This window comes from Rhinoderma darwinii, chromosome 1 (genome assembly GCF_050947455.1).
Source record: "Rhinoderma darwinii isolate aRhiDar2 chromosome 1, aRhiDar2.hap1, whole genome shotgun sequence".
NCBI classification, from domain to species: Eukaryota; Metazoa; Chordata; class Amphibia; order Anura; family Rhinodermatidae; genus Rhinoderma; species Rhinoderma darwinii.
Window position 1 is genome coordinate 215,309,373 of NC_134687.1, and position 72,089 is coordinate 215,381,461.

The 72,089-nt window shown below is 43.6% G+C and overlaps 1 protein-coding gene across 1 annotated transcript; it reads left to right on the plus strand.

Annotated features, from left to right (window-relative positions):
- Positions 1-19,931: 19,931 nt before the first annotated feature.
- On the plus strand, positions 19,932-52,996 carry FNTA (farnesyltransferase, CAAX box, subunit alpha). Its single transcript, XM_075849844.1, has 9 exons — positions 19,932-20,180; positions 20,450-20,535; positions 31,725-31,839; positions 36,306-36,410; positions 37,645-37,771; positions 38,009-38,157; positions 39,409-39,471; positions 49,449-49,620; positions 52,777-52,996. Exons 1-9 carry the CDS (start codon positions 20,035-20,037, stop codon positions 52,915-52,917), a joined length of 1,104 nt encoding a protein of 367 aa, XP_075705959.1. The 5' UTR covers positions 19,932-20,034; the 3' UTR covers positions 52,918-52,996.
- The last annotated feature ends 19,093 nt before the right edge of the window (positions 52,997-72,089 follow it).

A 72,089-nucleotide genomic window follows, 5' to 3' on the forward strand; every position in this document is an offset into this window, starting at 1 on the left:
TATGAAACACCTGTGGGGTCAAAATGCTCACTACACCCGTAGATGAATTCCTCAAGGGGTGTAGTTTCCCAAATCGAGTCACGTTTTGGGCATTTTCACTGTTTTCGTCCCTCAGGGGCTTTGCAAATGCGACATGGCCTCCGCAAACCATTCCTGCTAAATTTGAGCTCCAAAGGCCAAATGGCGCTCTTTCCCTTCTAAGCCCTGCCGTGTGTCCAAACAGCCGTTTATGACCACATGTGGGGTATTGTTTTACTCAGGAGAAATTGCTTTTCAAATGTTGCAGTGCTTTTTCTTCTTTAGTCCTTGTTGAAATGAGAAAAACTTAGCTAAACCTACATTTTCTTTGAAAGAATGTAGATTTTCATTTTCACGGCGTACTTCCAAAACTTTCTACGAAAAACCTGCGGGGTCAAAATACTCACTATAACCTTTATAATTTCCTCAATGGGTGTAGTTTCCAAAATGGGGCCACTTGTGGGGGTTTCCACTGTTTTGTCCCCTCAGGGGCTTTGCAAATGCGACATGGCCTCCGCAAACCATTCCTGCTAAATTTGATCGCCAAATGGTGCTCTTTCCCTTCTAAGCCCTGCCGTGTGTCCAAACAGCTGTTTATGATCACATGTGGGATAATTTCTTCTTCGGGAGAAATTGCTTTACAAATGTTGCGGTGCTTTTTCTCCTTTAGTCCTTGTGGAAATTAGAGAAAATTAGCAAAACCTACATTTTCTTTGAAAGAATGTAGATTTTAATTTACCTACTTCCAATAATTTCTAAAATAAACCTGTAGCGTCAAAATGCTCACTATACCCCTAGATAATTTCCTTAAGGGGTGTAGTTTCCCAAATGGGGTCACTTTTGGGGGATTTCCACTGTTTTGGCACCGTAAGAGCCCTTCAAACCTGACATGGTGCCTAAAATGTATTCTATTAAAAAGGAGGCCTAAAATCCTCTAGGTGTTCCTTTGCTTCTGAGGCCTGTGCTTCAGTCCAGTACCACACTAGGGCCACATGTGGGATATTTAAAACTGCAGAACCTGGGCAATAAATATTAAGTTGCGTTTCTCTGGTAAAACTTTGTGTTACAAATTCCTGTAAAACTTTCTAAATGCTGTTTTGAATACTTTGTGGGTGAAGTTTTTAAAATGGGGTGACTAATTGGGGGTTTCTAATATATAAGGCCCTAAAAGCCATTGCACAACTGAACTGGCCCCTGTAAAAATAGCCTTTTGACATTTTCTTGCAAATGTGAGAAATTGCTGCTAAAGTTCTAAGCCTTGTAACGTCCTAGAAAAATAAAAGGATGTTCAAAAAACAATGCCAATCTAAAGTAGACATATGGGGGATGTTAATTAGCAACAATTTAGTGTGGTATAACTGCCTGTCTTCCAAGCAGATACATTTAAATTTAGAAAAATGCAAATTTTTGCAATTTTTCACTAAATTTTGGTGTTTTTCACAATTAAATACTAAATGTACCGAGCAAATTTTAACAGTAACATAAAGTCCAATGTGTCATGAGAAAACATTCTCAGAATCGCTTGGATAGGTAAAAGCATTCCGAAGTTATTACCACATAAAGTGAAATATGTCAGATTTAAAAAATGAGTCTCTTCAGGAAGGTCAAAAGTGGCCAAAGCGGGAAGGGGTTAATAAATAACTTTGGCCGACCTATAGTCAACCCATATTTGGAAAAATATACTTTGTTTTTAGAGTTTTTATTTATTTTGTCACCTAGCCAAGTTCAGTTAGATATGTTTTTATTTATGCAGTCTTCATAGTTTTGCTTAGGTCCAGTTTGTGTGGGCCGATGATTAGAAACTGAGGACGTGCCAAGGGGGAGACCACGTCAGATGTCCGCACTGGAGGCACCTGGTGTTGTCCCTAATGCTGAACAAACCATCTGGTGGCACATATTCATAGCATTTATGTTTCTGGCTGCCAGAGATTGGAAGATGGTAGTCTGGACATAGCAATGGGTTATTGATTTCCGTGTATTGCTTTTTTATCTAAAGCCTAAGGGAACATTCAAGAGACATTAGGGCAGATTTATCAATGTAATTATGTTATCTGGCATAAATTATTAAAGAAAAAAGCACTCAGCACAAATATATTTATGATATGACACCTGCAATAGGGGAAGTGGCTTACAAGTCGCATGGGGAATGAGTGGTTTAAAAGTTTTCCACTGCTTTTCATGACAAACTATCTCCGTTTAGTAGCAGCGATGTACTCCCCATCAGGAATTTTTATAGCATTGAGAGTATTTTTTCTAACCTCACAATCCAGTTATAAGCTGAATCTAAATATAAACCTACAGATTTGTCACCTCCGAGGAGATGCAAAATTAAAGGAGTTGTCTCACAGCCCCATTGAATGTTCTGCCTATGGTAAATCTGACAAGTGTCAATGGAGCCTTAGGCTATGTTCACATTTGTGTTGAAGGTTCCATCCGATTTAATGGGTAGAATAGTGATGCTTGCAGCGCTATCCTTTCTGTCAAAACAACGGACATCACGATGGAACCTGACTGAGAGCAGTATAAAGACAACAAATCCGGCAATGCTTCCTGATTTCCATTATTGACAGAAACCAGGACGCAGGTATGAACAGAGCCTTAGGCTACATGCAGACATTGAGTAATTTGATGTGTAAAATCCTCATCAAAACCACAGGCAAAAACAGGTAATTCTGCAAGTAAAATCCGCACTTAAGGCCTCATTTACACGAACGTGATATACGTCCGTGCGACGCGCGTGCTTTTCACGTGGGTCGCATGGACCTATACAAGTCTATGGGGGCATGCAGACAGTCCGTGAGTTTTGCTCAGCGTGAGTGCGCTGAAAAAAACTCACGACATGTTCTAAATTTCTGCTTTTTTCGCGCATCACGCACCTATTGAAGTGAATGGGTGCGTGAAAACCACGCAGGTCGCACGGAAGCACTTCCGTGCGAACTGCGTGATTCGCGCAAGAGCTGTCAAACTCTGAATGTAAACAGAAAAGCACCACGTGCTTTTCTGTTTACAAACATCCAAACGGAGTGTCTTAGAGATGAGCGAACCCGGACAACCGAACCGAACTTCACCAGGTTCGGCCGAACTCGTTTTGACCGAACCCGGCAAAAAAAATTCCGGTACGCAACGTCAGGAGATAGTCACTGTCCAGGGTGCTGAAAGAGTTCAACTGGTTCAGCACCCTGGACAGTGACTTCCGACCACAATATACATGAACGTGTAAAAAAAAAAAGAAGTTCTGACTTACCGATAACTCCCGGCTTCTTCCTCCAGTCTGACCTCCCGGGGTGACGATTCAGTCCAAGTGACAGCTGCAGCCAATCACAGGCCAAGCACAGGCTGCAGCCAATCACAGGCTGCAGCGGTCACATGGACTGCCACGTCATCCAGGGAGGTGGGGCCGGATGTCAAGAGAGGGACGCGTCACCAAGGCAACGGCCGGGAGACCGGACTGGAGGAAGCAGAACGTTCTTGGTAAGTATGAACGTCTTTTTTTTTATTCACAGGTTGATGTATATTGTGATCGGAATTCACTGTCGAGGGTGCTAAAAGAGTTACTGCCGATCAGTTAACTCTTTCAGTTAACTCTGATCGGCAGTAACTCTTTCAGCACCCTTGACAGTGACTGACGTCGACTAGCCTCATCTCTATGATGGCGGCTGCGCGAAAATCACGCAGCCGCGCATCATACACTGATGACACACGGAGCTGTCAAGTGCCTTTTGCGCACGCAAAAAGCTGCGTTTTTTTTGCGTGCGCAAAACGCACACGCTCGTGTAAATGAGGCCTAATACTGACTTTTTAGGTGCAGTTTGTACATTTTGATGTGGATTTAGGTGCGGTTTTTATGCTGCCGATTTTAGTGTGTTTTTTTAAAACTTTTTAGAAACAATTCTGAGGCGAAAACCCAAGATAGAGTGACATGCTGCGGATTTTAAAATACGCACCGCAAGCAAATTTATTTGTGAAGAAATTCTGCAACGTGTAGATAAGAATTCTTGGGATGCCATTTACTTTGCTGGTACTGTATTATGCTTCGGATTTCCTCACGGCATATCATCACCTAATACCCATCGTGTGCATGCGGCCCTGGAGTTCGAGTGTCCTGTAATTTAAACAAAGAAATAATAAACTTATGCAAAATGCTAAGTATTTATTACTAAAGTAAATAAAATGAACTAAAACGATCTACACATATTATTCTTTGTAGAACTTAGGCTATATTCACATCTGCGTTCATTTTTCCGTTATCCTGTTTCATCATTGGAACAGAACAATGAGAAAAACGCAAATGCCGGATATGTCGCATGACAAAAACCAACCGCTTTTAACGGATCCCAATGACTTTAATGGGTTCTGTTAAGTTTTCATCACGGTTTTCATAATCTTGCCGAACAAAAAAGCGCTACATGCTGTGGTATTTTAATCTAGCAAAAATTATAGAATCTGCGACGTAAGCTGCTAACAGATCCTCCACAGTGAACATCCAGAACAGACTGAGCATGCTGATTTCCGTGTGAAAAATTTTCAACAGCACTTGGATAAGATTTGTTCAAATCTCACCCACAGGGCTAGTGTAATCCGCTGTGAATTTTACGTGTGCAAATCCAGGGGCGTAGCTAGAGGCTCATGGGCCCCGATGCAAAAATTCTTACTGGGCCCCCCCCCCCCACAAACTTCTCATGGCCGACGGTCCGCTTTCAGCTGCATCGCTGGGTCTCCTAAGTGACCCAACAATGCAGCACTAGCAGCCGGGGGCGTCACTAAGGCTGGGTTCTCACACCCTATTTACGGACGTAATTCGGGCGTTTTAGCATTGAATTACGTCCGAAAATGCGGCTTGAAAGCATTGGCAAACATCTGCCCATTCATTAGAATGGGTCTTACAATGTTCTGTGCCGACGGTCATTTTTTTTTACGTGCCGCTGTCAAAAGGCGGCGCGTAAAAAAGACGCCCGCGTCAAAGAAGTGCCGGTCACTTCTTCAGACGTAAATGGAGCCGTTTTCCATGGACTCCATAGAAAAACAGCTCCAATTACGTTCATAATGGACGCAGCGAAAGACGCCTGCACATGCCATTACGGCTGAAATTGCGGTGCTGTTTTCTCCTGAAAACAGCACAGTAATTTCAGCCGTAACAGACGCTGCCGTGTGAACATACCCTCAGGGCTTAAAATGTCAGGGGAAAAAGCCCCAATACATACGTGTCCGCCCAAAAAAAAAGTGTGTATATGAGACAGCATAGCATATCTATAGCACTACGACCCTATAAACTATGGATAGGATTAGATACAGTGGCTGAGCAGACAGTATCACACATGATAGGATTAGATACAGTGGCTCAGAAGGCAGTATCACACATGATAGGATTAGATACACAGCTCAGCAGACAGTATCACACATGATAGGATTAGATACAGTGGCTCAGCAGACAGTACCACACATGATAGGATTAGATACAGTGGCTCAGCAGACAGTATCACACATGATAGGATTAGATACAGTGGCTCAGCAGACAGTATCACACATGATCGGATTAGATATAGGGCCCAGCAGACAGTATCATACATGATTGGATTAGATACACAGCTCAGCAGACTGTATCACACATGATAGGATTAGATACAGGGCCCAGCTCGTTGACATTGCGGCGCCAGCGCTGGACCCAGGATAGGTAAGAATAATAATTTTGCTTCTTTATGTGTTACTGATTATTTTTGTGTTTGTGTTTTTTTTACGGGATCGGTTGTTGGACTTCGGATACGAGGACTTCAATGACGGCGTTTTTTTTATTCTCAATAAAATGGTTAATGAGGGTTGTTTTTTTATTTCAATAAAATATTTTTTCTATGTGCTTGTATCTTTTTAAACTTTATTATCACCGCCTTAGTAATGGCCGCTGGCTGATTGACAACATCCATTACTAAGGCGAGGCTTAATGTTAGCCGGTGCAGAGGCTACACTAACCCCCATTATTACCCCGATACCAACCGCCACCAGGGGTACTGGGAAGAGCCGGGTACAAACCAGTACCCGACCATCTGTAGTGACGGGCAGGCACCGGGGTGGCCGCAGGCTGGTAGTATTAGGCTGGGGAAGGCCAAAAACAGTGGCCCTTCCCACCCTTGTAATGCTGCCTGCTGCTGCTGTGTTGTATCTGGCTGGTTATGAAAATTGGGGGGGACCCGAAATCGTTCTTTCCAATTATTATTTTTTTTTGTTTTTTTTAAATGACGTGGGGTCCCCCCCCATTTTTCATAACCAGCCAGATACAATAAAGCAGCAGCAGGCAGCATTACCAGGATGGGAAGGGCCACTGTTTTTGGCCTTTCCCCTCCTGATAATACCAGCCTGCGGCCACCCCAGTGGCCGACCATCACTACAGATGGTCAGGTACTGGATCGTACCCGGCTCTTCCCAGCACCCCTGGTGGCGGTGGGTACCGGGGTAATAAAGGGGGTTAGTGTTAGCCTCTGTACCTGCTAACACTAAGCCCCGCCTTAGCAATGGATGCTGTCAATCAGCCGGCGGCCATTACTAAGGCGGTAGTAATATAGTTTAAAAAAAAAACACAAAGACATAGAAAAAATATTTTATTGAAATAAAAAAAAAACCCCACACAGCCCTCATTAACCATTTTATTAATAAAAAAAAAGCCGTCATCGAAGTAGTCCTGGAATCCGCCGTATTCCAACGACCGAACCTGTAAGAAAACACACAAAATATGATTAGTAACACATGTGTTAGGGTATGTGCACACACACTAATTACGTCCGTAATTGACGGACGTATTTCGGCCGCAAGTACCGGACCGAACACAGTGCAGGGAGCCGGGCTCCTAGCGTCGTACTTATGTACGACGCTAGGAGTCCCTGCCTCGCTGCCGGACAACTGTCCCGTACTGAAAACATGTTTACAGTATGTGACAGTTGTCCTGCAGCGAGGCAGGGACTCCTAGCATCGTACATAACTATAATGCTAGGAGTCCGGCTCCCTGCACTGTGTTCGGTCCTTTACTTGCGGCCGAAATACGTCCGTCAATTACGGACGTAATTAGTGTCTGTGCACATACCCTAAGGCTTAGATACAGGGCCCATGTGTGATACTGTCTGTGGGACCCTGTATCTAAGCCTACCACAAGGTAGGCTTAGATACAGGGTCCAGCAGACAGTAATCTTATACAGTATAAGATTACTGTGTGCTGGGGCCCTGTATCTAAACCTACAGTGTGGTAGGCTTAGATACAGGGCCCAGCAGACAGGATCACGCATGGGCCATGTATCTAAGCCTACCATGTGATTGGCTTAGATACAGGGCCCAGCAGACAGGATCACACAATCTGTGATCCTGTCTCATGGGCCCCCTAAGCCTGCTACATCGTAGGCTTAGGGGTTGTGCAGTCCCTAAACATTGATGGCCTATCCTCAGGATAGGCCATCAATAGCTGATGTGTCGCCCGGGACCCGCAAATCAGCTGTTTTGAAGGGGCCGCAGCACTCGTACGAGAGCTGCTTCCCCTTCATTTCACTACTCGCTCACACTGTGAATCGCCGACACCGATTCACAGTGTGACCGGAATGAAGTGACAGGAATGAAGGGGAGCAGCTCTCGTACGAGTGCTGCGGCCCCTTCAAAACAGCTGATTGGCGGGTCCCGGGAGTCGGACCCCGCCAGTCAGGGCTAAGCTTACCTTCCTCTTCGGCCGCGGCGGTAGTTCTGTAGTCTCGATGCTGTGTGCGGCGCATAGCGCTGTGACGTCATGCGCTGCGCACAGCGCTTGACGTCAGGACCTCCGCTGCGATCCGGAACCAGGAAGGTAAGTAAAGTATGTTACTATAGTAACAGGGGCCCGCGGCCCGAGTTACTATAGTAACTTTTTATTGATGTGGTGCGGGGGGCCGTGGGCCCCTCTGGCTTCTGGGCCCGGTCGCAATTGCGACCGCTGCGACCCCTATAGCTACGCCAGTGTGCAAATCCACAGGGAAAATTTGCAGCATTTCCATATGGTGTGCAGGAGACCCTACAATTCCAGCAGGGGTTGTCATCCAGCTTTCCCAAATCCAGGGCTACCATCAACATACCTCCCGAATGTCCCGGATTCAGATGGACCGTCCCAAATCCGGATGGTGTCCCGCTGTCCCGGGCAGCCGGTGGTATGTCCCGGCGTCAACTGTATCTAGAGTTGAATCCAATGCTGAAGCATGGAACCATCAGCTCCCTGCTTCAGCATTCACTGTCGGAGTCCCCGGGCTACTTTAAACGCTGAGCCCAGGGAAACCCTTGATGTCACTGTCCATATATGGACAGTGACGTCAGTGGCTCTTCCAGGAGCGGAATCCTAGCCAGAGCCTTGCCGATGCTCTGGCCAGGGATTCCGGCATCTCAAAGCCCCTAACGTCACTGTCCATGTATGGACAGTGACGTCAGGGGCTCTTCCTGGAGCGAAGTCCCCGGCCAGAGCGGTGCTGACTCTCTGTCTGGGGATTCTGCTACTGGAGAAGCCCCTAACTTCACTATCAATATAAGTACAGTGATGTGAGGAGCTTCTCCTGGAGCGGAATCCCCAGCCACAGCGTGGCCGATGCTCCGGCTGGGGATTCTGCTCCTTGAGGGCGGCCCAATGGCGCTATGAATAGGGAAGGACAATAGGAGGAATGCCTGCAGGCAAACAAAACCCTTTTTCCTGACTACCCAATGATAGCAAAGAACAAATTAAATTTTTATTAAGCTACTTGTAGCAAGAACAGACCACATATATAACGATTTAAAACTGTCACTGCCTAAAACTGAAGTGAAGGTAATACACTGGAGAAACCAGCAGAGTATAGAAATAAGTGCTGGCCGACATGCAGCGAGTCATTTACAGCCAGTAAACACCATGTGGCCTAGGAGGAAGTAAATTCAGCTAAGGCAGGAGATTAAAACAAACTGAGCCCCCCCGACATGTTTCGCTACCTAGTAGCGTCCTCAGGGGTACACGGGGCTAAATGAATAGGGAAGGGGCGCTATCTACAGGGGGTGGTGCTATCTTCAAGGGGTGTGTGGTACTATCTACATGGGCACTGTGGCACTAAGTGGGCACTTCATATGTGGGCAATGGCACTAGGGGCAGCTAAGGGGGTATTATACTGTATGGGGGCATCTGTGTGGGCATTATACTGTATGGGGCAGCTATGGAGGCATTATACAGTATGGGGCAGCTATGGGGGCATTATGCTGTATGGGGCAGCGATGGGGCATTCTACTGTATCGGGGAATTTTTGTGGGTATTATACTGTATGGGGGCATCTGTGTTGGCTTTATACTGTATTGGGGCGTCTGTGGGAGCATTGTACTGTATGCAGTGGCGTAACTACCGCGGTAGCAGCAGTAGCGGCTGCTACGGGGCCCGGGGCTTGAGGGGGCCCGTGCCGCCAGCCGACACGCCCACCCAAATGCCCGGTGGTGCCGCTAGCAGCCGTTATGGCTGCTACAGCGGTAGCGCCGCTACTGTGGGGCCCGCGCCGCCGAGCCTTACACAGGCCCTCTCATCATGCCTGTAGGTGTCGCTAGCACCGGAGGGGGCCCCAGTGCTAGCGGCAGCCAAATACATGTATTAGCACTGAATGGCCGGGCATGTTCCGTGCCTGACCATCCAGTGCCTTACAATGACACTGATTGGCTAGCGGCGCGATGACATCATCGCGCCGCTTCCATGCTTGGAAGGTGCTGATTGGCGGGGCAAGTCATTCTGCCCCGCCAATCAGCATCATTGGAGGACGCTCGTTCAGCTCCTGCAGACATGCTCAGAAGAGAGCATGTCTGCATCGCCAGTGAACAGCGTGGGAACGCGATCATGTGAGTATGTCAAGTTTATTTATTTTTTCCCTCAAAAATGTGAATGGAATTATCTATAATGGGGGGGGGTCTATCTACAGGGGGTGGGGGTCATCTTTATGTGGGCTATTATATATAGGGGGTCTATATGTGGGGCAGTAGCTACAGGGGGGTCTATATGTGGGGCAGTAGCTACAGGGGGGTCTATATGTGGGGCAGTAGCTACAGGGGGGTCTATATGTGGGGGTGTGGGCCACTATATACAGGGGGCTCTATATGTAGGCCATTATATACAGGGGGCTCTATATGTGGGCCATTATATACAGGGGGGGTCTATATGTGGGCCATTATATACAGGGGGCTCTATATGTGGGCCATTATATACAGGGGGGTCTATATGTGGGCCACTATATACAGGGGGGGTCTATATGTGGGGCACTAGCTACAGGGGAGGTCTGTATGTGGGGATGTGGGCCACTATCTACAGGGGGTTCTATATGTGGGGCAGTATATGTGAGACACTATACAAGGGTGGGCTATATGTAGAGCACTATCTATAGGGGAGCTATTTTTTAGGGTACTTTCTATAGGGGTGGACTATGTGTGGGACACTATATACAGGGGTGGGTTACCTGTGGGGCACTAGCAACAGGGTGGCTATATGTAGTGCACAGTCTACAGGGGTGGGCTATATGTGGGACACTATATACAGGGGGAGCTATATGTGAGACACTATCTACAGAGGTGGGCTATACGTGGAGCACTATCTATAGGGGAAGCTATATGTAGGGCAGCACGGTGGCTCAGTGGTTAGCACTATTGCCTTGCAGCTCTGGAGTCCATATGTGTGCACTATCTACAGGGGCTTCTATGTAGGTCCCTATCTACAGGGGGAACGGTGTGTGTGTATGTGTGTGTGTGTGACAGTTATATTTAGATGTGTTGAGAATTTTAACTTTTTTTATAGGTGCAGAAATGTTTTAAAAGTGAGAAGCTGAAGACATCTAAACGGAAAACTGCAGAAATGGGTCATGGCCGGGAGAAATCCATCATAGATGTCTGAACCGGAGGGAGAAGAAAAGAACTAGAATCTGAGACGTCACCGGTGAGTCACTTAATGTAAATGTTTATTCTGCCTCTAATCAGTATTGTAGTCACTGTATGATCTGCAGCGAGATGATGGTGGTATGATTTTTTTTTGTGAAACCGCATCTCCCAGCATATCCTTACCATTGTTCCGGCCATGCTGGGAGCTGTAGTTTTACACCGTACAAACCTATACGCAGTGGCGTAACTACCGCTATAGCAGCCGTAGCGACTTCTACAGGGCTTGCAGCATGAGGCCCGTGGCACCCGCCGGCACGGCCCCCTCCCATGGCCGCAGGCTCCGCTAGCAGCCGCTATGGCTGCTACAGCGCGACGCCACTGAAGGGGTTGTTCCTACAAAAGACATGCATCCCCTATCCACAGGATAGGGGATACATGTGGGATCGCTGGGACGCCCAGCGATGAGGAGAACGGGGGACCGAAAGTCCCCCCTAAGTTCTCCATGACAAACCTCGGACTGCCGGGGTCTGTGTCGGCAGCTCCGTAGAAATGAATGGCGCGCCGGTCGCGCTTGTGCGCTAGCGTGACCAGCGCTCCTTTCATTTTTATTGAACTGCGCAGACGCCGGAAGTCAGAGGTTAGAGATGGAGAACTTCAGGGGACTTTCGGTCCCCCGTTCTCCTTATCGCTGCCAGCGATCACACATGTATCCCCTATCCTGTGGATATCCTGTGGAGAGGGGATGCATGTCTTTTGTAGGACAAACTATAGGCCGTTTTTTTTTTGGGGGGGGCTATATGGTTTTATCTACAGGGGGTCTGTATGGCGTTATCTACAGAGGGGGTCTGTATGGCGTTATCTACAGGGGGCTGTATATGGTGCTATCTATAGGGAGGCACTATCTACAAGGGGGGGGGGGGTTGTGTGATACCCAGCAGAGGGGGGGCCCCAGTCAAAAGTTTGCTATGGGGCCCAGTCTTTCCTAGTTACGCCCCTGACTGTATGGGGTAGGTATATGGAATTATACTTTGTGGGAGGCTCTATCGGGTATTTATTATACAGTGTGGGAGCAGCTATATGGGCATTATACTGTGTGGGGGTTTCTATGGGTGCATTATCCTGTGGGGAAGCACTAGAAGAGCATGATACTGTGTGGGATGAACTGGGTGTGTATGGGTGAGACTAGAGACGGTACTTTAAAGTTGGGCACTGCAATCTGGTGCCCAGCCAAATTTAGTCCTGCTGCATTAAATGATGACATTCTTTCTGCCTACAATCACCACTAAAGGGAGCATGCTTTATACAGGTTCATACAGCTATTGTTGAGCTCAATGGTAGCTGCTTAATTGGAAGCTGTCAGAAGTTTTCAGCCCTCAAAACTGCTGACAACGCTATAGAGAGGAGGGTAAGGGCATTGTAACAATACGTGCTGTGTTGGTCATGCATCTTGCATGACATAGAAATCAACGTTTAATGCCACCAGTGCCGCAGTCCCAAGTGCCACTCTCTGCTCTGAGTAACATCTTTAGTGTCCAATCAGGGGACCACTAGAGGAAAGGGGCTGGTAGCGTTCTCTGAGGAGGGCCTGGAGCACTTGAACATCAAGGGGCCACCTCATTGGCACTTGCGATCGCAGTGCCGGGGGAATTAAAACAACAATATCTTAGTCATGCTAATTGAATGACCGACACAACCGGTATAATCACACTGCTCTCCTCTAAATAGCGCCGTCAGCAGTGTTGAAGGCTCAAAACTGCTGACAGATTCCCTTTAAAGAAGCACTCTGGCAAAAAAAAACGTCCCTCCCCCCGTTTGAAAATGTGATGAAGGGAAATGTGAAGACGTGATAAAGTTTAAAGGTAGGTTTTGGAAGATGCTGGAGGGTAGCCACCTATACGTGGCACTAGAGAAACCGTTTTCTTCTTTCTGGAGGAGAGCTAATTTGCATAATTTAAAGGGTCCAGTGAATCCTGAAAAATACCTGTACTGTGCTGGCAATAGCGTAGAAAAACTCTATAATATACTTCAGCCGTGGCCCACTGCTCACCCACTGCCAGTACTTTGTTTACAGAACCCCACATTGATGTGACATCATGCAGGGGCGGATTAAGGGTACCATGGGCCCGGGCAATTTTTCAGGTCTGGGCCCCCTCCCACCTGAACTCCGAAGATGCTGTACCGTATATATTTGCAGATTTCTGTTTAGGCGGACACAGATCTGGCACGGTTTTAATTTAGCTGTAAAAGCAGAATGAGCCATATAGAAGAAAGAAAGCAGAATACTTTGAGACACTGAAGTGGTCAGGAGCTTTATAACTTTTTTATTTTTACGTCACTGGAGTGGTGTGTGAAGGATTATTTTTTTGCGGGAGGAGTTATAGTTTTTATTGGCACCATGTAAAGTACCATATAATGGGTGAATTGGAAAAAACTGAGATTCTTCCATGGTATTTTGGGTTTAGTTTTTACTGTATATATTTACCTTCTCTTAAGGTAAAAGTAGTGTAAAAGATCTGCCAGGCACAGCTTCTATGTCAACGCCCATGGGTAATCAGTCTGCACCTGCTTCTATGTCTGTGAGACTGACTCCATCTTCCACCACTCAGGATGGCAGGCTTAGGAGTGGGAGAGCCTATCACAGCCTGGCCAGACGGAGCTAGCTCCCGCCCTCTGTCTATTTATACCTGCCTTTCCTGTTCCTCCTTGCTTGTGATTCTTCTGTGTTGGTTTCCTGGCCCTGCTGCAGCTTCTTGAACTATTTGTCCCTGCTTCATATTGACCCTGGCTTACTGACTACTCTCCTGCTCTGCGTTTGGTACCTCGTACACTCCTGGTTTGACTCGGCTTGTTCACTACTCTCCTGCTCTGCGTTTGGTACCTCGTACACTCCTGGTTTGACTCGGCTCGTTCACTACTCTTGATGCTCACGGTGTTGCCGTGGGCAACTGCCCCATTTCCCTTTGCTTCTGTGTACCCTTGTCTGTTTGTCTGTCGTGCACTTATTGAGCGTAGGGACCGTCGCCCAGTTGTACCCCGTCGCCTAGGGCGGGTCGTTGCAAGTAGGCAGGGACTGAGTGGCGGGTAGATTATGGCTCACTTGTCTGTTTCCCTACCCCCACCATTACAAGTAGATTTAACATATACTTTTATCTTAAGAGTAGGTAAATATATATAGACCCAGAACCAAGCTCAGTACATAAATACAGCCCCAGAACCAAGCTCAGTACATAAATACAGCACCAGAACCAAGCTCAGTACATATATACAGAACTAGAACCAAGCTCAGTACATATATACATCCCTAGAACCAAGCTCAATACATATATACAACACCAGAACCAAGCTCAGTACATATATACAACGCCGGAACCAAGCTCAGTACATATATATAACTCCAGAACCAAGCTCAGTATATATATACAGCACCAGAACAAAGCTCAGTACATATATACAGCACCAGAACAAAGCTCAGTACATATATATAACTCCAGAACCAAGCTCAGTGTGTATATATATATATATATATATATATATATACATCCCCAGAACCAAGCTCAGTACATATATACATCCCCAGAACCATGCTCAGTACATATATATAGCTCCAGAACCAAGCTCAGTATATACATATATATATATATATATATATATATATATATATATATATATACATACACAGCACCAGAACAAAGCTCAGTACATATATACAGAACCAGAACAAATACAGTTCAGTACAGAGATCATATGCAAATTCAGTTTAACCCCTGCTGTATAAATTTGTACAACATAAAACGACAACTCCCAGTATAGCCTGAACAATGGTTAGGATATGCTGGGAGTTGCTGTTTAACAACAAAGAATGCTACCATCCGTCATCTCGCTGCAGATCATACAGTGACTACAGTACTGATCAGTCACAGGGAGAATAAACATTTACATTGAGTGATATGACCAAAAAGCACAGCATGGATCCAGAATGGTTCAAAATAAAATAAGAATGCGGCTGTCAGCAAGCATGTTAAATATGAACCAGATCCAGGGGTGTATACCCATAAGGCATCCAAAACATAATATATGACCGAGAAGAGAACAAATGCCAATACACAAAAACATTTAGAAAAATGAGCAAAATATTTTATTCAAAATAACATATACATACAAGAATGATAAAAAAGAATCCATGAACCAACAGGTTAAAAAGACCAAACCGCCATACAATGTATAAGGAAGGTAACGTCTGAAGTTGACGTGTAATAATAACAACCAAGAGATATGATCTAATAATCAGGGTACATACATGCATGAGTATGAAATGAAACATTAATGAAAAAATGCAAGAAAATATGTGAACATCAAGCACATACCCATAGATCAACCGGATGGAAGCAAATAAAACCCATCAAATAAACAGTAAAAATAAAGCAAAAGTTTGTTTTGATAGGTTTGTTAAAGGGCTTTTCTGGGCATTTTATTTTGATGGCCTATGCTTAGGATAGGTCATCAATATCAGATCTTTGGGGGTCTGACTCCCGGCACCTGTACCGATCAGCTAAAAAGAATCGCGGCGAAGAACGCCAGGGCCTCTACAATGTTTATTAGGCACAGCACTATACAGTACACATCCATAACGGCTGTGCCTGCGATTGCAGCGCCGTCCCATTCACCTGAGTGGGACCGGAACTGCAATCCCAGGCACAGTCGTTACAGATGTGTACGGCGTTGTTCCTGTTAAGTTTTAAGGAAACCATGGTGTTCAGCTGATCGGTGGGAATGCCGAGAGTCGGACCTCACAGGTCAGATATTGGTGACCAGTGGCGTAGCTATAGGGGTCGCAGTGGTCGCAATTGCAACCTGGCCCCGAAGCACCACATTAATAAAAAGTTACTATAGTAACTTGGGCCGCGGGCCCCTGTTACTATAGTAACTACAGTACCTACCTTCCTGCTTGCGGAGAAGCAGCGGAGGTCCTGACGTCACAGCACTGTGAGCAGCGCATTACGTCACAATGCTATGCGCCGCGCACAACATCGTGATCCCGGATAGAGTCAGGACAGAACTTCCGCCGCGGCTGAAGAGGAGGGTAAGATTATTATCCCTGTCTGCTGAAGCTGATTGGTGGGGTCCATCTCCCGGGAGCTGCCAATCAGCTGTTTTGAACAGGGCCGCAGCACTCGTACGAGAGCTGCTTGTAATGTCCGTGGCTGCGGGCTGTCAGCTCCAACCTCCCCCTGACAGCCGCAGCCACGAGTCGGCAAGCGCTGGCCCCAGCCTCCTCCTCAGGAGACGCCAGCGCTCGCGTCCACTCACCTCTGCCGGATCCCGTAGGGACGAACTTTGACCCGTGAGTACCCTGGACTATAAGAGGGGTCCAGCCCCCTAGTTCTATGCCTGAGCATTGTTGTGTTTCCTTAGTCTGTCTATGCAAATGGTCCCCTAGTGTTTCGTTCTCCCAGTGTTTCCTGTTCCTGTACCTGTATCCCGATCTAGTGCCGTGCTTGCTATAGTCGTGCTGTGCTGGATACCACGCTTGTCTGCTTCTCCACGACTGGCGTCCACCTGCTGCCTAGTTCCTGCCAAGCTACTGTCCGTGCTGCCACAGGTACCCTATATCCTATAGACTCAGACCTGCGCCCTGTTTTCCAGCTGCCTTACCGCCAAGGCGGTACGGCCCAGTGGGTCCACAGACCCTTCGTGACACTGCTTCCCCTTCATTCTGGTCACTTGCTCACACTGTGAATCCATGTCGGCGATTCACTGTGAGCGAGCTAGGGAAATGAAGGGGAAGCAGCTGTCGTATGAGTGCTGCGGCCCCTTCAAAACAGCTGATTGGCGGATCCCGACACATCAGCTATTGATTTACTGCATAAGATTACCGTCTGCTGGACCCTGTATCTAAGCCTACCTTGTGGTAGTCTTAGATACAGGGTCCCACAGACAGTATCACACATGGGTCCTGTATCTAAGCCTAACGCATGTGTTACTAATCGTTTTTTGTGTGTTTTCTTACAGGTTCGGTCGTTGGACTATGTCGGATTCCAGGACTACTTTGATGACGGCTTTTTTTATTATCAATAAAATGGTTAATGAGGGTTGTGTGTGTTTTTTTTTAATTTAAATAATTTTTTTTAAACTATATTACTACCGCCTTAGTAATGGCCGCCGGCTGATTGGCAGCGTCCATTGCTAAGGCGGGGCTTAGTTTTAGTCGGTGCAGAGGCTAACACTGTCCCCCTTTATTACCCCGGTACCAACCGCCACCAGGGGTGCTGGGAAGAGCCGTGTACGATCCAGTACTTGACCATCTGTAGCGACGGACGGGCAATGGGGCGGCCGCAGGCTGGTATTATCAGGCTGGGAAGGGCCACTGTTTCAGTGGCCTGCTGGTGCTTTATTGTATCCGGCTGGTTATGAAAAATGGGGGGGACCCCACGTCATTTAAAAAAAAAAAAATAATAATAATTGGAAAGAACGATGTGGGGTCCCCCCCCAATTTTCATAACCAGCCAGATACAACAAAGCAGCAGCAGGCAGCATTACCAGGGTGGTAGGGGCCACTGTTTTTGGCCTTCCCCAGCCTTGTAATACCAGCCTGCGGCCGCCCCGTTGGCTTACTGTCACTACAGATGTTCGGGTACTGGTTCATACCTGGCTCTTCCCAGTACCCTTTATGGCGGGGGGTACCATGGTAATAATGGGGGTTAGTGTTAGCCTCTGTACCTGCTAACATTAAGCCCCGCCTTAGTAATGGAGGTTGTCAATCAGCCAGCGGCCATTACTAAAGCGGTAATAATAAAGTTTAAAAAAATACAAGCACATAGAAAAAATATTTTATTGACATAAAAAACACAACCCCCCCATTAACCATTTTATTGAGAATAAAAAAACGCTGTCATTGAAGTAGTCCTCGAATCCGAAGTAGTCCAACAACCGAACCTGTAAAATAACACAAACAGAGAAAAATAATTCGTAACACATAAAGAAGTAAAACAATTATTATTCTTACCTTTCCTGGGTCCAGCGCTGGAGCCGCAATGTCAGCGAGCTGGGCCCTACATCTAATCCTATCATGTGTGATACTGTCTGCTGAACCACTGTATCTAATCCTATCATGTGTGATACTGTCTGCTGAGCTACTGTATCTAATCCTATCATGTGTAATACTGTCTGCTGGGCCCTATATCTAATCCTATCATGTGTGATACTGTCTGCTGAGCTACTGTATCTAATCCTATCATGTGTGATACAGTCTGCTGAGCCACTGTATCTAATCCCATCATGTGTGATACCGTCTGCTGGGCCCTATCTCTAATCCTATCATGTGTAATACTGACTGCTGAGCCACTGTATCTAATCCCATCATGTGTGAAACTGTCTGCTGGGCCCTATAACTAATCCTATCATGTGTGATACTGTCTGCTGAGCCGCTGTATCTAATCCTATCATGTGTGATACTGTCTGCTGGGCCACTGTATCTAATCCTATCATGTGTGATACTGTCTGCTGAGCCATGTATCTAATCCTATCATGTGTGATACTGTCTACTGAGCCAATGTATCTAATCCTATCATGTGTGATACTGCCTGCTGAGCTGTGTATCTAATCCTATCATGTGTGATACTGTCTACTGAGCCTCTGTATCTAATCTTATGATGTGCAATACTGTCTGCTGAGCTGTGTATCTAATCCTATCATGTGTGAAACTGTCTGCTGGGCCCTATATCTAATCCTATCCATAGTTTATAGGGTCGTAGTGCTATAGATATGCTATGGTGAGACACACACACACACATGTTGGGTCACTTAGGAGACCCAGCAATGCAGCTGAAAGCTGCGGACCGTCTGCCATGAGAAGTTTGCGGGGGGGAAATAACTTTCACATCGGGGCCCATGAGCCTTTAGCTACGCCCCTGTTGGTGACCTATCCTAAGGATAGGGCATCAATATAAAATGCCTGGAGAACCCCATTACATGGATCCTTTAAAAAAGCAAAATTTCCTATATGTTTCCTCCACATTTTACTTAATTTTTCCATTGCACTAGTTTTGATACATCTTTCCAAATTTCTCAAGTCATAATTACAATAAAATTGTAGCCATAATAAAAAAAACTATCCGCATTAGCTAGCCTGCTTGTTGATGGGTTCCTGGTAGCTCTGCGCAAAGTGAGGGTATGTTCACACGGCTTATTTTCGGCCGTTTTTCAGGCCGTATAAGGTGGAAAAACGGCCGAAAAATCGGAAGCAGAACGCCTCCAAACATCTGCCCATTGATTTCAATGGGAAAAACAGCGTCCTGTTCCGCGAAAAAGAAGTGCAGGTCACTTCTTCTGACGTTTTTGATGCCATTTTTCATTGACTCTATAGAAAACAGCTCCAAAAACGGCCGTTAAGGCTATGTTTACACAGAGTTTTAGTACGATTTTTTTTACGCGGAAACTGCGCCAAAAAACTCTTCAAAAACGGCCCGAAAATGCGTCCCATTGGTTTCAATAAGAGGCGTCTTTTTCCCGCGAGCGGTAAAACCGCCTCACGGGAAAAAGAAGCGGCATGCCCTATCTTCAGGCGTTTACGCCTCTGACCTCCCATTGACTTCAATGGGAGGCAGAGAAAGCGTATTTCGCTGTATTTTATGCCCGCGGCGCTCAAAAACGCTGCAAAAATCGGCGAGCAGGGAGAGGAAAGTCTGCCTCAAACTTCCGAACGGAATTTTGAGGCAGAAATTCCGCCTTCAAAAAACTCTGTGTGAACATAGCCTAAAAACGCCACAAAAAACGCAGCGTAAAATCCAGAGTGGCTTAAAAAACATGTGAAAATCAGGAGCTGTTTTCCCTTGTAAACAGCTCCGTATTTTCAGATGTTTTTTGCTAAGCGTGTGAACATACCCTGACAATTAACTAAAAAGTACGTGAAAACAGCTGAGAAATACTGAGAAATAGCCTGTAAAGGCAAAGCTTTGCCGTGCTTTACAAACTACAGGACTCCAAGAAAATGGCTACAGCTACAGACCACACAAGAGAATGCAGGTTGCCCCCTGGTGGCCGTTGTATCAGAGGAGTGCGCACAAGGAAAGCATGGTATGGGCTGGTCCCGGCTCATGTTAATAGCGCAGTTTCCTCTTCCAGAGCAGCTTTCACTTTCCTCTCGCTGCCTGGGTGAAGATGCAGTCCCCGGGGGAAGAAGATGGAGAGGTCGCCGGTCAGAGGGCAGGAGAGGTACTGGACGCACAGTATCAGGAGATGGACGGAGCCGGAGATTGTGAGATGGATTATGAGGCGCGGCTCTTTGACCACTACATTCCCTACAGGTATCTTCTATCCGCTGACCTGGATGCAGGGGATTACATGGATTTGTACTCTCCGTGCGTCTACTTCCTATGGTCTCTATTCTGAGTGATGCAGAAAATGGAGATGCGGCTTTGCTAGCTGACTGTGTTGTGTATGGGAATCTGCAGTTAAAGGGAAGGTCCACCTTGGCGACCAAATTTTTTTATTTTTGTGAAGGTGGACCATCCCTTTAAACTATGTGACTGGAGCACAAGCCGCTTTTATTTATAAGTAACTGCTATATTCACAGGGACCGGAAAGAATGGGCAGATGTGACGCCAGTTCCGCAAGATGATGGACCAAACCCAGTTGTTGAGATTGTTTACAGTGACAAGTGTAAGTAGGGGATGATGTACGCAGCATGTATGGGGGAAATGGGGATTATAAAGCAGGAGAATACTATAGACATGATCTAATGTCCTGGCCCCCCTGATCTCTTAGGTCAGTTTCAGACTGGGGACCGTTTGGACAGTCCCTACTCCCGTTTCTCTGGTTGCATGAGAGTCCCCACCATTTGCTGTTGTTGGGAGGTTGTACACCATTGTAAATACTAGTTTGTATTTCTGCTCCTGGGAAAAACATTCCACGATCTTCGTAATGTTGGATGATATCAGAGCTCTTTATGACGATGTTTGGCGAGACTTGGTTATGGCGGTGGTGGAAATGATAGGTGTTTTCCTTCCTTTACATGGCGTATTTTGCTCAGAGGAATACGTACAGATCTTCTCATGATACTTTTTCCCTGTTTATGTTCCACTACTAGCTTTGCTTTACTAATACTGATGCAAAATATTGCCACGTGAAAGTTTCCACTAGTGGCAACAGGAATTTAGGCCCCTTTCACACCATGTTATCGGAGTCGCCAGAAGGATACGTTTGGCTAGCAGAAAAAAAGGACCTAAAGGTTTATATGGATCAAACGTATAGCACAACTTTATGCTTTGGTGTCATGTCTGACAGGTGAACAGATGAATCGTTTTATTTGCGGTCTTGAACAATAAAGGCTGCTGCGCTATTCAATACAGCAAATCCACATGTCGCTGTATAAACAGGAGGTCCCCCGCAGAAATGAATTGCACAGGTCACTCTTTCTTTGCAGGCACGGTGTGGTGCTATTGTCTGGGGCTTACTAGGCCTTGGCTGAGGTAACGGCAAAAAAGTTGCATTGTTGGAAGTTTCCCATATAGCGTGGTGATCCTACAAAAACCCTTTTTGTGTTTTTATTTTTTATTTTATTCATTTGCTTCCTAAATGCAAAATGAAGCACTTTCTAAATAGTCTTCATTAAAAGTTTCCTACCATTTTGCTGCTGTACATTCTGTTAGGCCCCATGCACACTACCGTAAAATCGCCCATAATTACGGGCATATTAATTTCTAAGGCCGACGGACACCTTCCCGTATGTCTACGGGAGGGTGTCCGTGCCGTAGAAACCTGCCGAAAAAAACAGGACATGTTTTTTTCATTTTACGGACCGTGCTCCTATACTTTATAATGGGAGCACGGCTCGTAAAAACAGCCAGTTGTCTGTGGCCGGCCATGCCCATAATTACGGGTAGTAATAACGGGCACGGTCGTGTGCATAAAGCCTAACTCCTTTACATAGCTGGTGTACTTCTGTTTGACATAGATCTGACAGCACACTTTTTTTCGCTGGCTGTGTCTGCGCTCCCTTCTCGGTATAAGGCTAGATTCACACGAACGTGTCAGTTTTGCTTCCGCAAAATACGCAGCGTTTTTCATGCGTTTTAGCTCCGTGTGCCATTAGTGTTTGTTACGTGTGGCATCAGTTTTTAATGTCGGTGTTGTTGCACATTTTTTTTTATTTTTTTTTTCTCCATTACTTTAGCAACTGGTCCGTGAATCACGGACAGCACACAGAAGACGTCCGTGTGCTGTCCATGATTTTCACGCTCCTATTGACTTCAATGGCTGCGTGGTGCAGAAAAATGCATCAAAATCGGACATGCAGTGAGTTTCATGCAAGTGACACGCTGTGTGAAAAACACCATGTCTGAATAGCCCCATTGAGTTTCCCATAGGTCTGTGTGGTGCCTGTGAAGAAAACGGACAGCACACGGATGTGAAATATGCTCGTCTGAATCAGGCCTTGGAGATAGCAGCAGTGAAGAGGAATAGGTTGTACATGGCAGGTAAGGGTATGTTCACATGGAAAACAGCCGAAAAATCGGAAGCAGAACGCCTCCAAAGATCTGCCCATTGATTTCAATGGAAAAATGGCGTTCTGTTCTGACGGAGCGTTTTCTTTACACGTTTTTGGAGGCATTTTTCATTGACTCTAGCATAAAAATCTCCAAATACGGCCATAAAAAACGCAGTGAAAGTCGCGAGTGGCTTAAAGTCTGAAAATCAGGAGCGGTTTTCCCTTGAAAACCGCTCATTTTGAGACTCTTTTTGCTCACTGCGTGTGAACATACCCTAAGGGCTTATTCAGACGAACGTGATATACGTCGGTGCAACGCGCATGATTTTCACGCGCCTCGCACGGATCTATATTAGTCTATGGGGCCGTGCAGACAGTCCGTGATTTTTACGCAGGGTGAGACCGCTGCGTAAAACTCACGATATGTCCGTTCTTTGTGTGTATTTCGCGCATCACGCACCCACTTCAGTGGGTGCGTGAAAATCACGCGCACCGCACGGAAGCACTTCCGTGGGACGCACGTGATTCGCGCAACAGCAGTGAAAAGTATGAATGAAAATAGAAAAGCACCATGTGCTTTTCTCTTTACAAACATACAAACGGAGTGTTATAATGATGGCGGCTGCGCGAAAATCACGCAGCCGCGCATCATACGGGGCTGACACACGGAGCTGTTAAGTGCCTTTTGCGCACGCAAAATGACGCGTTTTATGCGTGCGCAAAACGCACACGCTCGTGTGAATCCGGCCTAGGAGTGTGGAGAGAAGGGAAAGCATCCAAGGGCAGATCCCACAAGCTGTACTCAGTGTATAAAGGAAGGGAAGCACACAAGGAGGGGATGAATTGCACAGGCTGTATATGTAAAGAGAGGAGCACAGCCATAAGGAGGGGGGAAAATCAGACACTCCTTGGCATCAGTGTATGCGTCAGCACAAGGGAGACTAGATCCTCATGTGCTGTCTAAGAAGAAAGCTGTGCTGATATTGGGTGCTATTGAGGGCAGCAGCATCCTGGAGTCACACACCTCACTTCCAGCATACATTACTGGGAGGGATGTGTCGACATGAGGAAAGTTTGAAACTAGGAGCAGGTTGCAAATTGAGGATTGCAACTTTTATTTTTATTTTTTTTTTTTTTTTTTAACTCCTGGTAACCAGTTAGGCCTGGGCTACACAGAGACTTTTTGTAGCGCAACTGATTCTAACTATTGAGAGACCGTTCTAGTCCACAAGATTGCATGCAACGGAATGTATTCATCTGGAGTTCAGCTGTAGTGATAGTTGAAAACAATTAGTTGCGCTACAGACAGTGTCTGTGTACCCCGGGTCTAACTCCTATAAAAATCCTTGTCATATGTCAAGTGTCCATAGACTTATACTAACCGTAAACACTTCAGTAGAGTTCATGTGAACATATAACGTCGTTGTATGGTGCGGTTAGCTGTACATTCTAGGAATACATCTGAAATGGTCCCTTTGTGTGCTCATTTTGAGGTGGTTTTGTGCTGCTTTTGGGTATTGTAGCAGTGGTTTTGGTATACTAGGCTTTTAGGAAGAATAATATAATCTATACTGCGGAGTTGCCTTGGTTCACAGAATTTCTCACTACCATGTCGTATTTTTAATTTTTTGGTGGAAATTCTTCAACTGTAAACAAAGTAAAAAGGGGAGGGAGGTTTACAGTAGGGGAGGGGGGATTTCAATATAATAGTTCATAACAAAAACAGTTGTCTCTGCTGTAAATACATACAAATGAGAATTAAAGGCAATGTAAAACTTTGAATGTGATATTTATTTTTTATTTTTTTTTATATATAAAAATGTCTGGTGCAACTTTCACATTTTCGTTTTTATTAAAAATGTATTTTTACTTTTTACGATACAGCTGCTCTGTATTCTCTATACAGAGCAGCTGTATCGTTCACTAAGACCTGAATCCGTCAGGTCCGCGGGACTGACTGTATCCACCTGTTATCCATCGGACTATAGGACGCACCCATAAGTTGTAGCATAAGAGGAGAAAAAAAGGTTTTGCCTTTAACTGGGTAATATTGAGGCAATAGGGTACGACAGTGCCCCAACACCATGCCAGTCACAGTGCCCCATAACAATGTCAGACACAAAAACAAGCTATAGTGCTCTCACCCTCCCCTGAACTCGCCAGACATCAGAGGTGTGGAGTGGCAGGAGTTAATGGTGTTGAATCTGCTCTTGCTGCTCCATAGTAGGGTCCTTGCAGATCAGTATCTGCACAGGTTTAATGTGCTGTGTGTATTAATGTCTGTTATTTGCTCACTGAACAGTGAGATGACAGAATTCTGTGTGTAAGATATGACTGTTCAGTGAGCAGATAACAGATCTTTTAGGGTAAGGCCACACGGAGCGGCCCTGACACGGTCGCAACGCAGCTACCAACCGCGCCGGCACCATGTTCAGTGCGGCTGTCAAACAGCCCGTTAGTGGCCACATGTTAACGTGGGTAAACCGTCACTTTATCTGCAAAATCATGCGGCCATGAAATTAATACACTCTTCATGACCGCACGATTTTGCAAATTACAACAACTTACTTCCTAATCATTCTCTATGGCAGCGCCGGAAAAAGCTGAACACTGCACTCGGATATCTCCTCCGCTCCCATAGAGAATGAATGGAGCGGCAGTGCGCATGCGCATGTAACTGGAATACTCCTTAACGAGGTATTTGACAGCCGCTCCTATGTAGTGCCAGCGCGGTTGTTGGCCGCGTTGCAACCGTGTCAGGGCCGCTCCGTGTGGCCGTACCCTTACACACAGCAGAGGACATGCTGCTGCCATTACACTGCACTGCGAGGACCTTTGAAGCTGGGAGCTCAGTCTCCTGCTCCTGGCATCTGTTTGCCTTCAGGAGATAAGCAGAAGATTACCGCTCAGATTCTAAGCGAGAAACTGCTTCTTAGGGTATGTTCACCCGGCCTATTTTCGGACGTTTTTCGGGCCGTAAATGGCCGAAAAATTGGAAGCAGAATGCCTCCAAACAGCTGCCCATTTATTTCAATAGAAAAAACGGCGTTCTGTTCCGACAGGCTGTCTTTTTACACGGCCGTTTTGAAAAAGGGCCGCGTAAAAAAACGGCCGCGACATCCGGCCCCACCTCCCTGGATGACGCGGCAGTCCATGTGACCGCTGCAGCCTGTGCTTGGCCTGTGCTTGGCCTGTGATTGGCTGGAGCTGTCACTTGGACTGAATTGTCATCCCGGGAGGTCAGACTGGAGGAAGAAGCCGGGAGTTATCGGTAAGTCAGAACTTCTTTTTTTTTTTTTTACACGTTCATGTATATTGTGATCGGAAGTCACTGTCCAGGGTGCTGAAACAGTTTAACTCTTTCAGCACCCTGGACAGTGACTATCTCCTGACGTCGCGTACCGGAAATTTTTTGGCTGGGTTCGGCCGAACCCGGTGAAGTTAGGTTCGGTTGTCCGGGTTCGCTCAGCTCAAAGACACTCCGTTTGGATGTTTGTAAACAGAAAAGCACGTGGTGCTTTTCTGTTTACATTCATCCTTTTGACAGCTCTTGCGCGAATCACGCAGTTCGCACGGAAGTGCTTCCGTGCGGCATGCGTGGTTTTCACGCACCCATTGACTTCAATGGGTGCGTGATGCGCGAAAAACGCAGAAAGAACGGACATGTCGTGACTTTTTTTTTTTCAGCGGACTCACGCTGAGGAAAAATCACGGACATGTCAGTACGGCCCCATAGACACATATAGGTCCGTGCAACGTGCGTGCAAATCACGCGCGTTGCACGGATGTTTTTCCCGTTCGTCTGAATAAAGCCTAATAGTCAAAGAAATGCGGTACGTTCAGAACTTAGATGTGATGAATTACAGGTGGATCCGCTGACACTCAACCCATCAGTCCCACGGACCTGATGAGTACAGGATTCTGCGAACAATACAGCTGCTCTGTATGGAGAATACAGAGCAGCTGTATCTCAAAGTAAAAAGAATTTCTAATAAAAACTAATTTAAAAGTTGCACCAACCACACTGACTGACTTTTTTTTTTTTTTTTTTTCATTTAAAGGTTTACATAGCCTTTAACAGGTTCCCGACCGCTGGCTTTGTTTTTACGGCCAGCGGTCAGGGTCTCTGAAGTCCGCCGTATAGACTAATTACGGTGGCACTTCAGAGATTGCACGCGCGATCGCGTGCACACAGCTCTGTGCCCTGGCTGTTGCTAACAGCCATTGGCACTGGGCAGAGTGTCAGGGGCCAGTCCTTTGGTCCCTGAACATGTGATCGCTGTGACAACCGATCACAGCGATCACATGCATTTCTATGTAAAATACAGTGTGCACGCAATTGCGTGCACACAGCCCTGTGCCCACGCTGTTACCAACAGCTCTGGGCACTGGGCAGAGTATCGGGGACCAATCTGAGAACCTATCACAGCGATCACATTTGTTTTATTTTGACATTTATGGCAGAAAATCTCCTGCCTCTTCTTCTCCCCACACATTGTTTCAGTGTGAGGAGAAGAAGAGACTCGAGAGAATTGCTGCCAGAATAATACTGTGAAAAAAGTGTTACACTGTAAAACCTCCTCTATATAGATAGATTTCTATCTTTCCATCCTTCTACCTTTCTATCTTTTATTATATTCGATAGAATTCTATATTCCCTACCTGCCTATTCTATCTCTCTATATATATGTATATATATATATATATATATATATATATATATATAATCTCAATAGCGGTTTATTTTTTTTTAGCGGTAGTGTGTGTGTGTGTGTGTGTGTATATATATATATATATCAGTTTGTGTGATTATAATTAAAAAAATAAAAATAAAATTTGTTTAGTATTAGTGACTTTATGGCGAGGAAGTTGTTTAGCGCTGAGGAGGCATACGCCATTCTGTGGTCTGAGTCTGAGACCGCATCAGAGTTGGAACCTGTTTTAGGTAGTGACAATCATAGCGTCACTTCAGGTTCATCGTCAGGGGATGTTGTCCCTGACGCAGTCTAAACTGCAGAGCATGGAAGCGCAGGGCCTAGTAGCGCTGTAGCACGGGACAGCCTGGTCCCTCCAGTTCAGGCTCTTGTATGGGCACCTGCTCCATCTTTTGGGCCTAGAATCCACAGATTTACTGCCACTCCTGGCATAACCGTGGACAATACAAATTTTGTCCAAATGGATTACTTCCATTTATTTATTACAGATGACCTCCTAAATATGATTCTCCGCAAAACTAATTTATATGCCGCTCAGTATATAAGGCAGAAACCTTCATCCATCCATGCCAGAGATTGGACACCCACCAATTTGCAGGAATTTAAAAAAAATTTGGGGCTCACCCTAAATATGGGTATTGTCAAAAAGCCCTCCATTAGGTCTTACTGGTCAACAAGACCCGCCCAAGCCACCCCAGTGTATTCTGCAGTAATGCCCAGGTCTCGTTATGAGACAATAATGAGGTTCCTCCACTTCAATGACAACGCACAGGCCCCCCCAAGTACCGGTGCAAACCGGGATCGGTTGTTCAAAATAAGACCGCTAATAAATTCCCTCAATAATTTATTCCTTCAACTCTACACCCCTGAGCAGAATGTAAGTGTGGACGAATCCCTCCTCAACTTTCATGGAAGACTTAGCTTTCGCCAATATCTACCTTCCAAAAGGGCAAGATATGGCGTTAAGCTCTACAAATTGTGTGAAAGCGGGTCCGGATATACCACCGCCTTCAGGATTTATGAAGGGCGGGATCGCTCAATAAATGTTCTTGGATGCCCCCCTGATCTTTCCACCAGCAGTAAGATCGTGTGGGAGATAATGCAGCCTCTGCTTCACAAGGGGTACCACCTGTACTGCGATAATTTTACTTCCAGTGTGCCCCTGTTTAGGCACTTGCATGCTGCAAGGACTGGGGCATGTGGTACCATGCGCAAAAAGTGGGGAAGCGCATGGTAAAGGGGGACTCCTGTGCTTATGCATCTGAGGAATTGATGGCGGTCAAGTACAGGGATCGCAAAGACGTGTATGTGCTAAGCACGATTAATACCGCAGGAACAGTGGCAGTGAGGGAAAGAGGGGCAACATCGGACATGGGGGGGGGGGGGGTGGATTTAAACGACCAGGTTTTACAGCCCTATTTAGTAAAGCGAAAAACTAAAACCTGGTACAAAAAAGTGGCCATTTATTTGTTACAGGTGGCCATCCACAACTCATTTGTGCTCTACAAAAAAAACAGAGGCAGAGACACATACCTGGATTTCCAGGAGAAAATTATTGAAGGCCTCATTTTTGATGTTCAGGACACCTGAGAATGCCCCCAGTCTGAGGATGTCACGCGACTGACTGAAAGACACTTCATCAGTCGGATTCCCCCAACACCAACCACAAGCAACCCCCAGAAAAAGTGCTGCGTCTGCAGAAAAGACGGGCGCCGCAAAGATTCCCGATATTTCTGTCCCTCATGTCCCTCACAACCAGGCCTGTGCATTGAGCCATGTTTAAAAAATACCACACTGTTCTGAATTATTAGATTTTAGTTAATTAGTTGAAAATATATTTGCCCTACATTACTTTTTTATTTTTCCCCTGATTTTACTCAAAGGGTGAGGGAGGGAATGGGTGGGGGGTGGATGTCATGTTTGATGTTTTCCAAAGTTCATCTGCTGGAGAGCTCCATTTGCATAAACCTGCAATTTCTTATTTTAGAAAACCCCAAAAAATAAATTCCCATTATACCCCTAGATGAATATTTTGGGATTTCTGCTTCAAGAGCAGATATTTTGGAAGTGTTCTAGAAACTCTGAGTTTTGTAAAACCAGCTTTGAAAAAAGGCGATTTGTGAAATAAGCTTCTTCTATCGTAAGATGTCCTAGATCTCTATGTGATAAATAAAGCACACATATTTGGTATCCCCATGCACAGGAGAAGTGGCAGAATGTGAAAGGAGATTAATTTTGGCCGTGGTCTATACCATGTGTGAAAAATGCTATCATAAACTGACGCATTTGCTAAAAAATAGCGAATTTTATTTTGTTCCATCTTATTCAAGAAACTTTCAGAAGAAAACTGGACTGTCTAAAAATATAATAAACCCCTTGAAGAAAACCTTGTGGGGTCTACTTGTGTGAATGAAGTCATTTATGGGGTGTTTCTAATGTTTCAGCAGCATTAGGCCCCCCAGAAAACAGTACGCGGCTATAAAGTCAAATGCAGAATTCCTGGACCGAAAAGGCCAAAAAGCCTCCTTTTATGCCAAGCCCTGGCACATGCCCGCACAGTGAATAAGGCACACACATTTGCTAAATTCTTGCATTTTTTTCCAATTTTGCCCACTTTAGAGAAAAAAAAAAAATGATATATACTGACAAATGCCACTAAAACAAAGCCCTATCTGTCCTTTAAAAAGAGTGTAAAATTCAAAGATGAACTTTATTCACCTGCTGAGTTATAGTCATCTAAAGAAGCGCACAGCAAAATTGTGTCATTTGCTCTGGTCATTTAGCTGTAAAACAGCCTAGTCCTTAACCGGTTAAAGGGAATGTGTCGCTAGAAATTTTATTTTCTTAGGTAAACCATCATTATTGTGGTAGACGCACTCGCTCTAGTGTCCTCACACAATCCCCCCCTCCCTTATTCTGGCTAGTGCCAGGAGAAGGAGGGGGTTGAATCTTCAAACCTCCTACACGGTGTGCTGCCATTTTCTGCAGTGTATTAGGATTAGATACAGTACTAAGCAGACAGTATAACACTAACATACACAAACATAATACACACATCACATACACAAACATAACTTACCTGTGCCTGCCGCCTCCGCTCCTATTCCTTTCGCTTCCTTGAACATATGGTCGGAAGCCGCGGCCGGAAGTCGTCATCTGACTGTCCGGCAGCAGCTTCCGGTCCACATGAAAATGGCGCCGGATTTCGCTCTGCTAACGAGCTTCGTTTTGGTCTGTGTGGGAGCTGCGCATGCGCCGTTCCCACACAGACAGCGTATGCTGCAGTGAATGGAAAGGCTCCCGTTCGCATTCTCTATGGGGATGTGTGTGCCCTATTCAATCTCTGTATGTGTCGTTAATCAACACATATAGAGATGAAAGAAAATGGCAGCCCCATAGAGAAGTAAAAGAAAGAACACAGTAAAAAAATAGAACACAAGAACACACATAAATAAAATGTATTTTAATATCACATTAAGGCCGGATTTACACGAGCGTGTGCGTTTTGTGCGCACAAAAAAGTGGCGTTTTGCACGCGCAAAAGGTACTTAACAGCTCCGTGTGTCAGCCCCGTATGATGCGTGGCTGCGTGATTTTCGCGCAGCCGCCATCATTATGACGCTCTGTTTGTAAACAGAAAAGCACGTGGTGCTTATCTGTTTTCATTCATACTCTGAACTGCTGTTGTGCGAATCACGCGCGTCACACGGAAGTGCGTCCGTGTGCTGCGCGTGATTTTCACGCACCCATTGACTTGATGACGTGATGCGCGAACAACGCACAAATATAGGACATGTCGTGAGTTTTACGCAGCAGACACATGCAGCGTGAAACTCCCGGACAGTCTGCACGACCCCACAGACTAACATAGGTCCGTGCGAGGCGCGTGAAAACCACGCGTGTTGCACGGACGTATATCACGTTCGTCTAAATAAGCCTTTAGACCTCATGCACACGACCGTAGCCAGGTGCACGCCCGTGATTTTCGGGTCGGCCGGCAGCGGACTGTCAGCCGCAAGCTGCCCGCAAATCGCGGGCTATGCTCATGGACGCGGCCATTATTTCCTATGAGCCCGGACCGCAGAAGACGGCCGTAATAATAAGACATGTCCGTTCTTTCTGCGGTGCGGGCTCCCGGGCCATTCACAGACCGTAAAAACTACAGTCGTGTGCATGGCCCCATAGAAATGAATGGGGCCGCAATTCTCCCGTGGATTTTCGGAGGAATTGCGGCCGCAAAAGCACGTTCGTGTGCATGGGGCCTAAAAGCGCAAAAAAAAAGAGAAATTTCATGACTTCTTCCCTTTAAACATATTTGGCGATCTTCAAAATTAAATGACTGTTAATAAATATTTTTACATTAGATATAGACTGGCATTAAATGTCTAGGATTTGGATCGAGACTGATACTTTCTTAGCTTATAGATAATTATCCAATTTATTGGATTTTTGAAATTGTTACCAAGTATCCCAGATCTTGTGATTTGTCGAGGCTCTAATATTTATATAACCGTTAATTAATTAAAAGTATTTGGCACAGAACTGTTATGGTATGATTTTATTTGGACTATTATTGTAGGTTTTATTTGCATTGTTTGTTCTTTGTTTATGTGCAGGGATAATAATTTTTGACTTTTACTTTTCAGTCCGCGATGTATATGACTACTTTCGTGCTGTTCTTCAGCGAGATGAGAGGAGTGACAGAGCTTTTAAACTGACAGGTGATGCAATTGAACTGAATGCTGCTAACTACACAGTATGGTGAGTAACAAGCATTGGGCATTTCCCAGTCCGCACCCAAAGGGCTCAAATAATATACTTTCTAATTAGCGGTGGAAGGCAGTGAACATAGCGCGCACAGTGCAGCGCCCCCATATTGTCTTCGGTGCCTCCGTCTCCGCTCATTAGTGCGGTGCTGGCCGCATCACATCATGCTGATTGTGTGGGCATAACAAGTGTGCCGGCGCGATTAGGAGCGGGGCAGTGACTGTAATAAACCGCCGCGGCCTCACTCGAACAGCAGGGATCAAAGATACCTCTTATCTCTGCTGTTGTCCCTTTTGAATGCCGCGATCAAAGCGGACCACTGTAGTCAAGATCAAAATTAGAAGTGGGACCTCCCTTTAATTGCATCACAGGGAATGCCTGTGACACGATCGAGGAACATACCATATATGGACAGACAGCCCAGGGTCCATCTATGGACCCCAGGGTTGTCTGACCATATTTCCTGTAAGGGCATACCTAAGTATGCCCTAACAACTGCCTGTGTACTGTCATTACACAGGCTAATGTACTGGCATATAGATATATGCCAGTACATTAGTTCAAAAAAATAATAATACGTTATGTTTAATAAAATAAGTATGTAAAAAAACAAAACACACACAAGGCACTTTTTTTTTTTTTTTTTTTACAATAAACCTTATTAAAATAGAAGTACATACATTGATATACACATATTGGGTCTTGTTGCGACTGTAATAACCCGTACAATAAATTTATAGCACCATTTATGATAAGCGTATGCCGTAAAAAAAAATAATTCAAATATTAACTTTTATTTTTCTTAATTTTTGCCCAAAAAAAAAATCAATGTAGATTAAACAGTAACATTAATGTACCAAAGACTGGCACCTTCATATAGTACAAATTGTCCCACAAAAAACAGTCTCATGCAGCCACATCGAGCAAAAAATGAGTTATGAGCACAGGATGCAAAGCAGAAAAACATATAACTTGTTCTGTCCTAGGCCAAAATTGGCAGTGTCCCTAAAGGGTTAACCACAATGTCACCATTATGGAAGGGAAATGAAGGGGTCACTTATTTATTTATTTTTATCAAACTTTTTTTATTCTTTTAAATTGAGGCACATGGTGTTATCCATTTAGTACTATCCCCATCATGTGACTTACGCATTAACCCAATAAATTGATAACACCATGTACCTCGCATCAGAAAATTGAAGTACTTTTTTTAATTTTGTGTTCTCTTTATTGTTGGCAAAGTATCGTTTTGGTATCAAGAATTGCAATACTACACAAAGTATCGGTATCGAAGTCTAAATTCTGGTATCGCAGCAACCCTAATGGGAAACAAGTCCAGTATTGAAGGGGTTTTCCCACGAGAGACATTTATGACACATCAGCAGGATATTCCAAAAGAAATAGTAGGACAACAGCACACGTCTCCAAATCTTCAAAGTGGTTTTATTGTCAAGACCTCCACAATAAACAGGCAACGTTTCGACCCATAGTGAGTGAGGGATCTTTGTCAAGCCATCCGCAGGATATGTCATAAATGTCAGATAGATGCGGGTCCCACTTATCTCAAAGCACAGTGGCTGAACAGGGTTTAGGGGGCCCCGATCTGGAGATAGGTGGGACCCACAGCTATCTGACATTTAGGACATATCCTGCGGATGTGTCATAAAGGTCTCTCGTGGGAAAACCCCTTTAATAAATAAGGCCCATTGGGGCAGATCGACTATTGAGAAATCGCCAGAATTCTGGCTCAAATTATGCCCGAATTCTGGCGTACATGCTGCGCGCCACATTTATTAACGGTTTCAGAAAGGGGCATGGCTTAAAATCCAACGCTGTGTGCCAGAATTTTGGTGGAAAAAAAACTGGACTAAACTAAGCGAATAAGGCAGAGAAAAGTGTGTAACGTGTCTAGCAAGATGTGCCAAATTGATGTAACTGTGAATCTGGCTTCTCTAGCCTGTAGTGATCAGCTGTTACCAGAGAAGTTGCGAGGAGCTACTCCATTTGTCCCACATCTTGCTTTTCGTACTTGATTGTGGGAGGCAGTGCTGAACATGTGTTGGTTCTTTTTTCTCCTATGTGTATGTGTTTATTCTGTAACATGGTCTATGGGTTGAAGAACACTTTCTGGATAAAATATCCAGTAAATCTCCACTCTTATGCCTTTCCCAACAAGTACGGCAATTGGTGCAAGAAGACTGAATCGGGACAGATTAGAAAGTGTCACTGCATCACGATTCTAACTATGGTGCAGAATTTCTGATTTTGATGCACCACTTTAATACTTATTGATGAAGTGCACGAATACCTGATCAAAATTGACGAATACCTGATCAAAATTAACAGATACCACTTGGCAAGAATAAATCAATACAACGCCTTTATATATTCCCTGTTGGACTAAATTCACACGGGATGGAAATGCTGTGGATTTTTCTGCAGCGAGCAGACCACAATAGTCTTATAATAATAATAATAATAATCTTTATTTATATAGCGCCAACATATTACGCAGCACTTTACAATTTAGAGGGGACATGAAACAAACAATATCAGACATTACATAGTGACAAAGTTCATTTACAATTCAAACCTGGGGAGTCAGGACCCTGCTCGCAAGAGCTTACAATCTATGAGGAAGTAAAGGAGACACAAAGTGTAACAGTGTTTGTTCTGTACAACGGTCCGGCCATTTTTATACACATGCGGTGGTAACATAAAACTGCATGAGCCGGTCACCAGCCAGTATCCGTGTATGACGGACATGAAGAGAAGGAGTGTGAGGGAATCTTATTCTGATGACTAATCTATAAGGGGGCCATGGAAAGGAGTCAGATTAGGGAATGTTATAGGCCTGTCTAAATATGTGTTTTCAGGGCACGTTTAAAACTGTGGATATTGGGAGTTAATCTGATTGTCTGGGGTAGCACATTCCAGAGGACTGGTGCAGCACGAGAGAAATCCTGGAGACGGGAGTGGGAGGTTCGGATTATGGAGGATTTTAATCTAAGGTCGTTGGCAGAACGTAGAGCCCGAGTAGGGTGGTAGACAGAGATGAGGGAGGAGATGTAAGGAGGTGCAGCACTGTGGAGAGCTTTGTGGGTGAGAGTAAGAAGTTTGAATTTTATTCGGAAGGGGATAGGCAACCAGTGCAGTGACTGGCACAGATTAGAGGCGTTGGTGTAGCGGTTGGTCATAAAGATGAGCCTGGCTGCTGCATTGAGGATAGATTGGAGAGGGGAGAGTTTAGTGAGGGGAAGACCGACTAGTAATGAGTTACAGTAGTCCAAGACGAGAGTGAATCAGAGCAACAATCAGAGTTTTGGCAGTTTCCTCCGTAAGAAAAGAGCGGATTCTGGAGATGTTTTTGAGGTGAAAATGACAGGAGCGTGAAAGTGATTGTATGTGAGGAGTAAAGGAAAGATCTCAGTCAAAAATAACCCTGAGACAGCGGGCATGCTGCTTAGGAGTGATGATAGTGCCACACACAGAGATGGAGACATCAGGTTTAGGGAGGTTAGTAGATGGAGGGAACACAAGGAGCTCAGTTTTAGAAAGATTCAGTTTCAGATAGAGAGAGGACATGATGTTCGAGACAGCAGACAGACAATCACTAGTGTTCTGTATTAGAGCAGGGGTGATGTCACGGGAAGAGGTATATAATTGGGTGTCATCAGCGTAGAGATGGTACTGGAAGCCAAATCTGCTGATGGTTTGTCCAATAGGAGCTGTGTAGAGAGAAAAGAGGAGCGGACCTAGGACTGATCCCTGAGGAACCCCGATATCAAGGGGAAGAGGAGAAGAAGTGGAACCAGCAAATGACACACTGAACGAGCGGTCAGAGAGATAGGAGGAAAACCAAGAGAGAGCCGCGTCCTGGAGGCCAATAGAGTGGAGCATGTTAAGTAGGAGTTTGTGGTCTACAGTGTCAAAGGCTGCAGAGAGATCCAAAAGAATCAGGAGAGAGGATTTACCGTCCGATTTAGCCGCCAAGAGATCATTTGAGACTTTAGTAAGGGCAGTTTCTGTGGAGTGTAGAGTGCGGATTATGTTCAGATATTTCAGCAGATTTTGCTGCGGTTTTCACCCAGTCTACGTTGAAGATGGTGGACATCCAGAACAGAATGATTCGAAAATCCGCAGCATTCTCTGATTTCCGGCCCAAAAATTTGCCGCAGCATGTGGATGAGATTACTTTAAATTTCATCCGCATGGTTGGGACTAATATGCTGCAGCATTTCCATCCCGTGTAAATCCAGCCTTAGGGCATATGGACTTCGTATTCATTTGAAACGTCGTCCTCTAAGTGGCGTTGCTGAAATGCTAAATTAATGTTGCAAATAGTTTTTGTGGCTTGCGTTTTTGTTTTCTACCACTGCTGCTTTTTATATTCAAATAAATAGCAAATTATTTTGTTGGCAAAATTGTGGAGTAACTGTTGATTTCATGTTGTATTCTAGGCATTACAGGAGAGTACTTTTGAAATCGCTGAAGAAGGACCTAAGAGAGGAAATGAACTATATAACAGCAATAATTGAGGATCAGCCTAAAAATTATCAAGTCTGGTAAGTGTAAAATTGAATTTGGGTCCCTTTACAATTGCATTAGATAGTGATGACTGTCCCTATTGTTTTGCATATACTGTAGCTAGTAAAGTGTGTATTAAAAGAAAATAGATTTTGTCTTTTCTCTACCATTTGTCCCTCCTAGGAAAACTGTCTATTGCTAATGTTATATTGCTTTTTAAAAATGGGCAGTCCGAGGGACTGTTGTTTATCTTACCTGCTCTGGAGGTGGAAGTGCTGGTGGCTCATTTCTATCCATAGACACCCATCCTTTGTTAAAGAGGCGCTGTCACCAGATTATAAGTGCCCTATCTCGTACATAATCTGATCGGTGCTGTAATGTAAATAACTTTTTTTTTATTTAGAAAAACTATCATTTTTGAGCAAGTTATGAACCATTTTAGATTTATGCTAATTACTTCTTAATGACCAACTGGGCGTTGTAAACAGAAGTGTATGACGCTGACCAATCCGTGTCATACACTTCTCTTCATTCCAGCCCAGCTTGTTTCACTGCACGGCGAAATCACGCTGGTCCTCCCACATGTCCTTCACCGGAGCGATGGAAGAGTCAACAGACGTCGCCTCCAGCCGTGCCAGGACGTTTATCCGAATCTGCAGTGGCTGGAGGTGATGTCTGTTGACTCTTCCATGGCTCCAATGAAGAACCTGTGGGAGGAAGTCCCGTCACAGCATGATCTCGTGAGATCACACTGTGCAGTGAAACAAGCTGAGCATGAATGAAGAGAAGTGTATGACGCTAATGGTCCGTGTCACACACTCCTCTGTACAACGCCCACTTGGTAAAAAGTTAAAAGACGCCCAGTTGGTCATTAAGAACGAATTGGCATAAATCTAAAATTGTTCAGAACTTGCTCAAAAATTATCGTTGTCCAAATAAAAACCACTAATCTACATTACAGCGCCGATCAGGCGGAGATAGGGCACTTATAATGTGGTGACAGAGCCTCTTTAAGAAGTTACACTGCTGGATCTCTACAGACATATTTTAGCTGTTCGTGAACGGCACACTAAAAAGCCTGAAAAGCTCTGTGACGAATAATTATTATAAGAACCTGTGTTGTTTATACCTTAAATTTATGGTTATTTTACTGAATTTAGAAACTGAAAAGCTGCAAGACCTTTATCAGGTTCATGAGCAATGGGTCTCTTTAATTTTTTTTTATTTTTTTTAACTATATCAGTTGAAGTAGTTATTCTTTCCACCTTTTAGGCACCACAGAAGAGTTTTGGTCGAGTTGCTAAAAGATCCATCAGAAGAGCTTGATTTTGTTGCAGATATCTTAAACCAGGACTCCAAAAACTATCATGCTTGGCAGCACAGGCAATGGGTCATTCAGGTATCTTATCAGTCATAGCTGGAACAAGACTTATTTAGTTGATTTTGTGAGGTCCAATTTATAAGGCCAAAGATAGCAGCTTGTGGTCATTATCTCTATTGACCCTACACTTTGTTTCGTTTGTAATATATTTTCACTAAACATGAAGGTAATAAGTATAATGATGAATCTTCAATTATTTTTATTTTTTTTACTTTCAGAAAGGTTTTATTTACTCTTTATCTAATTGACTTCTAGGAGTTCAACTTGTGGGACGGTGAATTGCAGTTTGTTGACCTGTTGTTGGCAAGAGATCTTCGGAACAACTCTGCGTGGAACCAAAGATACTTTATTATTTCTAATACTTCTGGGTATAGCAATCCCCAGATCCTAGAACGAGAGGTCCAGTAAGTCATTCATATTTAAGCAAGCTTTTAGAAATACGTAATTTGATTTACAGAACTATATTTACAGCAGTTTCTGAATACATACCTATTCGTAAAAATGTTCCCTTTTAAAATTAGGAGCTTTTCAGTTAATAGGTAAAGGCAAGCACAGGTAAAATATATGTTCCATGCTGCTTCGTTGCCCAGTGGAGCCAACGGAATAGAAGCATTTTGTCAATGAAGAGAGTAAAGCACTTTCTTCTCTTCATTGGCATAATAGATGCTGCGTAAAGAGAACCTAGGGAAATGCGACGGAAATAAGTCTGTGGTCATTGCCGTTAAGCAACAAAAAAAATAAAAAATGAGGTCTAATGGGGTTGTCATACTACGGCAACCCCTGTCTGTATTCCCAGCGGCTGCTGAAGGGGAAATATGTGGTTGACCTCGGCTTCCCTAGGGCTATAAGACTTGATTACTGGGGGTCTGAGTAGCCGGACCAGCCTTTCTAAAAAGACTTATAAGACAACTCCTTTTAAAGTGGAACTGTCAATCAGGATCAACTTTCTCAAAGAGCACAAAACAGAAGAAAGGCTCTATATGCAAATTATTGGTAGCCCTATCCACAGGAATGGTCATCAGTATATGATCGGTGAGGAAGCAGATGGCTCCGACAACTAAATGGTGGCCGTGCTGGGTAACTGCAGTTCTACTCCTATTCACTATAATAGGAGCAATACTGCAGCACGGCCACTATACAGTGGTTGGAGCCATCTTCTTCCGAAGCTGACTCTACATAGCTTCTGGCAGTCTGAACGGTGCAGGGTCAGTGTCTCAGACCCTCACCAATCATATACTGGTCATCAGTATAAAAAACTGCACTCACCCTGGGCAACCCCTTTTACTTAAATCATGCCCCTGCTGGTTGGCATTATTATTTTAGCACTACATAGCACTGTAATTTGCTCATTGTATGGTGCAGTTGTTTGTACTGTATTTGCCATTGTATGGTAGCGTTTCAAGCACTATATGGCACTGTTGTGTTCCAGTTCCATTTCCCTCCATCCATGGACTTTGCCATGTAATGTTTATGGAGTTGCTCACTAGAACAGGACTGCTATAAGGACTAAAGTTGCTGTGAAGGTGTTTATTGCCACAACTTAAATACGATTTTATTGGTTTTAACAATTTCTGTTTTGAATAATTTTATGCTAAGTCAGAAGAATAACTGTTTTCATTATTATTTTTGACCATTGCTGTACTTCATTCTGCCAGGTATTCTCTAGCCATGATCAAGGTTGCTCCTCATAATGAGAGTGCTTGGAACTATTTACGAGGGTAAGGTCTACACTGTTTTTGGACATTTTAAATGTAATATAGTGATTACCGTTTTTCATAGAAGTGGATCCTAAGAGCAGCTCTAAAAACTGCTTCTTAAAAAAAAAAATAAAAAAAAAAAATTGAATGTCATCTCTCTAAGGGTATGTTCACACAGTTTTTTACAGGCAGAAAGTTCTGCCGGGAAAAATCAGCTCCGGTTTTTTGAAGTGGTTTTGCACAACACGCGTTTTTTCGAGCCTTTTTTTTTTTTTTTTTAAGCTATCTCCAACAGAAAGATGGAGTAACCGCAAGCTTTTTTTGCTGAAAAAAACGCGTCAAACGTGTTTATTTCAGTCTCCCATTGATTTCAATGGGGTTTTTGAGGCAGAAACCGCCTCAAGCTAGGGCATGTCTCTTCTTTTTAGGCTATGTTCACACGGGGTCTTTTGCCGAGTTTTTTGACGCGGAAACCGCGTCGCAAAACTCGGCAGAAACGGCCCGAGAACGCCTCCCATTGATTTCAATGGGAGGCGTCGGCGTCTTTTTCCCGCGAGCAGTAAAACTGCCTCGCGGGAAAAAGAAGCGACATGCCCTATCTTCGGGCGCTTCCGCGTCCGACCTCCCATTGACTTCAATGGGAGGCAGGAGAAAGCGTGTTTTATGCCCGCGGCGCTCAATGGCCGCGGGCGAAAAACGGCGCGATAATTGCTATTCACACGGAGTATTTTGGGGGAGGAATATCTGCCTCAAAATTCCGTTTGGAGCTTTGAGGCAGATATTCCTCCCACAAAATACTCCGTGTGAACATAGCCTTAGGCTATGTTTACAAGGAGTTTTTTGCAGGAGGAAAATCTGCCCCAAAATTCAGTTTGGCGTGCAGGCAGTTTTTCCGCTCGCGGGAATAAAAAAAGCCTCCGCCTCCCATTGAAATCAATGGGAAGCGTTTTTTGCCGGGTTTTCCGACGTTTCCGCGTCAAAAAAACTGTGTGAACTGGCCCTTACCGCAAGCGGGTTTTTTTTTTTTTTTTTTGCTTGCGGTTAAAAAAAAAAAACTCCACCTTCCATTGGAGTAAATTTTGGACTTTTTTTGCTGTGGTTTCCGCAGCAAAAACCACGGTAAAAAACAGTGTAAGCGGGGCCTAATGCTCCAATTCAGTCACATCTAATGTTCCTAGAAACTATAATATTGTCATTTATCAGTTAAAAAATTCAGAATGTTCTAACTTGATTGAATAGTTTTCAAAGATTTTTATATTTTTTATTTATTTTTGAATCTTTTTAGTGTGATGACAAAAAAAGCAATACTCATATTTCACAAAAAAATATTAAAACATTAATAGTATTGCTGCATATATAATTTAGGTGGATGAGTAGGGCCTATCACTCTGTCTTCTCATCCTTCTCAAGAGTTTCAATTCTTATTCACAGGGAATGATGCTTAGATATTGGATGAGTTTACAGATAGAGGGTAGATTTGTGGCTCTATATGGTAGGTTCAAGGGTGTTCTGGCATTATTTACAAAAAAAGGTGGCAAGGAAATATTAACCCCTTCCTGCAAAATGACGGGACTGATACGTCTGCATAACAAGCAGCTTCCCGCAATCCAACGTACCAGACCCGTCCTGAAGATGAAGCAGGCACGGGAGCTGTGCACGCTTCATCTTCAGCAGGTGGCCGCTGTAATATACAGCTGACGTCCGGCGGCAATGGCAGTTATCGCCGCCGTTTAACCCCTTCAATGTGGCGGTCAATGGCATCCGCTGCATTGACAGGCAGGACCTAATAGGCTAACTGTCTGATGGAAAATTACGGTTACAATACACTGCACTACATAAGTAGTGCAGTTTATTCTACTGGGGATCAGAAGATCAAATCTTCAAGTATCCATGTAAGGGGGGATTCACACGAGCGTGTATTCGGTCCGTGCGGGTCGCGTGGTTTTCACGCGGCACGCATGGACCAATACAAGTCTATGGGGCAGTACAGACAGTCCGTGCTTTTTGCGCAGCGTTTGTCTGCTGCGCAAAAAGCGCGACAGGTTCAATAACTGCGTATTTCGCGCATCACGCACCCATTGAAGTCAATGGGTGCGTGAAAATCACGCGCACCACACGGAAGCACTTCCGTGGGACGAGCGTGATTCGCGCAACAGCAGTGAAAAGGATGAATGAAAAGCACCACGTGCTTTTCTGTTTCCCAACATCCAAACAGAGTGTCTTTGCGATGAGCGATGCCGGACAAGCGTACCGAACTTCACCGGGTTCGGCCAAACTCGTTTTGGCCGATCCCGGCAAAAAAATTATCGGTACGCGACGTCAGGAGATAGTCACTGTCCATGGTGCTGAAAGAGTTAAACTGTTTCAGCACCATGGACCGTGACTTCCGATCCCAAAATACATGAACCTGTAGAAAAAAAAACGAAGTTCTGACTTACCGCTAACTCCCGGCTTCTTCCTCCAGTCTGACCTCCCGGGATGACAATTAAGTCCAAGTGACAGCTCCAGCCAATCACAGGCCAAGCACAGGCTGCAGCGGTCACATGGACTGGTGCGTCATCCAGGGAGGTGGGGCCCGATGTCAAGAGAGGCGCGTCACCAAGGCAACGGCCGGGAAGTTCTCGGTAAGTACGAACTTTTTCTTTTTTTTTTTCTACAGGTTTTGCGATATTGTGTTCGGCATTCACTGTCGAGGGTGCTGAAAGAGTTAGCTCTTTCAGCACCTTGGACAGTGATGGCCGTCGACTAGCCTCATCTCTATGATGGCGGCTGCGCGAAAATCACGCAGCCGCGCATCAGACACGGATGAAACACGCAGCTGTCAAATGGTTTTTGCGCGCGCAAAACGCTGCGTTGTTTGCGCGCGCAAAAACGCAACGCTCGTGTGAATCTGCCCTAAGAGTAAAAAATGTTTAAGAAAAATAAATACAAGTTTTAAGTAATAAAAGCAATCGCCCTGTTTCCCTGATCAAGTCCCTTTTTATAAATTCAAAAAATAATACTATACACAATAGGTATCGCAGCGTTCGGAACGGCCTGAACTATAAAAATATCACATTATTTTTGCCGCATGGTGAAAACGGTAAAAAAAATTCAATAGAACACTACAGAATTTCTTTTTTTAGTCGCTTTGTCTCGGAATTTTATTTTATAAAAAGTGATCATAAAGTTGCAAGTACCCGGAAATGGTACTTACGAAAACTACAGTTTGTCACACAAAAAACAAGCCCTCCCGCAGCGATATCAACTGAAAAATAAAAAAGTTATGGCTGTCAGAAAATGGCGACACTAAAACATGATTTTTGTTAGAAAAGAGTATTTTTATTGTGGGAAAGAAGTAAAACGGAAAAAAAAACATTAATTTGGGGCCGCTGTAATCATATCGACCCGCAGAATAAAGTTAACATGTTTATACTGCATGGTGAACGCTGTAAAAAAGAAACAAAACCGTGCTAGAAGTGCTGTTTTTTGGTTTAGTCTCCCAAAAAATGCAATAAATAGTGAACAAAACAACATCTCGCATGTACCCCAAAATGGAACCAATAAAAATTACAGCTCATTCCACAAAAAACACGCCCCCTAACACAGCTCCGTCAACGGAAAAATAACACGTTATGACTCTCAAAACGCAATGATGCTAAATGACGGCCCAGACATTTTTTAGGTCCAGTAGTTTTTCACTAAAAACCCCACTTCATAATTTTCTAGACCCCACAGGTTGACCCCGTGGATACAGCGGAGATGAGGAAACTTTAGGGTCTTATAGGGCTAGTGAAGAAGTCAAAGATTAGACCATACTGGAGCGCAGATACCCAAAAAACCCGGCCTGTGCATAAAGGATTGGTTCAAAGCGTACCACACCAATCCATGGATTATTAATTTTATTATTCATTCACCTCATTCTTACATCAGTCTATTATGCCCTGATGTACTCCGCCCAGCGTACGTATGCCCTGATGTACTCCGCCCAGCGTACGTATGCCCTGATGTACTCCGCCCAACTTGCGTATGCCCCCACATTATAAGCTGAAATACCAGTAAAACCCCAAACAAAACTACCAAGCAAAATCTACGCTCCAAAAGCCAAATGGCGGTCCTTCTGAGCCTGACAGTGTGCCCAAACAGCAGTTTATGACCACACATGGGGTATTACTGTACTCTGGAGAACCCGCTTAACAATTTGTGTCTCCAGTGGCACAATCTGGGCACAACATATTGGTCACAGAAGTCAAATGGCAATTTTCAATCTGCAACATCCAATGTGCACGAATTTCTGCAAACACTTACGGGGTCAAAATGCTCACAATACCTCTAGATAAATTTCTTCAGGCATGTATTTTCCAAAATGGGATAATTTTTTGGAGCTTTCCACTGTACTGGTACCTTAGCTTAATGCAACATGGTGTCCGAGAACTAATTTAGTAAAATCCCCACTCCAAAAACCAAATTGCGCTCCTTCCCTTTAGAGCCTTGCTGTGTGTCCAAATAGCAGTTTATGACCACATGTGGGGTATTGCCGTACTTGGGAGAAATTGCTTTTCAAATGTTGGGGTGCTTCTTTCTCATTTATTCCTTGTAAAAACTGAAAATGTCAATGTTTTATCGGAAAAAATAAAGCTTTTCAATTTCATGGCCTAATTCCACTAAATTCGGCAAATAACCTGTGGGGTCAAAATGCCCCCTATACCCCTAGATCAATTCCTTCAGGGGGTGTAGTTTCCCAAATGGGGTAAATTTTGGGCGTTTCCACTGACTTGGTCTCGCAGGGGCTTTGGAAATGTGACATGGCGCCGCAAACCATTCCAGCAAAATTTGAGATCCAAAAGCCAAATGGCGCTCCTTCCCTTCTAAGCCCTGCCGTGGGTCAAAACAGCAGTTTATTGCCACATATGGGGTATTGCTGTGCTCAGAAGAGGTTGCTTTACAAATGTTGGGGTGGTTTTTCTCCTTTTATTGTGAAAATTAACAAATCTGAGCTAAAACTACATTTTATTAGAAAAAAAACGTAGATTTTCATTTTCACAGCCTAATTCCACTAAAGTCAGCAAAAAAACTGGGGTCAAAATGCTTAATATATCCCTTGATATTTTCCTTGAGGGGTGTAGTTTCCCAAATGGGGTTACTCTTGGGGGTTTTCCACTGTTTTGGTCCCACAGGGGCTTTGCAAATTCGACATGGCACCCGAAAACCATTCCAGCAAAATTTGAGCTCCAAAAGCCAAATGATGATCCTTCCCTTTTGAGCTCTGCCGTGTTGCCAAACAGCAGTTTATCACCACAAAAAGGGTATTACCGTAATCGGGAGAAATTGCTTTTCAAATGTTGAAGTGTTTTGTCCTTTATGCCTTGTAAAAATTTCTACGTTTTATTGTAAAAAATGTAGATTTTCACAGCCTCAATCCACTAAATTCAGCAAAAAACCTGAGGTCAAAATGCTCACTATACCCCTTGATAAATTCCTTGAGGGGTGTAGTTTCCAAAACGGGGTCACTTGTGGGTTTTTTACTGTTTTGGTACCACAAGACCTCTCCAAACCTAACATGGTGCCTAAAATATATTGTAATAAAAAGAAGGCCCCAAAATCCACTAGGTGCTTCTGAGGCCTTCGTTTCAGTCCATTACCACACTATGGCCACGTGAGATATTTCTAAAAACTGCATATTCTGGGCAATAAATATTAAGTTGTGTTTCTCCGGTAAAACCCTCTGTTACAGAAAAAAAAGGATTAAATATGAATCTCTGCAAAAAAAATAGTTTGTAAATTTCACCCCTGTTTTGCTTTAATTCTTGTGAAACACCTAAAGGGCTAAGAAACATTCTTATTGCTGTTTTGAATACTTTTGAGGGGTGCAGTTTTTAAAATGGGGTGATTTATGGCGGTTTGTATTGTATGGACCCCTCCAAGCCATTTCACAACTGAACTGGTCCCTGAAAAAATAGTCTTTTGACATTTTCTTGAATATGTGAGAAATTATTGCTAAAGTTCTAAACATTGTAACGTCCTAGAAAAAGAAAACGTTCAAAAAACTATGCAAACATAAAGTAGACACATGGGCTATGTGAAATAGTAACTATTTTGTTTGGTATTCCTATATGTTTTACAAGCAGATACATTTACATTTAGAAAAGCGCAAATTTTCTCAATTTTGGTGTTTTTCACAAATAAATATTGAATTTATCGACCAAATTTTTTCACTAACTTAAAGTACAATATGCCACGAGAAAACCATGTCCGAATTGCTTGGATAGGTAAGCATTCCAAAGTTATTACCACATAAAGTGACACATGTCCGATTTTTGAAAAAAATCGACTTCGTCTTGAAGGCCAAAATAGGCTGTGTCCTGAAGGGGTTAAGATTAATCCTATTACAAGACAAGATTCACTATCCGACAATAACACTGCAGCAGCAGCAGCTTAGTTTTTTTTTTTCTGTAAATGTTGGTTTTGCTTCTTTCTGTACTGTTTGGGATGCAAATTAAAGCATCGAGCCTCTAAAGCATTCTTTAGAGGCTCGATGTCTCTTTTACAGTCTACTGAAAAAACAAAAAACATTCAAGCGGAATCGGCTGTTTAAAATAGTTGGCAGAGTCTGAATATAATCTGGTTCAAGTCACTTCGGATCTCAATAGATTAAAATGGCATAATTTGCAAACACAATATGAGGACAGATAGTTTACTTCAGCCAAAAGTTAATAATTTAGGTTCGGTAAAAGGATATTTTTTTAAATCAGGAGGGGGGGGGGGGATTATTAGCCTATATAATTAAAATAAGAGATGACTCTCTAGATTATGTACGTACATAATGGGTATATTAATAGCGTTTGCAGGCTACTACAGAGATCTTTATTTCTCAAAATTGAATTGCTCGAAGGAGCAAATTAGAAACTATGCAAACTCTGATCTCGTCGTTAACATATGAACAACACGGCTGTTTGGAGGCCCCCCTGAGTATGAAGGAGTTAAGGGATGTGATTAAAAATCTACCAAAAAATAAGGCCAAATGCCTGAATGGAATTCCTTACGTGGAGTAAATTGGGTACCAAGATGTTCTTTTAGAACACCTCTACAATGCTATTATTGCTTTTTTTTTTTTTTCGGGGAAAACTTCCACCTTCTATGATGGAAACAAATATTCTAATCCCAAAAAAGGCTAAGGATCCACTGAAGGTGGACTCTTACTGGCCTATATCGCTTTTGAATTCAGACCTGAAAATCTTAACTAAAGTGCTGGCCAATCGACTTATGGCAGTTATCCCTTCCCTGGTAGGTCCGGTCCAGACTTCCTGAGATATCCATTTCCTGCAAAACTCAGGGCCTTTACCAATATATGTCCCCAGGGTGCTATATTGCCTCTGGACGCTTGCAAAGCTTTCTACACAGTGGAATGGTGTTTTCTTTGGGTGGTACTCCGGTCTTTTGGCTTTGCTTATAGTTTTGGAAAATGAATAAAAATGGTATACTCCAGGGCTAGGATAGGTATGGGTGGTGGTTTTATGCCCCTTTTTTTCTTTGTATCGAGGCGCCCAACAGGGATGCCCCTTCTCCCACTGTTATTTTACGTATTGAGGTTCTAGCAGTTAGACTAAGAAAAGATAGTCTGATAAAAGGATTCTCGATGGGTGAAATGGAGGAAAAAATTTCCTTGTACACCGATGACATGCTACGATTTCTTACAGACACAACCTGATATTCGTCATGTCATAGAAGTGTATGAAATCTTTGGAGAGTTTGCAGGCGTAAAGTTTTATTGGGAAAAATCGTGATTGATGGCTCTTAACTCCAATTCTGCACTAGGAGGACAAAAACTTCAGGTGGTGGACTCTATTCAATATTTGGGTATTAGAATTTCTAGGACCGTATTAGATTGTGTCACTGAATATTCTCCCATTATTTGTCACCTTCAAGAGTATGTGTGCGCGCACACAGTAAAATAACGTCTGAAAATACGGAGCTGTTTTCAAGGGAAAACGGCTCCTGATTTTCAGATGTTTTTTAATCAGTCGCTTTTTTTTGCGGCGTTTTTAACAGCTGTTTTTGGAGCTGTTTTTCTATAGTCTATGAAAAACGGCTGAAGAAGTGACATACACTTCTTTTTCGTGGCCGTTTTTTTACGTGGCCATTTTGAAAAACGACCGCGTAAAAAACGCCCCTTCGAAACAGAACATTGTTTTTCCCATTGAAGTCAATGGGCAGATGTTTGGAGGCGTTCTGCTTCCGATTTTTCGGGCCGTTTAAAGCCCGAAAAACGACTGAAAACATACCCTAAGACAAAGTTAAAATTCGGAACAGGATATTACCTCAGTATGCATCACGAATAGCACTAATTCAAATGGTAAATCCTGCCTTTGGTGCTTCAGAATTTTGGTAATGCCCCGGTATGGTTATCTCGTACTATTTTTAGAACTCTGCAATTTATTAGTCAGGATCTGATTTGGAAAGGAAAGCGTCCCCGTATTATAAATGATATAAGGATGAGGGCTTTGCTTTGCCGGATTTCTTGAAATGTTTCTTGGCATCGCAGTGGCAAAAATGTATATATTGGAAGCATCTTGCTTTCAATAAAATATTACACAAGAGGGGGTATGGACAGGATTGGTGTCTTCTTCAAATATTAGAATCAGGAGTGCTGATTAGTCCCCAATATGCTTTGGAACCTTTGTCAAGATTATATGTTAGTCTGGCGGGAGGCGAAGAGTATACTTTCGTATATGGGTTTTTTGGAACTTACTGCTTTTTGGAATAATATTTATTTATATGAACTTCTCACAGATTTGGGTTAATTACGGGATAACGCAACTATCATTTATTTGAAAATTGTAACTTAAGATCCTTCCAGGCTTTCCAGCTGGACTTTGGGTTACTAAAATATGGTTGGTTATCGATCTTCAATTATGTCCTGCATGGAATTTCACTAAAGATAAACACAAATATAGAATTAAACCATTTCCAGTTGGTGACCTTTTGTTAAATAAATTTCACGGTAAAGGGGTAATTTCACTCTGCTAATAACATTTGAGTTTAGGCCTTAAAAATAATATGGAATCCACTCCTATAAATAAGTGGATAAGGGATTTGAGACAATTTAATAAACCCCAATGGGAATCCATTCAAAATTTATTTGGATTATGTATCACTCAATATGGCATGGATTTTCTCACTTTATGGTAATCAATAATTACACTACACGCCTAAAAAATGTAGTTTAAAATGGGTTATAGATCTGTTAGCTCTTCCAAAGTGTGGCTCTCCGGATGCTGACCAGATTCATTTACTCTGCAGATGTCCAAAATTACACCAATATTTGAGTCCAGTACAAGACTACATTAAAGGGATTGCACCTTTTGGGATAGATCATGATGATATTTTGATCTTGTTGGGTGATTGCACCTGTATTTTGTTATATAAAATCCCAGTATAGCTAGTTCTTCAATTCTTTTTAGCACGTTTAGAAATTCTTAAGAAATGGGTCTCTGGTAATCCCCCACTACTTGTATGGAAGAATCCGATATTCAAGACCATACTTTATGAAAAATCCTACTTTGCTGTGGAAGCAAGAACTAGCTACTTCAAAACTAAATGGCAGCCATGCATTGCTCTTTTAGACCAATCTGATGAAAGATATTTATTACGTTTGCACTGTATAGGCTATAACTTACAAAGGATAAAAGCCACGCAGTGGGAAGGCAGAGTATAATCATAGAGGTAGGAGCCTCAAGTAAGTGAACACTATACATTAAGTAAAAGCATGGAGCATCAGTAATAAAAATACACCGTAAACCTCTCCTAAGACCCTGCATTATCATGTCCGTACATAACAGGCGTTTAGATAAAATGTAAAAGATCATTTTCTGGAAAGATGGGCCTGTGATGCATGTTGGACTCTGGTTGATTTGGAAAGCCGCTTGAATTTATAACGTGTTCTCCCTATTTTTGAATGTACTTTTTTTTTTTTCCTTACTATTATTCAAGCCTTACATTTAACCATTTGTTTGTTTTAGAATATTACAAGACCGAGGCATGTCCGATTACCCAAACCTGTTGGAGCAAATCCAGAATTTACAGCAAACCCACAACTCTCCATTTCTTGTGGCCTTTCTAATCGATTTATATGATGACATGTTAGAGAGAAAATGTGACAACACTGAGGAAATCTTGAAACAAGCACTGGAGGTTTGTACTACTTTTTATATAGCTTGCTTAGGTATGATATATTTTATACTGCGCACAATTTTTACTTTTAGAAGGAGATAAACGACTGGACTTCATGCTAAGCATCCAAGAATGGTGATAGGAACTGATGTATTTTCCTTCTAGTACAATGGCCACAGCAAAAAAAAGGATAGGTGATAATTTTCTTATCGCTGAGAGCCCGACCAATCGTGATTTTGGGAAAATCCCTTTAAACTAAACCGTACACCTTCTTTTTATAATTTCTCTTGACAATTGTATTTTATATTGCAAAAAATTGTTCATTTATTTTGCTACAAATTAATGTACAGTTCTGTGAAAGTATTTGCCCCTTATCCGATTTCTTCTGTTTTTGCTAATTTGTCACATTTTAAATGTTTTCAGATCATCCAACTAATATAGGATAACGACAACATGAGTGAAAATAAAATACAGCTTTTAACCCCTTAAGGACACGGCCAATTTTAGCCTTGAGGACAGAGCAATTTTTTTTACATTTCCCTCTTTGCATCCCGACGCTCATAACGCTTTTATTTTTTGTACGACATAGTTGTATGAGACTTTGTTTTTTGCGGCACGAGTTGTACTTTATGTACGTACCATTTTTTGGTACAAATACATTATCGTTTAATTTCTATAAATTTTTAATTAGATTAAAATGAAGAAAAAAAGCAGTTGCGCAGCAGTTTTAATATTTTTTTTTTTTACACCATACACCGATCATCATAAATAATGGTATACATTTGTTGTACACGTTGTTACGGTCGTGGCGATACCAAATATGTCTATTATTTCATGTTTTTGGACTTATATTTTAAAAAGTTTATTTATTATAAAAAATGTGTGTTTCTGTGTATTTTTTTGACTTTTTATTTATTTATTTACCATTATTTTTTTTTACATTCATTTAACTTTTTTTGTTAATCCCATAAAGGGATTTATCATTTTGATTTTTATTTTGTAACTGCAATGTACTGGCATAGATCTATATGCCAGTACATTAGCCTGTTACTGATCGTACACAGGCAGTTGTTAGGACATACCTCAGTATGCCCTAACAACAGGAAATATGTTCAGACAGCCCTGGGGTCCTTCACTGGACCCTGGGCTGTCTGGCCATACGAGTTGTGGGCTTTGATCGCGTCACAGTTATATTCTGTGACGCGATCAATGTGCAGTCCCCTCTCTTTGAACGCCGCGATCAGCTGTCATCGCGGCGTTCAAAGGGTTAACAGCGGAGAGAAGATGTTTCTCTCCTCTCCGCTGTCAGAGCGGGGCCGTGGCTGTGTATTACAGCCGTTGCCCCGCTCTCGATCGCACACACAGAGACGGCAGAGACTGCTGTCACACAGGACGAGTATGCTCGTCCTAATGCGCGAAGTGCTCGCCGCTCAGGACGAGCATACTCGTCCTGTGTCGGCAACCAGTTAAATGAACATTCTATTTATTGAGGAAAAAAGATTTATTCAAAGCCTATATCACCTATGTGAAAAAGTAATTGCCCCTTAAACATGAAATCAAACATTTGCGATAACTTCACATGAGTCTTTTACATTGTTGTGGAGGAATTTTGGACCACTCTTTTTTGCCGAATTGTCATAATTCGGCTACATTGGAGGGTTTTCCAGCATGAACTGCCTGCTTTATTATCTTGCCACAGCATATCAATGGGATTCAATTTAGGACTTTGACTCGGCCACTTCAAAACCTTAATTTTGTTTCTTTTGAGCCGTTCAGAGGTGACTTGCTTGTGTACTTTTGGATCATTGTCTTGCTGCATAACCCAACTGCGCTTGAGCTTTTGGTTTCGAACTGATGGGCAGACCTTCTCCTTCAGGATTTTCTGATAGAGAGCAGAATTCATGGTTCCGTCCATAATGACAAGTCGTCCGGTTTGTGCAGAAACAGAGCAGCCCCAGACAATCGCACTACCACTACAATCTTTTACTGTTGGTATGATCGTATAGTGGAATGCGGCGTTCGCTTTATGTCAGGTGTAACGAGACCCATGTCTAACAAAAAGTTCCACCTTTGACTTCTCAGTCCACAGAATATTATCCAAAAATTCTTGGGGGTCATTTAGATGTTCATGGCAAATGAGAGACGAGCCTGTGTGTTTTTTGATCAGCAGAGGTTTGTATCTTTCTTGTTGTGGAGTAGAGTACATTGACCCTAACTTGGGCTAGTGAGACCTGCAGTTCTGTAGATGTTCATCTGGGTTCTTTTGTGACCTCCTGGATGAGTTGTCGAGGTGCTCTTGGTGAAGTTTTGGTAGGGCGGCCACTCCTGGGAAGGTTTACCTCTGTTCTAAGTTTTATCCATTTGTGGATAATAGCTCTCACTGTGGTTCACTGGTGCCCAAGAGACATAGCAATGGCTTGGTCTCTTCCAGACTGGTAGATTTCAATGACTTATTATTTGGGCTCCGTATTTGAATCTCTTTAGAACGTGGCATCGTGATACTTTTCGAGACCTTCTAGCCTGCGTCATATCGCCAGACAGGGTCTATTTAAGTGATGTTTAGATTCATCAGGTCTGGCAGTAATCATGACTAGGTGTGGCTAGTGATCTTGAACCCAATTGTCAATTGAATTTGGTTAACTGGTTGATTTAGTACCTACAAATGTGTCCACCCATCCCTTTGCCTGAATTTGGTTAAGGACTCCAATTTCTCATGAAACCAATTCATTAGAATAGCGCACGCAACGTTCTAGCAAAATCCTTGACAGGCTGTTGTTCACGCCACAACCAGTGGATGGACATCCATAGCATTGACATCTCGTGACAGGGTATTGCGAAGTCATGATTTATTAACTTTTTAAGCTGGTCATCTTGAGCTACACATCTCCAGAATATGTTCAGATAAGGCAGGACACATCTGCAATGGGGCAATTACTTTTTCACAAAGGGCCAGGTAGGACTGAGCAGCATGTTCCTTTGAAAAAAATAAAACCATCATTTAAAAACAGCATTTTATGTTTGCGTGGGTTATCTTGGTCTAATATTAAAGCTAGTTTGATCTGACAAACATTCAAAAATAAAGAAATTGTGGGCAAATACTCTTTCACAGTACTGTAGCTGTGCAATGAGAAGTTTATGCATGTATTTATTTTAATACAATTTGCCATTTATTTTTAGCTCTGTGAGATCCTGGCAATGTCGAAGGACACCATTAGAAAAGAATACTGGCGATACATTGGGCGATCTCTGCAGGCAAAATATGATGCAAACCCTTCACTGAAAGAAGAGTTTAATTCTGTGGAAAATGATGTGCAATGAATAGAATTTGGTTATTACCTCCTGTATTTAACATATTTTCATATTTTTACAAGCATAAACCTAAGGTGTCACTGACTAATCTTATTAATACTCTTACGTGACCCCTTTAACGTTATTTTAAGGCTGACCAAGCTCAGTTTTAGGGCTCATTCAGACGAACGTGAATAACGCCCGTGTTCTGCGCAGGAAAATCACGCGCAGCACACGGACCCATTGATTTCAAGGAGGAGTTTTCACGCAGCGTGTGTCCGTTGCGTAAAACTCACTGCATGTCCTATAGTGGTGCGTATTTCACGCACTGGTCGCCCATTGAAATCAATGGGTGCGTGAAAATCACGCACAGCACACAAATGCAAGTGCGTGAATCACGCCACTCGCAAAGCACAGATGCAATAACGCAACACATACAGACCAGATTCATACGTGTGGATCTGATACGCTCGTGTGCATGTAGCCTAACTGTTTGGACTCCATTTAAGCAGCACAAGTTGCTAATTGTAGTAATAGCATTTTGAAGTTTAACCATTTGCTTTGCATTGTTGGTTCAAGCTTCTATACAAGTGAAAATTCTTCCTTGGAAAAGCTGCCATATAAAACCCTGCGCAGGTATTGAATAATATTAATGGTGAACGAGTGCATACAAATAACAGGTATTTAATATGAAAAGAGAACTTCCAAAAGGGGCATACACCGCGTTCCAAATTATTATGCAAATTTTTCGCTGATTTTCCTAAATAGCCGTATAATCTTCAAGCCATCAACCGTTGGAGTATAATGCGAATTTTATTGAACAAATCTCCTAATGATAACAGATTTTTTTTTTTTAGAAGTATAAAAAAAAACCTCAAAAGGCATTGTTTCAAATTATTATGCACAACAGAGATCAAAACATTTTAAAGGTTGTAAAGAGAACTAAAATGGTAATTTGTTGAATTTGCAGCATCAGGAGGTCATATTTACAGAAATCAAAAGCTCTTTCAATCAAAAAAAACATAACAGGCCAAGTTACATGTTAACATAGGACCCCTTCTTTGATATCACTTTCACAATTCTTGCATCCATTGAATTTGTGAGTATTTGGACAGTTTCTGCTTGAATATCTTTGCAGGATGTCAGAATAGCCTCCCAGAGCTTCTGTTTTGATGTGAACTGCCTTCCACCCTCATAGATATTTTGCTTGAGGATGCTCCAAAGGTTCGCAATAGGGTTGAGGTCAGGGGAACATGGGGGCCATACCATGAGTGTCTCTCCTTTTATGCCCATAGCAGCCAATGACACAGAGATATTCTTTGCAGCATGACATGGTGCATTGTCATGCATGAAGATAATTTTGCTACGGAAGGCACGGTGGTTTTTTTTTGTACCACGGAAGAAAGTGGTCAGTCATAAACTATATGTACTTTGCAGAGGTAATTTTCACACCGTCGGGGACCCTAAAGGGGCTTACCAGCTCTCTCCCCATAATTCCAGCCCAAAACATGACTCCGCCACCTCCTTGCTGATGTCGCAGCCTTGTTGGGACATGGTGGCCATTCACCAACCATCCACTACTCCATCCATCTGGACCATCCAGGGTTGCACGGCACTCATCAGTAAACAACACGGTTTGAAAATTAGTCTTCATATATTTCTGAGCCCACTGCAACCGTTTCTGCTTATGAGCATTGTTTAGGGGTGGCCGAATAATAGCTTTATGCACACTTTCAAACCTCTGGAGGATCCTACACCTTGAGGTTCGCGGGACTCCAAAGGCACCAGCGGCTTCAAGATGTCTGAGATTGATTACAATGATCCAAAGAGCCCTAAGACACAATACCATCCATGAGTTTAATTGAAAAACTAATAATTAAATGTTTATGACACTTAAATCCAATGTGCATAATAATTTGGAACACGGTGTAGAAACGCCCTTATGTGCACTCTAAATGTGATAGAATGATCAAAAATATACAATTTTAATGGCTTACTACGTTAAAGAGGCTCTGTCACCAGATTTTGCAACCCCTATCTGCTATTGCAGCAGATAGGCGCTGCAATGTAGATTACAGTAACGTTTTTATTTTAAAAAAACGAGCATTTTTGGCCAAGTTATGACCATTTTTGTATTTATGCAAATGAGGCTTGCAAAAGTCCAAGTGGGCGTGTTTAACGTAAAAGTCCAAGTGGGCGTGTATTATGTGCGTATATCGGGGCGTTTTTACTACTTTTACTAGCTGGGCGTTCTGACGAGAAGTATCATCCACTTCTCTTCAGAACGCCCAGCTTCTGGCAGTGCAGACACAGCCGTGTTCTCGAGAGATCACGCTGTGTCGTCACTCACAGGTCCTGCATCGTGTCGGACGAGCGAGGACACATCGGCACCAGAGGCTACAGTTGATTCTGCAGCAGCATCGGCGTTTGCAGGTAAGTCGATGTAGCTACTTACCTGCAAACGCTGATGCTGCTGCAGAATCAACTGTAGCCTCTGGTGCCGATGTGGCCGACACAATGCAGGACCTGTGAGTGACGACACAGCGTGATCTCTCCAGAACACGGCTGTGTCTGCACTGCCAGAAGCTGGGCGTCAGAACGCCCAGCTAGTAAAAGTAGTAAAAACGCCCCGATGTACGCACATAATACACGCCCACTTGGACTTTTACTTTAAACACGCCCACTTGGACTTTTGCAAGCCTCATTTGCATAAATACAAAAATGGTCATAACTTGGCCAAAAATGCTCATTTTTTAAAAATAAAAACGTTACTGTAATCTACATTGCAGCGCCGATCTGCTGCAATAGCAGATAGGGGTTGGAAAATCTGGTGACAGAGCCTCTTTATGGTGAAATCCTTTGCTGCGCTTCTCTGATCCCAATAACAGGGACTTCAATCCTGTGGTCTGAAATCCCCGTTATTGGATTTCTGAAAAAGTATTAGGCACCTTTTGTCATGGGAACGTTGCGTGGCTCAAAACCAACATCAATTTGTCTATTTTCTAACTCCTGATATTAGTCAGCTGTGATGTGGATGTTGACGGTCACGAGCACATGAGCTTTGTCATAAAGATCAGCTGATTGCAGGCAAGAGATGGTCTCTCCTGACAGAAGAAAAATCACATTTCTAGTAACTGCCAAATTAAACTTTTAAATGCTCTTCTCTTTTAGAAGTTTACTTTATAACAACTGGAGTTTCATTTGAAAAAACAAAACTTCACTTGATTGTAGCCTTTTTCTTGAAATAAACCTAAAGAGATATGTGATTCATTGTGTTTTTGCGTATTTTTAACCCCTTCCCGACATCCGCCGTATATATATGGCACTGTCGGGCAGAGCTTCCCGCAAAGCGCAGTACCGTTACGTCGCGGTGATAGTGTGGGCTCAGGAGCTGAGCCCGCACCGTCACCGACGGGTGCCAGCTGTATGTTACAACTGGCACCTTGAGGTATCGGCCAGGACCGGAGCTAGCATTTGATCCGGCCGATTAACCCCTCAGATGCTGCGTTCAATAGAGATTGCAGCCTGTCTGGAGTTTTTAGCCACCGGCACCCCAGCAACATGATCACTGGGTTGCCGGTGGCTGCAAAGGCGATCGGAGGCCTAATACTTAACTCCCGGTCTGCCAGCAACGGAAGCCTTCTAGGCCCCGCTCGGCGGCAGGGCGGCCTAAAAGGCTTCCAGTACCATCGGCAAGATGGCTCTGGCTCAGAAGCTGAACCGGCATCATCCAGCAGTGGGTGTCCACTGTATGTTATAGAGGACACCCCGATGTATCGGCAGGAACCGGCGCTAGCTCCGATTCCTGCCATTAACCCCTTCAATGCAGCGATCCAATGCGAACCAAAGTGGTTTGTAGCAAATCGGCAGCCTGCCCTGCGATGGCCAGGCTGCCAACTGCTACTATGGCAACAGGAGGCCTAACAATGGTCTCCTGTCTGCCATTACGGAAGCCGATTAGGCCCTGATCGGCTTGCTGTCAGTGAATAACTGACAGTTCTAATACATTGCACTACATAGGTACTGCAATGTATAGAACATCAATCAAACAGTTGGACCTTCAAGTCCCCTAGTGGGACTAACGAAAAGTGTAAAAATAAAAGTTGAAAAAAATTAAAAGTTTCAAGTAGTAACAAAACATGATCAACCTTTTTCCATAATCAAGTCATTTTATTATTGAAAAAAATAAAATTAAGACCATACATATTTGGTATCGCTGCGTCCGTAACAACCTGAACTATAAAAATATTATGTTATTTGTTCCTCGCAGTGAACGCTGTAAAAAAACAACCTAAAAAAATAATGCCAGAATTCCTTTTTTTTTTGTTCACTTTGTATTCAAAAATTGAAATAAAGTGATCAAAAAGTCGCATGTATCAAAAAATGGTACCTATAAAAACTATAGCTCGTCTCGCAAAACACAAGTCCTTATACAGCTCCGTCGATTAAAAAGTTATGGCTCTTACAACTTGGCGAGAGAAAAAAATACATTCTTTTTACAAAAGTAATTTTATTGTGCAAAAAGTTGTAAAACAAAAGTTCTATAAATTAGATCTCGCCGAAATCGTACTGACCCGCAGAATGAAGGTAACATGTAATTTATGACGCGTGGTGAACGCTGTATAAAAAAAAAACCCTAAATAAAACGATGGCAGAATTGCTGTTTTTTTGTTTTACCTTGCCTCCCAAAAAAAAGGAAACGTGAACAAGAAGTCGCATGTACCAATAATAACTACAGCTTGTCCCGCAAAAAAACAGTCCTCATACCACTACATATATAAAAAAAAAAAAATTAGTTAAGGCTCCAATAAGTCAGGAAAGAAAAATATGCAGTTGTGTCGGCCCGAGGGGAACATTTCTTCGGTTTCAAGTGGCGATTTATCAAGGCTCTAAAATTAGGGAACCAGGAAGGGGAGGGCCCAAACATCTGCTGGAAAGGAGGGTGCCTGTATTATACCAGGACAACACTTCCCAGCAAAATTCCTCAAACTGCAAAGGTGCGGAGTTTGGACCAAATGGGAGATGAGTAAGGACACCATTTATCAGTGCGACACCGGTCTGTGCAGAAAGGACTGCTTCACAAATATTTATGGATTATTTACTATGCCCCTAATATACTCTGTCTAGCTTACATATGCCCCACATTATAAACTGAAATACCAGTAAAACTCCAAACAGAACTACTACCAAGCAAAATCCACGCTCCAAAAGTCAAATGGTGCGCCTTCCCTTCTGAGCCCTACAGTGTGCCCAAACAGCAGTTTACTTCCACACATATGGCATCGCCATACCTGGGAGACCCCTTTTAACAATTTTTGGGGTGTGTGTCTCCAGTGGCATAAGCTGGGCACAACATATTTCCCACTAAATGCAACATCTAGGGAAAAATTAAAATTTTTACTTTGCACCATTCGCAAGCGCAGTCATTTATGAAAAACACCTGTGGGGTGAAAATGCTCACTACACCCCTTAATAAATGCCTTGAGGGGTGTCGTTTCCAAAATGGGGTCACTTCTCAGCGGTTTCTTTTATTATTTCACATCAGAGCCTCTGCAATTGTGAACCAATACTGTGTAAATTGCCAAATTGGGCCTCAATTTAGTATGGTACTTTCTCACTCCTGAGCCCTGTCGATAGTCCAGGCAAAAGATTAGGGCCACATGTAGGGTGTTTCTAAAACCGGGAAACACAGCATAATAATTAGAGACCTGACTTATGGTGGCACAAGCTGGGTACCACATACTGGCATATCTATGGAAAAAAATAAAATTTTCACTCTGCAACATCGAGTGCACACTAATTTCTGCAAAACACCTGCAGGGTTAAAATGCTCGCTACACCCCTAGGTGAATACCTTGAGGGGTGTCGTTTCCAAAATGGGGTCACTTGTGGAGGGTTTACACTGTTTTGGTCCCACAGGGGCTTTGCAAATGCGACATAGCAACCAGAAACCAACCCATCAAAATCTGTACTCCAAAAGCCAAATGGCACTCCTTCCCTTCTGAGCCCTACTGTGTGCCCAAACAGCAGTTTATGACCACATACCGGGTATTGCCGTACTTAGGAGAAATTGCTTTACAAACGTTGTGGCGCTTCTTTCATTTATTGAGAAAATGAAGAATTTTGAGCTAAAGCTACGTCTTATTAAAGAAATTTTTTTTTTTTAAATTTCACTGCCCAATTCTAATAAGATCTATAAAACCCCTGTGGTGTCAAAATGCTCACTACACCCGTAGATGAATTCCTCAAGAGGTGTAATTTCCAAAATGGGGTCACTTGTGGGGGGGTTTCCACTGTTTTGTCCCTTCGGGGGCTTTGCAAATGTGACATGGCCTCCACAAACCATTCCTGCTAAATTTGAGCTCCAAAACCAAAAGGCGCTCTTTCCCTTCTAAGCACTGCTGTGTGTCCAAACAGCCATTTAGGACTACATGTGGGATGTTGTTTTAATCGGGAGAAATTGCTTTACAAATGTGGTGCTGCTTTTTCTCCTTTCGTCCTTGTGGAAATTAGAAAAAATTGAAAATCTACATTCTTTCAAAGAAAATGTAGGTTTAGCTATTTTCACAGCCTACTTCCAATAATTTCTGCAATAAACCTGTGGGGTCAAAATGCTCACTATACCCATAGATAATTTCCTGGAGGGGTCTAGTTTCCCAAATGGGGTCACCTTTAGGGGATTTCCACTGTTTTGGCACTGCAAGAGCCCTTCAAACCTGACATGGTGCCTGAAATATTTTCTTATAAAAAGGAGGCCCCAAGACTCACTAGGTACCCCTTTGCTTCTGAGGCTGGTGATTCAGTCCATTAGGAAACTAGGGCCACATGTGGGATATTTCTAAAAACTGCAGACTCTGGGAAATAAATATTAAGTTGCATTTCTTCTGTGTTACAAAAAAAAAATAGATTAAAAATGAAGTTCTGCAAAAAAAAAAAGGAAATTTGTAAATTTCACACCTACATTGCTTTAATTCCTGTGAAATGTCTAAAGGGTTAAGAAACTTTCTAAATGCTGTTTTGAATACTTTGAGGGGTGAAGTTTTTAAAATGGGGTCACTTATTCAGGGTTTCTAATATATAAAGCCCTCCAAGCCACTTCACAACTGAACTGCCCCCTGTAAAAATAGCCTTTTGAAATTTTCTTGAAAACGTGAGAAATTGCATCTTACGTGCTAAGCCTTGTAACGTCCTAGAAAAATAAAATGATATTCCAAAAAACTATGCCGATCTAAAGTAGACGTATGGGGGATGTTAATTCGCAACAATTTTGTGTGGTATAACTGCTTGTCTTACAAGCAGATACATTTAAATTTCGAAATATGCACATTTTTGGCATTTTTGGCAAAATTTTGGTGTTTTTCACAATTAAATACTGAATGTATCGAGCAAATTTTGCCAGTAACAAAGTCCAATGTGTCACGAGAAAACAATCTCCGAATCGCTTGGATAGGTGAAAGCATTCCGAAGTTATTACCACATAAAGTGACACGTCAGATTTGAAAAATGAGGCTCTGTCAGGAAGGTCAAAAGTGGCCAAAGCGGGAAGGGGTTAATTTAATACTCCACTCCTGGGTTGTTTTAATTTCTACATGTGGTCTCTTGTATGCAGCATCTACCTAAAACTCTAGATAATTTTTCTGTAAAACAAACATTAAGGCCTCATGCACACAGCTGTACCCGTAATCACGTTGCGCGATTGCGGTCACGGCTGGCCGCCGATGCACGCAGCCCGCATTTTCATGCCGTACTAGTATGGGAGCATGGCCCGTAAAATCCGAAAAGTAGGACATGCTCTATAATTCCCGGCACAGTTCTATGGCACGGATACCCTTCCGTAGCGATACGGAAATGTGTCCGTGACCAATAGAACCAGGCAGGTCCGTAGTTGCGAACCGTATTGCGGCGCGCAATTACGGAGTTTTTTTTACGGTCGTGGGCATGAGGCCTAAGGGTGTGTCTACACGTAACTTAAACACTGCAGAGTTTCCAACTTAATTTTCTGTCTATAAATCTGCAGTATTTACAGCAGCAGCAGTGGAAACAAATCTAATCCACGCTCTGCAGAAAAAAGACATGCGGAAATTGACTTGCTATATGGATTTTCAATCTGCAGCATGTCAACTTACGTTTCTGCACGGAAAATCTGGTTGGAAATTCCAGTGTTTACGCTACGTGTGAACATACAGAGCCCCATTTATAAAAAGATTTGGCAAGAAATTGATACCCCAACTTATAAAGTGGTGACAGAGCCTCTTTAAGTGCCCGATCTCCTACATAAGGAGATGGGCGCTGTAATGTAGGTGACAGCAGTGCTTTTTATTTAGAAAAACAATCTATTTTTACCACGTTATTATCGATTTTAGCTTTATGCTAATTACTTTCTTAATGCCCAACTGGGCGTGTTTTTACTTTAGACCAAGTGGGAGTTTTACAGAGGAGTGTATGACGTTGACCAAGCAGCATCATGCACTTCTCTCCATTCATTTAGTCAGCGCATAGGGATCCTGCTAGATCAGTATGTGCTGTCTTATACTGACATATTAACGTTACTGAAGTGTCCTGACCGTGAATAGACATTCTTTCCAGCCAGAACGGGATGTCTATTCACAATTCCGACACTTCGTTAACGTTTCTGTGGTACTTACAGCAGAGCAAAGCCTAATCTCGCTTAACCTGTCATTTACAGCGTGATCTCGCGAGATTACGCTTGCTCTGCTGTAAATACTACAGAAACGTTACCGAAGTGTCGGAATGGTGAATAGACATCCCGTCCTGGCTGGAAGGAATGTCTATTCACTGTCAGGACACTTCAGTAACGTTAATGTGCCAGTATAAGACAGCACATACTGATCTAGCAGGATCCCTATGCGCTGACTAAATGAATGGAGAGAAGTGCATGCTGGTGCTTGGTCAGCGTCATACACTCCTCTGTACAATGCCCACTTGGTCTAAAGTAAAAACACGCCCAGTTGGGCATTAAGAAAGCAATTCGCATAAAGCTAAAATCGCTCAAAAGAAGGTAAAAATAGCAGTGCTTTTTATTTAGAAAAACAATCTGTCACCTACATTACAGCGCCTATCTCCTTATTTAGGAGATAGGGCACTTATCATGTGGTGACAGAGCCTCTTTAAGCTTCTGTTGGTGCCTTTATGATGGGGAAGGGGTAGGCAGTAACGATATGTTGAGGAATCAGGGGAAGCTGTATTTAGAGAATAAGGGGACAGAAGGGGATGTTTAGAGACTAGAGGACAGGTGAGTCTTTGTATGTTGAGCGTGGGAACATGAGATGTATATTGAGAGCAGAAAGTGAGGCTTTGTATTGATGAGGGGACAGAAATTACTATAAACGGACAACATAGGGGACTGGAAAGGCTGAATATGAAGAACATAATAGTTGACCGGATTGGAAGAGTAGAGGAAACACAAAGCTTTGTATAGAGGGCAGAGTAGTGATGTAATCCTAAAATAAAATTTTTAAAAAAGCTTGTTTACTATTAGCTCTGACTCTCCCCCCCCCAAGTAATTTCCCCAATGTCACTGACACTTGAATCTATTGATAGTGGCATGAATAGTACCACCATAAGGGTTTCACACAGGTGATCTAAAGGACTACAATACTGATCAGGCGCAGTTAGAGACAGAAAGAAAACAAATACAATAACATGTGTCTACTCCATGGGTCTCAAGCACGCGGCCCTCGGGGCTGTCATCTGTGGCCCGCGGGACACAGAGCCGCTAGTACAGATTCTGCTCCGGGACTCTGGAATTTCTTGACATTGCTGTCCACATATGGACAGCGATGTCTGGGGCTTCCCCAGAGCGGAGTCCCGTGCAGAACGCTAGTATCGCCTCTGCTCCAGGACTCTGTAATTCCCTGACATCCCTGTCCATATATGGATAGTGTGTCAGGGTCTTCCCCAGAGCGGAGCACTGGGCAGAGCGCTAGTATCTGCTCTGATCCGGGAGTCTGTGGAATTCCCAGACATCGCTGTCCATATATGAACAGTAATGCCTGGGGCTTCCCCAGAGCTGGAGTCCCGTGCAGAGCGCTAGTATGGGCTCTGCTCCGGGACTCTGTCCATATATGGAGAGCGATGTCAGGGAATTCCCCAGAGCGGAGTATCGGGCAGAGCGCTAGTATCGGCTCTGCTCCGGGGCTCTGTGGAATTCCCTGACATCGGTGTCCATGTATGGACACACTATGTCTGGGGCTTCCCCAGAGCCGGAGTCCTGGGCAAAGCGCTAGTATAGGCTCTGCTCCGGGAGTCTGTGGAATCTTCTGACATCGCTGTCCACATATGGACAGCGATGTCTGGAGCTTCCCCAGAGCCGGAGTCCCGGGCAGAGCGCTAGTATAAGCTCTGCTCTGGGAGTCTGTGGAATCTTCTGATATCGCTGTCCACATATGGACAGCGATGTCTGGGGCATCCCCAGAGCTGGCGCCAGTATAGGCTCTGCTCCGGGAAAGCCTCTTACATCGCTGTCCATACATTGACAGTGATGTCAGGGGCTTGCCCAGAGCAGGAGTCCCAGTGATGACAGGAGCATAGCTGGAGTCCCAGGAAGAGCCTACTAGCGCTCTGCCCGGGACTCCAGCTCTGGGGTTGCCCCTGACATCCATGTCCATATATGGACAGTGATGTCAGGAGCAGAGCTGGAATCCCAGGTAGAGTGCTAGAAGCGGCTCTGCTCTGGGCAAGCCCCTGACATCACTGTCCATATATGGACACTGATGTTAATAGCTTCCCCAGAGTTCCGGCGCAGAGCCTATACTAGTGCTCTGCTCTGGGGTTGCCCCTGATATCACATTTGGGTCCAGGAGGATCCCCTGACGTCACTGTGTATGGACAGTGACGTCAGGGGCTCCAACAGTATAGGAATCCCCAGCCAAAGTGTCGGCAACACTCTGGCTGGGGATCCCACTTCTAGGGGGAGCCCCAATGGAGCTATCTACTTGGGGTGTGTGTGGCAGCATCTGCGGAGGGCACTGTGGCAGCATGTACAGAGGACACTGGCATTATCTACAAGTGGGTGTGTTGCAGTATCTACAGAGGGCACTGTGGCAGCATCTACAGAGGGCACTGTGGCAGCATCCCCAGAGGGCACTATGACACTATCTAAAAAGGGGCTGCCCAATCTTGACATGTGTGTCTGCCAAACACTGCTAACTGAGCCGCCGGACTGCATGTAGCGACACTAAGGGCTCGTTTACACGAGCATGTGCGTTTTGCGCGTGCAAAAAACGCAGCGTTTTGCGCGCGTTTGGCATGCGTATACTCTGCGTTTTTGACACGCATGCGGCCTGCGTTTTAAACGCGCGTAAAAAAAGGAGGGAGGCGTTAATGAGAGGCCAGCCTACAAAAAGGCACCTTTGCCAAACACCTGCTTGCTGGCTGCACATGTTGTGAGCCATTTTTCATCGTGAACAAAAAGACTGTTTCTTTACACAGTTGACAGGCGAATTGACTCGCAATCCACTGAGATTCTGCGAACGGCGTCCCATGCTACAGGACCACCCGCGTAGAAGAGGTAGGATTTGGGTTCATCCTCTTGTGGCCCAATGTACCTCCAAAGGGCACTTTCATACCCTCTATGAGGACCTGCGGCGTCACCCTGAGAAATTTTGATCCTTTTGCCGCATGTCTGTGGCCACCTTTGATATGCTGCTTGCGCAGATTCATACAGGAATCACCTACCAGGATACAAACATGCGGCGCTGCATTTCCCCAGAGTTGCGACTGCTTGTGACCTTGAGGTATGTGTGTTTCTGTAATTAGTGCTTACAGGATGCTGTGTGGGTTTCATGTCACACATAACGTGTTCTTTGTTGTTTCTGTTTTTCCTGTCCTGTTTTTTGCGACTGGCAATAGTTACCATTCTTTACATTTTGAATTTCTTCTGGTAGTGACCACCATTTCCTTCATTGTGACATCCACCTGTGTCGTGCTGTGGCAGAGATTAAAGAACACGGTCATGCCTCAGCCCACGACAGAACAGTGGCTTAGAATTTCGGATGATTTTCTTACTGCAACACAATTTCCTCATTGTATTGGTGCCCTAGACGGTAAGCACATTCGTGTGAAGAAGCCCCCACGCACTGGCTCCAGATACTAGAACTACAAGCAGTATTTTTCGATAGTCTTGTTGGCCTTGGCAGACAGTAATTTTTGTTTTACCATAGTAGACATTGGGTCGTATGGAATCTCTGCTGATGCACACATATTTAGCTCGTCCAGAATGGGAAAACGTCTTATGAATCATCAACTTGCTGTGCCTGAACCTACCATCCTCCCTGGCTCCAGCGGGCCACCAATCCCATATGTCATTGTTGCAGCTGAGGGTTTTGCCCTCACAAGGCAAGTAATGCGGCCATTTGCAAGAAGGGGCTTGGATGAGCGTAGACGCATCTTCAGTGACCGCCTATGCAGAGCACGAAGATGTGTCGAATGCGCCTTTGGCATTATGTCTAACAGGTGGAGCGTGTTTATGACAACAATGGAAATGTCACCGCAGAATGTCACACGTATCATCCAAGCGTGTGTAGTTCTGCATAACTTCAGCCGCATACATGACGCTAGTTTTGATGCTGAACATATACAAATAAATGCAACCACCACCAACACTGTGCCGCGAATTCCACTAGGGAGAGCTGTAACATCTGCACTCCGAGTCTGAGAAAGTTTTGCCGCATATTTTGAAAGCCCTGCTGGCGCTGTACCATGGCAGCTCGATGCCATTTCACTGGTGCCATAGTTAGTAGTATTGTGTAGAAAGGTCCTTTAGTGACCCGTGTTTTGCCTTTTATGTTCGGGGCTTGTAGTGTTCGGGACTCGCAATACATGAGGACCCTTGACGTGGGTTGCGAGCTTATATCTTTTTTTTTTTGGACTTGGCATTTATCAGTCAAACAAGTGATTGCATCAGAAATACATAGACTCTACCAGTGATTTCTCATACAATCCCGACTATCCTTTGTGCATGCAATGTGAAAGCACTTCACGGCAACATTTAAAGATCTTTTGACGAATGCCAAACCCCAACAGATGAACTAAGACCTCAATGAACGCATGCTACAATGTTGGGCCCTGGTAAACAGTGTCTGAATGTACAGTAACCTGACGAATGAGAAACAAAGTGCAAATGATGATTAGAAAGGAATGTCGACACTCAATAGCAAATCTAAACAGCAGAGTTTATGTTCACGGCACACAAAACTCCAAGTGAAAACATATGGAAAAACCATTTTGAACTTGGCACCAACATGATGCTATAATAATAAGAACCCAACACCGAAGTCAGGAAACAGAAACCATTTCTTCATCCCACACGCACTACTACAAGTCCTGGCATTGATGCGGCGGGGGAAGTGTAGGCGCCCATTTCAGCACCACTATGCTATCCACGGGCCTGCAGTGGATGTTCCTCTACAGCATAGTGGTGCTGATGCTGCGCCTGGTAGCTGTGGCTTTGTAAAGCAGGTGCATATGTTTCTGGTGCTCTGCTATAGGGGCCAAAATTGCGCTCACGGCCAGCCACAGGACCAGGGGAAAAGTGGCCAGGCAATGGCCTGTAGTGGTGTTGGCGTGCGCTGGGGGTGGCTGGTTGGGTTGGGGCCGGTAAATTTGAGCCGACTGTAGGCTCGGGTAATCCTCGCCAATGCTCTATTGCATAGAAGCACTGGCGAGGATTGTTGGGTGGTGTCGCACTGTCAATTAACGATATCATTGCCGACTGGAGGAGCGGCAGCCTATTGTCTGGTACCTTGCGCAGGAGTGGCATGAGGCTGCGGGCAAAAAAATCGTACCCGTCCTCATCTGCCGCACGATGCAAGTATTCCAGGACCCTGCCGTCCACTTGCGCAGCACCGGAAGCCATGTGAGGGCGTCTGCGTCTGGATGGTGCACGATGTTGCGGCATGTCATCCGTTGGGAGTTCTGCTGGGCGAGACACTAGTGGCGCAGGGTCCTGAGGTGTCGGCTCCAGGGTTAGGGGCAGCAGGCGACTGGTGTGAGGATGCGGTTGGGACTCCGCATGGTCAGGCTCCTCTTCCGAATCGGAGGTTCTAGAATATAAATGCATAATGAGAAACAACTTTGCAACCACGATCAAACATGCTGTTTTGAGGACATGCCATGTGCAAACAAAGATTTGGTCAGGCCACAGTAGGATTACTTAAGCTCGCATCTCCATAATGTCTTTCAGGAACATCAGCTGGTCTATGTAGATGTACCTCCTTTTCTTTGAGGCACCATCTCCACTTCTGCCTCGGTCACCGTACTCCCGACGGAATTGGTCCCTGCAGCTCCTCCACCGTGTCTTCACATCATGTACTGTAGGATGAACCACAAAAACATGGTCAGTCATTGTGTTACAGCACACACAGCTATACTTCAACCAAATTACCGTTCCTTTACACCGAAAACAACATTCCGCAAGGTGATGATGCAGCGACACTAAATAAACGTTGGCCATTTGGGACAATTTTCGCACAGGGACACACTACACAATATGGATGACATTTCAGAAATACATGTGCTCACCAATTCTCTGACGGTCTCACGTGCTGCTTTTATCCCATTCGTTCCGGAATAGCGACTGGGCTATGTGGTCCCATGCGACTTCTTTTGCCGACCGGTCATGGTAGGACTCGGCACGGGTGTCTCACACCTCGGGCCTCTCCTGCACAAGGCAGATTAGTTTCTCTACATCCAGAGATCGAGGCATGGCTGCACTTCTCTGTGTGTAGGTAGGTATGAGGCAAACACGTTCTTGAATAAAGCACTTCCTGGTTTGTGCGAGTTTGGACAAGTTTTCAAAGTCATGTACATGAGCTTAACAAGTGATGCGTGAAAAACGCACGTCCCACGGAGGTGCCTCCATGTGGCATGCGTGATTTTCATGCACCCATTGACTTCAATGGGTGCGTGATGCGCGAACAACGCACGAATATAGGACATGTTGTGAGTTTTACGCAACGGACTCACGCTGCGCAAAAATCACGGACTGTCTGCACTGGCCCATAGGCGAACATAGGTCTGTACGACACACGTGAAAAGCACGCGCGTTGCACGGACGTATAACACGTTCGTGTAAACGAGCCCTAAATGTAGCACATTGCAGTTCTCAACTGTTCACGATCCAAAGGATGTATTGCACTACAAGATGCCCTACTTGCTAAATCCTGGTGGGCCTGGTCCCTTTGCCCACTAGAATACAGCTTGTTTTATATAGGAATACGAGATTCTAGGGTCCTGGTGGGCTAAAGGACTTGGTCCCTCTGCCCACTAGGATTTATTCTTCTTTATATAAGAATTCTAAATCCTAGTGGGCTGAAGGACCTGGTCCCTCTGCCCACTAGAATACAGCTTGTTTTATATAGGAATATGAGATTCTATGGTTCTAGTGGGCAGATTCTGGATTATGCTGGACAATCTTGCTCAGTTAAAATTCCATAAATTGGCAGTGCAAAAAAATTGTCTATCAGGCAAGCAAACTTATAGCAGCTATATCTAGGCCTGTAAAGGGAAGTGTTTTCTATATTTACATCTATGTACATGTGAGTGTAGATATATATATATATATATATATGTATATATTTGTCCCTCCAGAAAGGTGTATATTCATCTCCCTACCAGGTAATCAGACACCCTGGGGGATGGAAACCATAGACAGTGAACTAATCCAGGAAGCAGGAAGTTCCAACTGCCCTTCCATCCCCCTACTAGAAAATGGTATTCCATGAGGCCCAGGCCCCCCCCCCCTTTCACATGCATGAGCTGTGATGTCACACAGATGTGCACGAACAAGGTATAAGAGGGTCAACGGCCTCACTCTCTCTCTCTTATTTCCTGCTACCAATGGACTCCACTTCCCTCCTGGTCTGCTATCTTTTCCTGCCTACCTGAAGACACACCAACTTGGACCACATGGACCGCAAAGTATCTACATGTAGCAGCAGCTACACGTTATGCTCTCCCCCCCTCCTTACTTCAACCCTTTACCTGCATATCCCCTGGTACCTGTTTAACCCTTTCCCACCATTTACCTGCTATCCCCTGGTACACCTCAACCCATTCCCATTGTTAACACTTTATCCTCCTGCTGTCCCTGGTAACCCTTGAACCCTTAGTGTACAGGGATAGTTATTGCTAGGTGGGAGTGGGACAGAAATCGTGAGAGTGTATTGTATTGTAACGTAACTGTATTCATATGTATGTTTAGGTATGTGGGTGGCGGTATAATTAGGATTGTGATACCGTGTTTATACTGTACTACGTATAGTGAGTATATATTAATTGTTATATGTATTGGGGTATACTGATACTATACGGTGATCGGTAACTGTTCTGTGTTTGGTGTATTTTATATTTAAGTGTGATTATTGTTAGTAATAAATATTACCCTTTATTTACTATACAAAATTGTATTTATTGTACGGTCTTATTCCGTTGAGAAGCAAAGCAAGTAGACGTTAGTATAAGGAAAAGGTAGGGGAACTAGGCATAACCCTAGTGACCCTGTTTATAAAGGAGGTAGTAATAGTGGGTGACACAAGCACGTGAAACCCGCTATTATACCAGCCCATTTACACACGTGTGTGTGTGTGTGTGTGTGTGTGTGTGTGGCGCATATATATATATATATATATATATATATATTATTTATATATGATATTTATATAGCCCTTTTACAAGGTCCACCAAGATGCAGAGAATGGAGAAAACCCCTCAATTGAGTTATATGCATGGAAAAGGTATATATATATATATATAAATAAATAAAAGGAGGTAGAAGAACCGCAGCACACATGTTAGTTATCAAGGTACAAAATAAGGTGTCTTTATTTCATCAAAACAGCGACGTTTCGACCCCAAGGGTCTTTCTCAAGCAGTAAATAAAGTGCAAATGTGCAGTATATATACAGGAAATGACATCATAGCAGTAAATTAAATTGCCGGTGCAGCATAATTGTAAACACCATTCCAAGTGCAAAAAAGAACATACATATATATAGCAAGACATACAGTTTAAACATTACCCTAGTGGATAGAAAACCGGACCATCTAAAACGAATGAATGGAGATCGTCAGTGTTAGTTTGGTCTCATAGCGTAATCCTGCCCCACTGCGCATGCGCAAGTTTCATTACGCTGCACAGTGGTATTAGGTTGCCTAGCAACCACAGTCATGTGATCGCAAGTAACAGATCACGTCATCAAGTGCTGGTCACATGACCAACCACTTCTGAAGGATCGTAGATCATAAATAACATAAAATTAACCAGTCACCTGCCATAGTATTCTCATCTTAGAGTATAATATTCTCATCCTAATATACCACATTTATAAAAGCATGTTAACATTAGCAAAGTATAAAGAGAAATTAATTGAACACTTACATTCATAAATATTAATGAAAAAACATCCTTTTTACCATTGGGCTAATCATCCACATTGTGACCAAAATTATAATGACATTAACAGTCATTAGACAGCAGCTTTTAATCCATGCTATAGCACATATTTTTAAGCTGGCTGAATGATATAGCCAAATGGATTATTTATTTTTTACTATGCAGAACAAAGGAGAAATTAATAGATCACAGTTTGAATATAAAGAGAATTTTATTATAGATTACGACAAAGAGAAATCTATGGCAGACCGTGTCAATATAGCAGATCAAAAATTTCTTATTGGTCCGGAACTCCATCTCCATAGGGTTTACAAAAAATTCAAAACAGATATTATCAAAAAGAGAAAAAAAAAGAAAATTATTTATTATATAATTATAAAAGTTATGTATTTTAAAATAACAATTTCTCATAACAAATCCGTACGATTGTTAGGTACACGCACTTAAATTTAAAACCAATCCTACAGTAACATGATATAAACAAGCACCCCGATCCAGGGCTAGAAGAGAGAGCCAATTTAGAATTTTAGATTCAAACCCTTTGACTCCAAACAGTCAAGCTCATAAATCCAACAAAGCTCCAACTTTTTTTTAACATGGCTTCCCTATCACCACCTCTACGTAACTCAGGGATCCCATCAATAATCCTAAACCTCAATTGTGAGACATTATGTCGAAATTCATCAAAGTGAAACAGGAGGAACAGCTTAAAACCATGCTTTCCACACAGAAATTCTCTGATTTACAGAAGATTTCAGTCAGTCTATGGAGACATCGTTCCAATATTGAGCTGACTAAAAGGCAAAAGTGGCATAGAGATCTTGAGGACTATAATAAAGGATACGTCTATAACTGGCAATCGTCCTTTGAAAAGAGTCAATCACAGGGGACATGCCAGATGAATATATTTCAACATAGGAAACCTAATGGTCCAGTGATCAATTTCACGGAAACAGAATCCTCTGATGAACACGGTGGAAGCTCTTTTTTAGAACAGACGGTTTCAAAGAAGAAACCCCCAGATATACCAGACGGGGAGGATGCAAGCACAACAGATGGCGAAAGAAACAGAGTAATGCCTTGTGAAGGATGGTTTATTTGCTTATATTCTCTGTATGAAATTACATTGTGAATTATCAAGCAGGATGCTGAATTACTAAGATATGTATTATGTGAAAGTGATTATAATAATGTTTAAATGATTTCATTTCGTGCAGCAGCGTCTTGTCTGGAGTTCCCATCTTGGTTCTTTTGTAGTGAATAGAAAAGTCATTGTTCCTTTAATACAAGTAATGTTGATTTCGTATGTTTTATCTTTGACCTTGGTTCCCATGCGAAGTTTGTAGAGAATATTACAGGGAGTGAGAAGGGAGGGTGACAAGAATGCGTGAGGGAAGGTCTCCCCCATCTCCACGAGAACATTCTGCCCAAGAGAGATAAGGCCACCTGCAAACCTAATGTGTGAAGAATTATAATGATGTATCTGGGATGTATTTTATTGTATGCTTTTTACTGATTAACAAATATTGTCACATTGTCTCTGATTGGTTAACCTCAAGCCTACACCCCTTCTGAATTTCAGTATTACAGTTTGAACTTGGAAATAAATCCTTCAGAGGAGCATTTTGAGCATATCAGTAGCGTCTGTGTGTTTTCTTCTCCTCTCTCGATATATATCGGTGAAATATCCTAATTAGGATACTGAATAATGGGGCCTGGCCTGAGTCTGTTTGGACTAGTATAAATTTCAGTCTAATATATTTTGAGCCATTGATTTCCACGACAGCCT

Coding starts and splice junctions, on each gene's coding strand:
- FNTA (XM_075849844.1), top strand. CDS start 20,035: ATGCAGTCCCCGGGGGAAGAAGATGGAGAGGTCGCCGGTCAGAGGGCA. Junction 20,536..31,724: donor GATTGTTTACAGTGACAAGT/GTAAGTAGGGGA, acceptor TTTACTTTTCAG/TCCGCGATGTATATGACTAC. Junction 38,158..39,408: donor ATCCTAGAACGAGAGGTCCA/GTAAGTCATTCA, acceptor TCATTCTGCCAG/GTATTCTCTAGCCATGATCA.